This window comes from Monomorium pharaonis, chromosome 9 (assembly GCF_013373865.1).
Source record: "Monomorium pharaonis isolate MP-MQ-018 chromosome 9, ASM1337386v2, whole genome shotgun sequence".
In the NCBI taxonomy this organism is placed as follows: domain Eukaryota; kingdom Metazoa; phylum Arthropoda; class Insecta; order Hymenoptera; family Formicidae; genus Monomorium; species Monomorium pharaonis.
In genome coordinates this window covers 11,987,480-12,059,568 of record NC_050475.1, presented here as the reverse complement: position 1 = coordinate 12,059,568, position 72,089 = coordinate 11,987,480, and the positions used below count along the sequence as shown (strand labels likewise).

Sequence of the window (72,089 nt, the reverse complement as noted above, 5' to 3'; positions counted from 1 at the left end):
CTGCGCGAGAACAACCGATCCGTCTATCACTGTTACTATATTTATACGTTGTCGTGTGCAAGATGTACGATCAAAGATCTCCTTCCTATTACTAATAGATATTTTTTTGAAGCCTCACGTGATGCACTTACGCGAAAACAACCGGTCCCTCTATCAACACTGATATTAAAGTTATTTGTCCGTGTCGTATGCAAAATGTATATATACATCCGTATAAATGTATTTTCAAACTTCAAATTAAATTAAATTATATACTTATATACTTATATTATCTTTATTATCAGAGCGTGCTACGTGCATATAGTGTAAATAATATAATTATGCAAATAGTTATTGCAGTTTATGTTTTATATTTTTCTCTTGATATTATATATTTTGTTATATTGTATTTGCAGTTTTAAATGTTAAAAAATATTTTGCTTCATATTAATTTATATTCGCATTTGTAACAATGAAAATGTACGTAGGCACATACGTATATATATGCTACTTTTGTTATATATATGCATTTATGCTTTATATCGTGTAATACGTTGCGTATTATATAATTAAGATTAATCCATTTTTATGTTTTAATATAAAAATATACGCAGAAGAGGCAGTTATTGAGTGTGACGCGACTAAAGAAATAACGCAACACTACTTCTAGCGCAGCACCTATAGCGCGAGATTACTATCTCGTTTTGCTAATAATTGAGAATGATGGAACCCATATGTTATTATATATGGGTGGATTCGGCTTTTAATGCTCTTTAATTTTTGTCCTTACAAAATTTTTAAAATGTTGAAAAAAAGGGATGGGGGGTGGGTTAAATTAAAAAATTTGAAATTTTTAAAAAATATAAATATACTGTTGTAAAGAGTATAAAATGCCATAAAACTTTCGTATAGAACATTTTTTCATAAACCTTATAGTTTCAAAGATATTCGCAAAAAACGAAAAAATGCGTTATTTTCGAGGGGTGGTTTCAACCCCTAAATGTCGAGATACGCAGATAAAAAAAAATATGGGTCTAATATTTTCTTATGTTCTACAACATATCCGAAGCTCATTAAAATCGGTGAGGGACAGTTCTGTCCGTTCCCTTGTAAGTTCAATCGCGAAATAATTGAATTTTTCTAAGTTCGAGAATTGTTACGGAGTACGTCTAACGACCTTTCGGCGCGAGACAAAGAGGCAAAATCTCATATTTCGCCCGAAAATCGCAGCTTATATACCCGTAACCGTTCGGTAAAGAACGCGGAAAGAGGAGCAATAAATCATCTAATGCTTGTCACTTAATTTTATAATTAGTTAATTATCGTGTTTGATTTTGTGGTCATCAGATGAAGTTTTGCCCTCTTATTCACATTTTCTAGTCGCAGGGCGCGCAACTATTCTTCTAATCACTCGCATTCCTTAATTGAGTTTTTTTAAACGGAGTTGAGGAGAGGAGATTCCTGTACCACGGAGGTACAGCGTGCTCCTTCTCGTGTTCGGAACTCGTTTTCTTAGTTAATTAATTGAGGGCGTCCGACCCTTACTGCCCTAACCCAAATGGTCCCGTGCGAGTGTAAATGCACCGGCGCTGGCGGGAGCGTAAGTTTGCTTCCTATCCAAGGAGTAATTAACGAATTGAATTAATTAATCGATATGCGCGATTACTGTTAATGATTCGAAATCGAGGCGCCTCAGGGGGGAGCTGGCTAGGGGGAGGATCACTCCCCTTTTTGAGTTTTTATGTTATCTGATGTGGCTCATTAGTAATAGGCGTTTTTAATTAACGCATGCGCGCCGCCAAAGCGGGCCACATTCTCGCAGTGCGTGATTGCCCGGGCCCGGCACCGAGAGCGCGTGAATCCGCCGGCGTTCGGTTACCGTGGCAACGTGTCATCGCAAGGCGCGATCTTTGCCTAAATCGTGACGGCCGGCGCGAATAATCGGCCGGACGTAACAATAGTATTTAAAAAACATTTTAAAAAGCATTTCTAAAAACGTTAAAAATAATGAAATAAGTTCTTTTTTAAATTAAAAAAATGTTTTTTTTTAATGTTTGGACAATACTTTTTTAACATTTAATAAATATTTGTTTTAAAATTTAAGAAAATGTTTTTTTGCCATTTAGTAAATGATTTTTTAAATATTTACTAAACATATTTACAACAAAAGCAAAAAATTGATTGCAATATTAAATAATTTTGATAAATTCAACGTAACCTCATCAATCTAGTAACTTTCTACGATAATTTTGTAAAGGGGAGAAGACTATACATGTTTCAGCTAAGCCACAGTACCTGTTAGAACATATTTAATTTCTGCGCCTGAAAAAACGGTCACCCATCCAATGTCAAGCACTTCCGACGTTGCTTGACTTCGAAGATCATACGCATCCTAATGTTTCGTGATGATCCATGAATACTTTATGTTAATGCATACATATTTGTTATATATTATTTCAACAGATGTTGTCAGAAGGATGAAACATGTATAGTTAACTTATATTTTTATAAATAAATATAAAGTATTACAATTTTTTACTGATTTTCACATATGCAAAATAGTATGTGAAATATGAAAAGATCTATTTTTGCTCTGTTCGTATAAAAATAAAAAATAGATATTATTTCTTATAACTTTTGAGTTTTGTTAATATGCCATATTGTTTCAATAAGTGCAATGTTGTCTTAATCTCCACTTTCTTTATGTTCTAATGTTTCAATCTGTGCCTCAGAGGTTTTATTTATACGCTCTTGTGACTCTTTCATTACATAGATTCACTTCCTCTTTACACTTGATTTACGCTACATAATTAGTGAAACTTTCCAACCATAATTTAAATATTTTTTAAAATTTTATTCTAAACAACTTTCTAAATGCAAAATAATTATTACATAAACATTAAATAAATGTTACGTAAATATTATTTTAAACAATTTATTAAAATATTAATTAATAATAAATAAACATTAATTAAATATTATATAAATATTTGTCCTAAATCATTATAATTATTGTAACTTAAATATTAAATCAATATTAGATAAATAAATATAAAATATTATTTTAAATATTTTTTTAAAGATAAAATAAATACATAACATAAAAATAAACATTAAATAAATGTTATATAAATATTATTTTAAACGATTTATTAAACTGTTAAATTAATATTAAATAAATACAAATTAAACTTTATATAAATATATAAATATTTGTCCTAAATTATTATTTCAAATAATTAATCATTGTAACATAACTATTGTAACATAAATATTATATTAATTTTAAAAAAATATTTTTAAAGTACTACTTTAAATATTATTTTAAAGATGAAATTAATATTACATAAACATTAAATAAATAATGTTACGTAAATTTTATTTTAAACGATTTATTAAAATGTAAAGTCAATATATTAAATAAATATTAATTAAATACTATATAAATATTCGTCCTAAATCATTATTTTAAATAATTAATGATTGAAATATAAATATTAAATTAATATTAAATAAATATTTTTTTTAATTTTATTTTAAATATTTTCTTTAAGAGGATGCTAAAGCCGTGTGTTTTACTGACATTCTATATTTATCACTTAATTTCGAATTGAATTTACAGAATTGATAATCCTTTTACACTTTTAAAGTACGTACACAAATGAACCCAGGGACAATTAGATAAAGACCAAAAATGCAAAAAATTTTTTAAAGTTTATTTGTTCATAAAAATATTTGCTTCAAAATACAAGTTATGTAGCTTATACGTACAAATAAATGGTGTTCCCGGGTTCGGAATAGATTGAGGAATAAGATTATAATCGTCAAATTACGATTACAAGCCGTACAAAAAAGATATTTTAAAAATAAAAGCGCTTAAATGAATAAAATTTTTGATCACATAAATATGTTTTTTTACGGCTTGTAAACGTAATTTGACAAATATAGTCTTATTCCTTTTATTCCAAACTGCGAGACACCATTTATTTGTAAGTATAAGCTATATAACTTGTATTTTAAAGCAAATTTTTTCATGAACAAGGATAAATAATGACTCTGCATTATCGACCTCAATCAAGTTTGATGGGCAGTTCAGCATCCTCTTAATATAAAATAAATATTAAATAAATATTGCGTAAATAATTTTCTTAAACTGTTATTTTTAATAAAAAATTAATTATTTTTAAATATTAAATGAACGTTAAATAAACATTTTATAAATATTTTTACTAAATTGTTATTTAAAATGAATAATTTATATAAAATAAATATTAAATAAATATTATTTGTACAATAAACATTAATAATGTAAAAATAATTAAAAATAAATATTTGAAAAACATTTAAAAAATATTGCTTGCTGATTGGGTACATGCCCACGTAGATAGAATATCACTGAACTGCATATACACGTAGATAGGTTTACATAGAATTAAATACGTACTTAGATAGAATACGATAAAGTCGCATATATACACACATAAAGTACCATAGTCACATACATACATGCTTTTATTTATATCGATAACAAATGTCATTTATGATAAGAACTTTTATTTTATCATAACATATTCTTATTAAGTTTTTATAGAAAAATAACTTTTATTATTATTACACGTTATAAAGTATATAAGATGAGAAAGATTAGTTAAGAAAGATCATACATAATAGATATGATAACATATATAAGATACAACTCGGTCTATGTAAAATTTTGTGTGATACGAAATATGTGATTCAAAATCACCATTGGAAATGATAACTAAAATTTTCTATCATAATTTATCTGTCATTTTAAGCAGGGTAATCACCTAACGACAACATTTGCTTTATACGAAAAATCTACAGTTTATATGTATAAACCCACACAGCACACTTTATCCTGAGGATATCCCAAATTATTCCAGACAGACGAAGGCGATTTTTGAATATCCCACGGATATTCCAATGAGTAGCACGCAGGAAATCCTATAAAAATATCTTAAAATATCGTAAAATATCTTAAGATATCATATGATATTCTATTAATATATTTCAATATCCCCAAAAATTATCCTACAATATTATAAGATATCATAAGATATTCTATTAATATCTTACGATATTCTATTACATCCAAATAATATTCCATCATATCTTTTATCTCTACAATTAATGGAACGTAAATCAAGTGTAAAGGGAAAGTGAATTATAACGTAATAAAAGAGTGACAAAAGCGTAAATTAAATCTTTAAGAAACGTAGATTAAAACAGAACATAAAAAAAATACACTTATCGAAACAATGTGGCATATATTAATAATACTAAAAAATTATAAAAAATGACATTGAAATATTTCTTTGATTTTATATGAACAGAGCAAAAACAGACTTTTTAATAGGTTATTCCACTATATGTTTGCATGCATATGTAAAAATGAATAAAAAAACTCTAAAACTTTATATTTATTTATAAAAATATAAGTTAACTATACATGTTTCATCCTTTTGACAACATCATCTATTGTAATGATCTATAACAAATATGTATGCATAAACAAGAAGTGTTCATGGATCATCACAAGGTGTCAGGATGCGTACGATTTTCGAAGTCAAGCAACGTCGGCGATGGTTGACACTTGGATGGGTGACCGTTTTTTCGGATACAGAGATTAAACATGCTTTAACAGATACGACTGTGGCTTGGTTGAAACATGTTGTATATTCTTCTTCCTCTTACAAAATTACCGTAGAAATAATTAGAATTTTCTATTTTTTGTTTGTTTTTTTAAATTCTTATGGCGAATTCAGTTGGGTGCACCAATGCGCCCTCGTTCAGTGTTTCGTATTCTGTTGCCTTGTATTTAGAATGGGAAAAACTAAACTGCACTAAACGAGGGCGCACTCAGTGCGCACTAGTGCGCACTGGTGCAATCCAACCGAATTCGTCATTAGAAACTCTTAAAAATAGTTGGAAATATTCAAAAAAATTTTTAATTAATCAGAATTTTCCATTTTTTAAATTTTTCCGAGAAACGTTTCAATTTTTATTAAAAAATCAGAACATTTATCAGAAATCCTGAAAAAAATCTAAAAAATTTTGACAAATTTTTTTACTACGGTATATTATGAATTACGATATCTCAGAAAATCCCTTGGACATCTTCTGGATATCGTTTGAGATATCTACAAGATGTCAAATCGGTGGACATTTGTGCATTCCTTCCTACACAGCACACTTTATCCTAGGGATGTCCCTAGAATGTCATTTTGGGATATCGCAATATTGTTGGATATCCGTGGACCGTCTGCGATATCCAAGGGATATCCAAGGCATGAACAAATGTCCACCGATTTGACATCCTGTAGATATCTCAAACGATATTCAGAGGATGTCCAAGGAATTTTCTGAGATATCGTAATATACCCTAGTGAAAAAATTTGTCAGAATTAAAAAAAATTTTTTCCAGATTTTTAATAAATATTCCGATTTTTTATAAGAATTGAAACGTTTCTCGGAAAAACTTTAAAAATGAAAAATTTTGATTAATTTAAAAAATTTTTGAATATTTTTAAGTATTTTTGAAAGTTTCTAAGAATTGAAAAAAATTTGAACAAAAAATAAAAAATTCTAATTATTTTTACGGTAATCTTGTAAGAGGAAGAAAACTATAACAACATGTTTCAGCCAAGCCACAATCGTACCCGTTAAAACATGTTTAATCTCTATATCTGAAAAAACGGTCACCCATCCAAGTGTCAACCATCCCCGACGTTGCTTGACTTCAAAGACCGTACGCATGCTAACGCCACGTGATAATCCATGAACACTTCTTGTCTATGCATATATATTTGTTATAGATCATTACAATAGATGTTATCAGAAGGATGAAATATGTATAGTTAACTTATATTTTTATGAATAAATATAAAGTTTTTAGTTTTATTTTAGTTTTTTATTTATTTTTACATATGCGTGCAAAATAGCATGTGGAATAACTTATTAAAAAGTTTGTTTTTGCTCTGTTTGTATAAAATCAAAAAAATTTTTTAATGTCATTTTTTATAATTTTTTAGTATTATTAATATATACCACATTTTTTCGATAAGTGTACTTTCTTTATGTTCTGTTTTAATTTACGTTTCTTAGAGATTTAATTAACGCTTTGTCACTCTTTTATTACATTATAATTCACTTTTCCTTTACACTTGATTTACGCTCTATTAATTGTAGAGATAAAAAATATGATAGGATATAATCTGGATGTAATAGGATATCGTAAGATGTTATAGAATATCTTACAATATCTTATAATATTTTAAGATATTTTTGAGAGATATCGAAATATATTAATGGGACATCATATGATATCTTAAGATATTTTACGATATTTAAAGATATTTTTGTAGGATATCCCAGGAGCTACTCATCGAGATACCCGTGGGATTGACTTCGTCTGTCTGGGATAATTTGGGATATCCTCAGAATAAAGTGTGCTGTGTGGGTTGAATATCCTTTGGATATCTGAGACGGTCCATGGATATCTAACGATATTGCGATATCCCAAAATGACATTCCAGGGACATCCCTAGGATAAAGTCTGCTGTGTGGGAAATAATCACGTCGCCCCCTAGAAAAAACTCTCAGGAATAATATCGTGCAATTAGAAATAAGATTAGAAGCCTAGAAAAAAAAATTCGCATTCCACAAATTGGAAAATAAAAAAACGAAAATTTAGGTTATAAATGCGTAAATAGTCGATAAGTAGAGCAATATAAAAAAATTGTTTTTGTTCTCAATATAAAATTCAATTCATAGATTGATATTAATATGTGTACTTTAATTTTGGAAAAGAATTTCTAAATCTGTACAAGAAATTCATATGAAATCTCATTAATGATGTACATGAATGACTCTACATTATCGACCTCGATCAAATTTCAAAGGCACTCCAGAACACTGAGAATACGAGAATTCGGTCGCCCCGACACCCGGGTGGCGTAGGACCTTGACCAGGGAGCGAAGTTGACCGTCATTTGCGAACGGTTACAACACATAATATACCATAAGTATAATTTCTATATAAACCCAGACAGCAAAGTTAAGGGCACTCAAAACAAAGCGAGCGCAAATCAAGTCACAATGCACACGATTTCGCACATATCTAGATAACCTAAACGTACCTGAGGTGTCATTAATCGAGCTGCGTCAGCGTCAGCAAAAATTTACGGAGAGTTGGCAAGCCTTCAACGACATTCAATCAAGCATCGAAGAAATCGAGATCAGCGAGGATCACCAGGAAAGTCATCAAGAAGAGAGAATGATATTTGAGACAAGATATTGCTCAATCGTGGTAAAACTGGAAACACTCATCGAGGAGAAACAAGATGCAAGGCGACCGGTAAATGAGATAGCGATCGATGGGTCACGGCAATCAGCAATTGGCTCGCAAAGAGGTAACATCACGAATGATTGTTTAAAGCTCCCTCGAATAAACTTACTAGAATTTACGGGTAAGTACGATGTTTGGATTCCATTCAAAAATATATTCACTACCATGATTCACGATCTCCCTACTCTTCCAAAGGTTCAGAAGATGCAATATCTTACTGCGGCATTAAAGGGAGAAGCTCGTGATGTGATTAGTTCATTCGTAACAGCTGATGACGGTTATGACGAGGCTTGGCAAACATTGAAGGAGAGGTACGACGATAATAGCCTAATTATTCAAAAGCATATTAAAGCAATGTTTGAACAGCCCGCTATGGCCAAGGAAAATCATTTAGCACTGCGAAAATTATTGGACAACGTCGTGAAGCATTTGCGTGCCTTAAAGGGTTTGAAACGACCAATAGAACACTGGGACGATCTGATAATATACCTCCTGACAAGCAAGTTGGATACGGTTACAAGTAAGGAATGGGAAACGTCCATCAAAAGGGGTGCAACACCAAGATTATCCGAGCTGACAGATTTTTTAGCTCAACGTTGCAGAGCATTGGAGGCGTCATCGCGTACGCATCAAAAGTTCGCGGCTTCAACAAACCAAAGCAAGTTCGAAAAGGGCAGAAGCATGTAGCAGCTCATGTAGCAACAACTAAAGTGATGTGTGCTTACTGCGGCAAGGCAGACCACTTCATTTTCAAATGCGACGACTTTGGTCAGCGTTGAACAGAGAATAAAGGAAGCGAGAACACGAAAACTATGCCTAAATTGTTTAAAGGCTGCAGCTCATCAAGCGAAGCAATGCACCTCAGGATCGTGTCAAAAGTGCAAAGGGTGGTATAATACATTACTACACCTGGAACAAACGTCAAAGGAATCAGAAGAGCCGGTCTCAAGAGGCGATGTGTCGAAAGGCAAGGAAACAGTGGTAGCTACTAGTGTGAATCATTCCACATTAACGCAGGAGCGCCAAGTACTCCTTGCAATGGCAATCGTCAATGGTATTGATAAGCAAGGTATACCAAGACCGCAACGAGCCTTGCTCGATGGCGGATCGCAATCTTTATTTATTACCACTGAATGCGTCAAGTCCCTCGGAATTAGACAGAAGCCTACACTTATTCCAATCATGGGATTAGATGGAACATCGACTCAAGCTCGCAGCCTGGCAAAAGTAACGCTACAATCCACAATAAACGGATTTCAAACAACTCTCGACTGTTTAGTAATTGATCGTATAGCCCAAGCTCTTCCATCCAAGCACATTGATTTGGGAGAGCTACTCATTCCGGAAGGCATAACACTAGCGGATCCCAACTTCAGCCATTCATCCAACATAGATTTATTAATTGGAGTGGAGATATTCTTGGATCTACTATGCATTGGTAAGATCAAGCTTGCGGAAGATCAGTTGGTCTGGCAAAAAACCTTGCTTGGATGGATTGTGTCGGGTAATTTTATGGCAAAAAATAGATACGTGAGAAGCACGAGGTGCAATCTAGCAATTGACACGCAGCTCAACGAAAACATGGCGCGGTTTTGGCAACTCGAGCACAACCTCCGGCAAAACGCACGAACTCCTGAAGAACGAATTTGTGAGAAGCACTTTATGGATACCTACACACGCAACGAACAAGGTCGATTCATCGTAATTCTACCAACCAAAAATGAGCAGATCCAAAATTTGAGAAATTCACGGGAAATAGCAATGCAGCAGTTTAGAAGACTAGAGCACCGGTTAGAAAGGAAACCGCATATCAAGAAGGAGTATACAGAATTCATGCGTGAATACATGCGACTTGGCCATATGAGGAAACTTCTATCTTGGGGCGCAAGGCCGCATTATTACTTACCGCATCATTGCGTAATAAAGGAAGCAAGCAGCACGACGCGTTTAAGAGTAGTGTTCAACGCATCCAGTAAAACAACCACAGGCGTATCCTTGAATGATATTCTGATGACAGGTCCAGTTGTTCAGCAAGACCTACTGTCAATACTTATCCGATTTTGCATTTTCAAGGTGGCTTTCGTTGCGGATATATCTAAAATGTACCGACAAGTACTCATCCACGAATCGCAAGTGCCCCTGCAACGCATCGTCTGGCGTGAGCATTCAGATAACGAAATCGAAACATATGAGCTACTAACGCTTACATATGGTACCGCTTCAGCTTCATTTCTAGCAACTAAAACAATCCAGCATTTAGCCGAGTTGAGAAAGAATAATTATCCAAAAGGGGCAGCTATTGTTATTAGAGACTTCTATGTCGACGATCTCATTTCAGGAGCTAACACCATAGAAGAGGCAAAACTTATTTGCGCTGAAGTCAATGATTTGTTGCAAGAAGGAGGATTTACATTACACAAGTGGGCATCAAACGATCAAGAGGTGCTGTCAGGCATATCAACTTCGTCCACGTCAAGCCATACATTAGAGTTACACAAGGGCGAAACAACTACGACGCTCGGTGTTAAATGGAATCCTAGCAAGGATGTCTTCCAATACGAAATTAACTTAGATTTCTCGAAGGAATATACTAAAAGGAGTATGTTGTCAAACATCGCCTCATTATTCGATCCACTGGGACTTTTAGCACCAGTGATAATAAAGGCAAAGATTATGATTCAAAGGTTGTGGAAATTGCAACTTAGCTGGGATGAATCATTACCATCTGACTGAGTGTTTATACTGAGACTTTATACTGAGTGGTCAGATTATCTTGTCAGAATTCAAGAGCTAAACGGCTTGAAAATATCTCGTGTAGTTGTTGACAAAACTTCGGATCTGAAGTTTTCGCTTCATGGTTTTTGCGATGCCAGCGAACTTGCATACGGAGCCTGCGTATATTTGCGTACTCACAGCTTCCAAGGAATTTGGCGTTCTCATCTGATGTGTGCTAAATCACGTGTAGCACCTGTTAAGATAATTTCAATTCCAAGGATCGAACTGTGCGGCTCTCAGTTGCTCGTACAACTCATGAGCAAAATAAAAGGTGCCCTAGAGATACCTGTCGAGGAAGTTTGTTATTGGACGGACTCATCCATCGTCTTTTATTGGATCAAGGCGTCAAACAAGAAGCTGCCAATTTTTGTTACACATAGGATTGGCGAGATTCAAGAATTAACTGCAGTCGAAGAATGGCAGCACGTAGGAACTAAAGAAAATCCCGCTGACCTAGTATCGCGCGGAGTTTTGCCAAGAGAATTGATTAATTCTCAACTGTGGTGGCACGGGCCCCCATGATTGCAGCATGATGAAATCGCTACGCATCCTTGCATAGCAAACATCAATGAAGAGTATCAAGTCGAAGATAATGAAGCTAAGATGATGGCTTCACTAAAGAGCGATAATCCATTTAACAAATTTTTCACGTACAACAGACTTATTCGCGTTACGGCTACTTGTCTCCGTTTCGCTAGCCTATGTAAAGGAAAAATGGAGCGAGGTCATCATGATCCTTTATCAGTTGACGAGTTGGAGCTAGCAAAGGAACGTTTGATCAAAAGGGAGCAGCGAATGGCGTTTGCGGAGGAGTTGAAGTCGCTAAAGATGGGCGAAACGGTCTCGAATAAAAGCGCTGTTAAGCATCTCAGTCCAATCTTGGATGGACACGGTTTAATGCGCGTAGGTGGCCGGCTGCACAATTCGGAGCTTCAGTATAGTGCAAAGCACCCAATCTTGATTTTACATCGTTTCAAATTTACCGAGCTCGTTATCGAGCATGAACATAAAAGAGTACTGCATGCAGGAGCGGAGGCGACTCTTGCTGCTGTGCGACTGGAATATTGGTCCACCAGGGCGCGCGGTGCTATCAGAAGACTGATCCACAGATGCATAACCTGCTTCAAGTCAAGGCCGCGAATTCCGGAGCAAATCATGGGAAACCTTCCAATGTGCCGTGTGACACCTTTTTGTTTATTCACTAGCACTGGCGTAGATTTCTGTGGATCGATATACGTGCGTGATGGAAGAAGAGGCAGCAAAAAGATCAAGGCCTACGTGGCGGTATTTGTATGCATGACTACGAAAGCGGTGCACTTGAAGATGGTCTCCGAGCTGACGACGGAAGCATTCTTAGGCGCCTTTAAGCGTTTCGTTGCCCGAAGGGGCAAGCCCGCAGACGTATTCTCGGACAACGGAACTAATTTCATCGGAGCCAGACGTGAGCTGGGGGAGCTGAGAAATTTTTTCAAAAACGAAGAGCATCAAAAGAGGTTGACTGAATTTGCTTCTACGAACAAAATCAGATGGCATTTCATACCTCCACGGGCCCCGCACTTCGGGGTGGGGAGGCTTCAGTCAAGTCCTTCAAGAGTCATTTTTACAAGGTGGCCTCGAACGCGGCGATGACATTCGAAGAGGCATCGACTCTCGCTGCCCAAATTGAAGCGATTCTCGAGGCCCTTATCTACATTATCCTCTGACCCAAACGACTTGAGCTATTTCAGCTCGGGCCATTTTCTAATAGAAAGTTCCTTGGTATCCTATCCAGAGCCAAACTTAATTGACCTTAAAACTAATCTACTTCCAGATGGCAACGACTTGAGCAAATTCGCCAGCATTTTTGGCGTAGATGGTCATCGGAGTATCTACTTCAGCTGCAGAGACGCTCCAAGTGGTATAAGCAAAGCAAAGAGTAACTTTGTATAGGGCAATTGGTGTTATGCCGAGAAGATGGATTACCGTCCTAAAATGGGTGCTTGGACGAGTTCAGGAGGTATTTCCCGGAACCGACGGAGTCGTCAGAGCAGCCGTGATAAAAACAGCCAAGGGAACGTTCAAAAGACCAGCGGTCAAGCTTTCTATTTTGCCATTAGAGGACGCTTCAAACCATGCCAGGAATAATTTGTTTTATGGAATCAATTCAACATGTTAGCTTATATAGATTTAGCGAATATATAATAAGTTGAATGTTTATATTTAATTAATTCCACATTATTGCATATTCTTTGTAAAATCATTCACCTCTCTTAAGAAAGTCATTTGTTTGTTATATTATCAATTTGATATCCAAGGGCTATCAAGGGCGCGGTATGTTACGTACGAGAATGCCCAATTCTTTATTTTGGCTTTGTTTGTATTTGCCGGGCTTGGTTATGGTCAATGCTAGTGTTTTTTTTATTTCTTCAAGTTGGTAGCAGTGTTACCTTGTCGCCCAGTCAGTCCCGTTGTAAGCGTGTGATTGCAAGCACCGCTGAAATTGATCGGTCATTTTTTAATAAAGAAAATTTGTACTAATCCCGTCTACACGTGTGATTAAACCTATCAATACGTGCCGTGCATTGGTCCTCACCCGAGGACACTACACCATGCAAAACAAAATGCTCTCATTAAATACATACACATTTGAATTTTGCGAACTTTTTGCATAATTGTGCCTATATACAGAGCATGCATCTACAGCTAAGGAGCATGCAAATGTGACCGCTGCGCATACTCATGCCGTTACATATTGGCTGTTTTCCTTTTAGGAAACACAATCGACACAAGTATCGTTCTATCTTTATTACTCATTGAACATAAAAAAAGATAGAATAATACTTGTGTCGATTGTGTTCCCTAAAAGGAAAGCAGCCATTGTCGGTAAATTTCGGCTAACTTTCACAAATTAAATAAAATGTGTTTGGATCACTCACAAATCTTTTTAATCAAACTTCATAACTCTACGTACAAACTTCAAACGATTCCGTATAATAACTTTGTTTAACTAATATAATATATTCCGGCTAAGTGTCGGATGAAAAAATAAAATTATAAATAAACGAATGACTCACAAACCTTTTTAATTGCACTTCAAACCTCTTCATACGAAATACAAACGATTACATATAGCAATTATTCAAAAACACGTTTACTTCCGGTCAAGTGTACGCGAATATTTTACCAACGTACTTAGCAGACAGATAAAAGATTATTAAAAGTTATCTTATCCAATCGTTTGGAAATCATTTGAAAACATTTGGAAAAAACTTTTTAGAATTTGGAAAACCATAGAATAATCAAAATTAATTAATATCAATTAAGCGTATAGTTAACAGAAAATGTCTAAAAATGTTTTTTCTTTAGTCCAATCGTTTGGACTAAATCATTTGGAAACATTTGGAAAAAATTTTTTAGAATTTGTAAAACCATAAAATAATCAGAATTAATTAAAATCAATTAAGCGTTAGTTAGCAGAAAAGGTAATTATCGAGTGAGTCCCAGATGCGCATAGTAATAAACGGACACAGGAGGCTGAGTGAAACAGACACAGACCAAATGCGCACGACCACATACGTGCGTGCGTGTGTGTGTGTGTGTGCCCAAAGAACACATGGACCAAATGCGCACGGATCAAATGCGCACGGATCAAATGCGTCCAGTCGCAAACCTATGTGGTGCAGAGAATGCTTTGCACACACACACACACACACACACGAGGGAGTGCAAAGGGTGCAAGGCCCTCTCCCGCACCCACCCCGCCGGTAGAGGTGCCCGAAAAGTCGCAACCCATGTGGTAAGTTTGTTGGTTACTGTGTCCGTTTGGTCTGTGCGCATTTCGTTCGTGCGCATTTGGTCCGTGCGCATTTGATCCGTGCGCATTTGGTCTGTGTCCGTTTCACTCAGTCTGCTGTGTCCGTTTATTACTGTGCGCATCTGGGACGCTCACTAATTATCGAGGAAAGAGGCTTTCTCATCGATTTGATTGTAATTTCACTATTTTGTATATTTCGGTGTGTAGAACACGAATCTGCAAGAAAAAATTGTCGCTCGCAACTAGGAAAAAAGTTATTAAGCACTAAAGTTGACATTTGCGTGGTTAGGATTTCTGTCATATCGACATGATGTATACTTATCTGATCATGCGCAGTGACGTAAATAGCGCGAAATTTAAAATATGATGTTAGATTTTTACGAACATCTTGTTTTGCGTGGAAAGTCGCAAACCCATGTGGTGCAGAGAATGCTTTGCGTTCACACACACACATGCACACACGCACAAGGGATGCAAGGGGGGCCTTCGGCCCCCCTCCCGCACCCATGCCGTCCAAATCGTTAACCTGAAATCTGCAAACACATATGAACTTACTTTGTTTGCAATGTACAACATGGGTTAGCGACTTGGACGAGATGGGTGCGGGAGGCCCCCCTTGCACCCTCCCGCGCGTGCGTGCGTGCGTGCGTGCGTGCGTGCGTGCGTGCGTGCGTGCGTGTGTGTGTGTGTGCCCAAAGAACACATTATAGTCAAAATGACATCACATTGATGTCATAATTACATCAGGACAGGAAAAATCAAAATGATAATTTTTGGTAACAAAATTTGACGGTTTATTGACGTCAAAAAAATGTCATGCTTGTAATATATTCAGTATTATAGTAATGTGCAGGGTTTTTCTTTGCTATAGTTAAAAGAATTTTTGAAATACATTTATAGAGTAAAAACATTCCAGGTAGTAAGGTGACGTTAATACAACGTCAATAATTCGTCATTTAAGGTCGCGGACGTCATGTTACCAAATTAAGACGTAATAGTAACGTCATTTTTTGACCTATTAATTACGTCAGTCATTTATCCATCCTACAACGTATTTCCGACGTCATATTCTTGACTAATTAATAACGTCAGTTAATTGATCATTTTACGACGTATTAATAAGATTTTATTAGTGACTAATTACTGACGTTAACTATAATTCTTTTTAATAATTGACGATTTGACTTCAAATGACGAATTATTGAGGTCTAGTGGACGACATCTTGCTACCTATAACTATTAATCATTATTTAAAGATTGGTTAATAAACAACATTATTAAAATTAATATAATATTTTATATAATTAATACTATCAATATTTTAGAATTATCCCAGGCAGCACATAATATTTATGATAAATATTTATTAATATTTATTAATATTTATTTTTTCAAAATATTATATAAATATTTTACACATATTTTATATATACGAAGAAAAAAATCTTTATTCAACATATTAAAATATAGCTTAAATATTTTATATAATATTTATGGTAAATAAAAGATAAAGATTTGTATAAGTAATATTTTGTAAATATTTATAAATATTTCATAAATATTTTTATAATATTTATGATAAATCTTTATGATTTGTCAAATCTAAGACCACAAAAATATTTATAAAATGTTTGGATAAATGTTTATAAAATATTTAAATAAATATTATAAATATTTTATAAATATTGCGTTTTGTTTGAGGTATAATTTAGCTTTATCAAAAGAACAGAGCAAAAACATATTTTTATAAGTTATTCCACATGTTATTTCGCACATGTACAAATCAGAAGAAAAACTGTAAATTTATATTTATTTATAAAAATATTAGTTAACTACAAGTTTCATGTTTCTCTATTGATCTGATCTATAACAAATATGTATTCATGATCATCAAGTGTTCATGAATCATCATAAAGGGCTAGGTAGCGTACGATCTTCGAAGTCAAGCAACGTCGACGGCGGTTCAGAGTTGAATGGGTGACCGCGAGAGTTAGGCAATTCCAAATGTGACTATGGTGTGGTGGGTCGTGATGCTTGTTGAGAAACAACGTAGATTTTTTTTTTACATTATAATTATGTTATTTCGATATTTTCATAATGCAAGTACTGCATATATAGGACATGTATCCGAAATATTTTCTAAAACGTCAAAATAACGGCTTTTACTACCTGGGATAGTCATAAAAATGACGTTAAAATGTCGTCTTTATTAAATGTAAGCTAAAAACCTATGTTTTGTCATAAAAATAACAATAAAATACCGTCAAATGTACGATACTAGCTTCTTAAAAATGACGTCAATAATATGAAAATAATGACGTATTTTTGACGTTAATATATGACATCGTTAAGATGAGACAAATGTAAGTCAGTTTTACGACATTTAGACGTCATTTTATCTTGACATTATGACGTCTGGTTCGTCATAAAATGACCAAAAAATGCCGTCAATTAGACGTCACCTTGCTACCTGGGTATATACATAGAATATTTATAAACAAAATTGAATTTCTCTCTATCATGCGTTATAGTTAAAAACTTGTGCAGCTGCATTTTGTCTAGTAAACTACCCACATAGCACGGAATATTACAGGAATATCGCAGCAAAATTGCAATATATCAACAATATTACATATTACAATAAACCCACACAGCACACTTTATCCTGAGGATATCCCAAATTATCCCAGACAGACGAAGGCTGTTCCACGGATATTTCATTGAGTAGCTCCCGGGATATCCTACAAAAATATATTAAAATATCGTAAAATATCTTAAGATATCATATGATATCCCATTAATATATTTCGATATCCCAAAAAATATCTTAAAATATTATAAGATATTGTAAGATATTCTATAATATCTTACGATATCCTATTACATCCAGATAATATCCCATCATATCTTTTATCTCTACAATTAATAGAGCATAAATCAAGTGTAAAGGAAAAGTGAATTATAATGTAATAAAAAAGTGACAAAAGCGTTAATTAAATCTCTAAGAAACGTAAATTAAAACAGAACATAAATAAAGTACACTTATCGAAACAATGTGGTATATATTAATAATACTAAAAACTTATAAAAAATGACAATAAAAAATTTTTTTGATTTTATACAAACAGAGCAAAAACAAACTTTTTAATAAATTATTCCACATGCTATTTTGCACGCATATGTAAAAATGAATAAAAAACTAAAACTTCATATTTATTCATAAAAATATAAGTTAACTATACATATTCCATCCTTCTGATAACATCTATTGTAATGATCTATAAGAAATATGTATGCATAGACAAGAAGTGTTCATGGATTATCACGTGGTGTTAGGATGCGTACGGTCTTCGAAGTCAAGCAACGTCGGCAATGGTTGACACTTGGATGGGTGACCGTTTTTTCAGATATAGAGATTAAACATGCTTTAACGGATACGACCGTGGCTTGGCTGAAACATGTTATAGTCTTCTTCTTCTTACAAGATTACCGTAAAAATAATTAGAATTTTTTATTTTTTGTTCAAGTTTTTTTCAATTCTTAGAAACTCAAAAATACTTAGAAATATTCAAAAAATTTCTAAATTAATCAAAATTTTTCATTTTTTAAGTTTTTCCGAAAAACATTTCAATTTTTATAAAAAATCAGAATATTTATTAGAAATCCTGAAAAAAATTTTTTTAATTCTGACAAATTTTTTCACTAGAGTATATTACGATATCTCAGAAAATCCCTTGGACATCCTCTGGATATCGTTTGAGATATCTACAGGATGTCAAATCGGTGGACATTTGTGCATCTCTTGGATATCCCTTGGCTATCGCAGACGGTCCACGGATATCCAACGATATTGCAATATCCCAAAATGATATCCCAGGGACATCCCTAGGATAAAGTGTGCTGTGTGGGAAATATTACAGAAATATTATTGACATATTACACGTTTATGAATAACATTAGGTTATATTGTAGCGATATTACATTTTAAATAGCAATACGTTAAAATTGATATTACTTACATTAAATTGAGGGTTTATAATAAGTGCTAGTATGCTTTAAGCCGTAAGAAATTGATAAATCACAGACAAAAATGAGAAAAATAATTCCCAGACAGCACCGGATATTGTGCGAATATTTTACTCTCATACGGAATGTATTATGATCGTACCGAATATACGTAAAACACTCGTATAACGTCTCAGTAGAAAGTCATTTTGGTATATCCTCAAATAAACTTAGAATATAGCGACTGAACTTCGCAACTCTTACTGAATGTACTGAGATTATATCTAATATACTCCAAACGTCCGTAAAATATCCTATGATATATCTCATGTATATCCGTTACATATTTCCAAAATATCCGCGTAATATCGAAAGTGAATCATGTCAACGCTATTTGTGATTTGTAACGTTACGCATTTTCGTCTGCCGTGTGACGCAGACACGTGGTAAAGTGTAAGATGTGAACGTGCGAACACAAACTCACGGACAACGTGGTTTTCTCAGGAATTACGCCCAAATAACTCTGGTATGCACACAAGATATAATATACCCTGTGACGATACGTCACTAAGTCCCGGGCCGACCATCCGCCCCACCACGGGACTCGGCGTCTACGGACGCCCCTCCCGAGAGTCTAGTACCCCCGTCGGGAACCGATCCCACCACGCTGCTGGGAGCGCGTGGGGATCGCCCCGACGGGTATAAAAGCCGAGCTCGATCGGGATCGAGCACCAGTCCCGTCCTGTCGACTGAGTAGGTCTCCGGACCACTCTGACGCCCGGTTCTCGCCGGCATTCGACTATCCTTGTGTCCGCCGACGGAGCAGGCCACCTGGCCGTTCTGCCGCCCGGTTCTCGCCGGCATTCGGCTATCCTTGTTGCGCCAACAGAGCAGGCCACCTGGCCGTTCTGCCGCCTGGTTCTCGCCGGCATTTGGCCATCCTTGTGTCCGCCGACGGAGCAGGCCACCTGGCCGTTCTGCCGCTCGGTTCTCGCCGGCATTCGACCGTCCTTGTCATCTCCAACGAGGCAGGTTACCTGGCCGCCCTACCCGCCGGTTCTCGCCGGCGCCCCCGGGTCGCGACCGCGTTCTAAGGTGCTGCGCACTAGCGCGCTCCCGTCCGACTGACATCGCTAGGTTAAGTTGTACATACCCGCATAGTAGTACATAAGGTAGCATAAGGAATATGTAAGATAGGATAAGCATTATAATAAAGATCTATTACTTTAACATCGGTGTGCGCAAGTTGGTTTCCCCCCTTCTCTCGAATCCTGGTACCCGGCGAGCCTGTCCGAGGCGTTCGGGAAAGGCGAACCGTCACAACCCAGTGAACACATTTTATAGCGGCAATATAACATGGAAGTTACAAGTAATTTAACATTGTTATTTTTGTGATATGTAGGTGCTATATGACATGGAAATAACCTGTTACGTAATATTTGTTATACGCAAGTGATATAGCTATTATACATCGTTTTGGCGTTACAGTTATTCAACAAAAATTGTATAATTGTAACATAACACGTTCGTATCAATGTTATTACGGAACGATGCGTCGTAGTTGACTCAGAAATCAGACAACATTATAACATCCTGAATGATAGATCTATTTGATAATAAAAAAAATTATTATAAAGATAATGTTTTCAAAAATAACGGTTTGTCTACAATTACTGTGCACAAAAAATGCACAAAATCGAAATTCATCATGTGCTGAACAAAAACAGAATAATAAATGTATGTATGTATTTTGTTAATGGGAGGAAAAAGAAATGTCCATAAATTTGGACAAATGGTTAGGACGTGACATAACCCCAGACAGCACCAGATATCGTACGAATATTATACTCTCATACGTAATGTACTGTGATCATACCGAATATACGTAAAACATTCATATAACGTCTCAGTAGAATGTCATTTTGATATATCCTCAAGATAAACTTAGAATATAGCGACTGAACTTCGCAACTCCTACTGAATATACTGAGATTATATCTAATATACTCAAAACATCCGTAAAATATCCTATGATATATCTCATGTATATCTATCACATATTTCCAAAATATCCGCGTAATATCGAAAGTGAATCATGTCAACGCTATCTATGATCTGTAACGTTACGCATTTTTGTCTGCCGTGTGATGCAGACACGTGGTGAAGTGTAGGGTGTGAACGTGCGAACACGAACTCACGGACAACGTGGTTTTCTCAGGAATTACGCCCAGATAACTCTGGTATGTACATAAGATATAATATAGTAACGTAAACTATAATAATATATATATATTGTATATATACATATATTATTTAGGTTATAACCTACAATTATCTGAGCATAATTTCCCAAAGCACCCCAGCGTATTCAACAGATATTACGCTTCATTTTTTGCGATAGCTTTCTGATGTGCGAAATGATTAATTCCTCTTCTTATTTCTTCTTGCTAATTCTGTATGTTTAATTCCTTGTTCCTTATTCCTCTCATTATGCATGAGTCCATATAATGCGAACATACTGTAGACATATTGTGAATATACTGAAGATATACTTTAGACATACGTATAACATTCTTGAGATATATTCGGTATATTTTCACAAACTGCCAGCGAAATTCTGTGGGATAAGGCAACGCAGACATAGTACATTATGAGTATATACTCGGCATATCACAGACGTATCTCCAATATTATATGAATATTGCAATATACTTTCGCAATATCCTACTATCGTTCTCATAATCTACATGTGCTGTCTGGCTTGATTGTGATTGATTAATTTCTTACGGCTTAAAGCTTACTTCAGCTATTTTTAAGCTCAACCTAATGTTAAAATGTTGTTAATGAGTACGTTTACACGTTACCTTTGGCTGATATTTATAGTCAAATTTTATTTAAAGATCGTCTCAAGCAATGTCTTAAGATGCTAACGGTTCTGTAATTGATGGCTGATGGTATCTTAAGCAGTACTTATGGCGTTTTTGACCCGTGCTGGGTTAACCCGTTTCGGTTTCTTTTCGTCTAGAACTGGTCAATCACAGTTATTCCCTTCTTCAGAAGAATGGCTGTGATTGGTCTTATGACGTCATTAATCGCTCCCGGAACGATTAACCCAGCCCAGTCGAACACGCTATTATACATATAAGATGATCTTAAATATAAGATTCAATTATGAATACCGGCCTTAATCAGATTTAACGACATCGATAGTGCTTAGATTTCAAATTACATTTTTCAAAAAAATGAAATGTGATTGGCCAGGTTAACAACCGATATTCTAAATCTGATTAAGGATAATGTGTAAACGTAATCATTAGCATTAAGACGTCATTACATTACTTAATTATTTTATAAATACTTATTATTTTATAATTTGTACATATTTTTAAAAAATTATAAATATGTTAAAAAATATAGAAGAATAAAAAATAAAAAAATATTGCAAAAATGTTACGTAAATATTACAGTAATACATTCATGATATATCACTATTATATTACTGTGATCCATTTCGGCGGACATTTTAATATTGTAGTAATATTTTTGTAATATTTCTGCAATATTTATACTATATTTCACAGTAATATTGTAATGGGAGAACAATATTTCTGTGACATTACCGTAATATTCCGTGCTATGTGGGTAGTAAACTAATAGAATGTATATATACAGTGGCTTGTGATAAAACAAAAGAAAATCATTTTAAATTGTTAACTTATCTATCAGACAGCTGGCACATGACCTATTCAATTACACTCTATATAAAACCACATTTTAAATTTTGCGCATGGTCACAGATACGTACCCAGGGAACACATTTTATAGCGGCCATATAACAAGTTGGAAGTTACAAGTAATTTAACATTGTTATTCTTGTGATATGTAGGTGCTATATGACATGGAAATAACCTGTTACGTAATATTTGTTATACGCAAGTGATTTAGCTGTTATACATCGTTTTGGCGTTACAGTTATTTAACAAAAATTGTATAATTGTAACATAACACGTTCGTATCAATGTTATTACGGAACGATGCGTCGTAGTTGACTCAGAAATCAGACAACATTATAACATCCTGAATGATAGATCTATTTGATAATAAAAAAAATTATTATAAAGATAATGTTTTCAAAAATAACGGTTTGTCTACAATTACTGTGCACAAAAAATGCACAAAATCGAAATTCATCATGTGCTGAACAAAAACAGAATAATAAATGTATACTATTCAATTTTTCTTAGAATTACGATCTATATAGTTAACCATCTAATTAATCATTTGAACGCTTCAAAGATTAGTGCTAAATAGATCGCAATTTCCATCAAATTATTAAGGTTATGGAAAAAGATAAATTTAACAATGAAATTAATAAGTAAATAAATTAATGCTATTTATTTTTAATATGTTTTGCAAAATTTAATTGCTTTTATAAAAAATAATATAGTTGCGTCAGTTTATAACATAAGTATATGTAGACAATAACAAGTAACCATATCGATGAGTCAAATTGGCGTAGTAGGTAGAGTACAAGGTTTGTCATCCTAAGGTCCCGGGTTCAAACTTAGCAGCGGCAAGTAAGAATAAAATAAAAAATTACATAATTTAAATTTAATTAATAAAAATTTATTTTAAATGTAGTATGTGCTGTTGATAAAAATAATTTTTAAAAAATAAAATTTTTATTTTATTTTATTTTTCTTTGTAACTGTTGTGTAACGGTTAGATAACACGTAATTATAACGTGTTATATTGCTGAGTCGGAAATTGTAACTTACATATAAGTTACGTGTAATTTCAGAGTAACGTAACTTGTTATATTCGGTTACATTGCTGTTACACTGCTGCTATATTACTGTGTTCACTGGGTATACATATTGGGTGCGTTCGGGGAGACGCTATTGGCGCTACCAGCATCAGTCCATCTTCATTACTCATTAAAAATAAAACAAGGATAAACGCACCCATTGTCGATATGACAGAAATCCTATTGGTACACACTTTTGCATAACGCATAACATAGGACAGAATTCATAGACCGATCTTAAATTCAAGAATTATCCTAAGTCTAGCTTCGAGCAGACTTGAGACTTATTTAACCAATGAAATAACAACATTGACGTTTCAAGATCATGCTTAATAGCGTGTTCGACTGGGCTGGGTTAATCGCTCCGGGAGCGATTAATGACGTCATAAGACCAATCACAGCCATTCTTTTGAAGAAGGGAATAACTGTGATTGGCCAGTTCTAGAGGAAAAGAAATCGAAACGGGTTAACCTAGTACGGGTCGAAAACGCCATAAGATGGATCTTGAATAAGATTTGACTATGAATACCGGCCATAGATGCATAAGAAATTTGATTGGTTGAATTTCTTATGCACTTTGCTTACGAACCAATCAATTTATTTATGTATATACGTTATGCGTTATGCAAAAGTGTGTGCGGGGGCCTATAGGCTGCGTTTAGCTGAAAAAGCAGCTTTGCAACTGTTGTAAAATTCTTCAACACGACTGGTTTATACATTTAGATCTAACAGGAACTAAGAGCAAGAACCAATCTTGTTGAAGAATTATACAGCAGTTGCAAAGCTGCCTTTGAGTATATATACATGGAGGAGGAATGCCAGCACTGAAAGTAAGGCACTATAAAAGTGAGTATTCTTAGAGCACTAGAAAAGTAGGTTTTCTCCATAGACCTTATAGATATGGACCGGCAATTGCCTACAATTTGTGTATAGAAAACGGTGTCCAGAAGAGGTGCGAGAGAGAAACAGACTTTTTAGTACTTCTTTCTCTAAAGTTACCGGAAATAACTATCGTGCATGTCAGCACACATGCATACATATGTATATACATATATATACACACACATAAGTTAAAACACGTGACCAAAACGTATCCAATCGTTGGATTTCAATGTATAATATGTACAAGCATGCGCGAAACATATTTCCGGACTCTTTAGAGAGAGAAGTATGGACACGATTTTGCTTTCCAGGTAGCAAGCCCACGTCATTTTGACGTCCCAAAATGATCATATCTGGTCATATGTCGTCAAAATGACCATTTTTTTACATGACCTAAAATTGACCTCATGATGACGTCATTTCGAAGTCATATTTCAGTCATGATCTGACGATTATTTTCCTAGACAACACACATCCAAAATCGGGACATAAAGACGTCATTAAGAGGTATTTTGGATACGGTCTAAAGCGGTGTCTATATAATGAGATTTAAGGCGTAAGGCATAAGCATATTATATAAGCATATTATATTCAATTTTAAGAGAACTTTTTTAAGAAAACATTTAGATATCTTGGAAATAATTTGAAAATGGTCAAATTAACCATTTGAACGCTTCAAAGTCTTAGTGCTAAATAGATCGCAATTTCCATCAAATTATAAAGGTTATGGAAAAAGTTAAATTTAACAATGAAATTAATATGTAAATAAGTTAATGCTATTTATTTTTAATATGTTTTGCAAAATTTAATTGCTTTTATAAAAAATAATATAATTGCGTCAGTTTATAACATATAGGTATATGTAGACAATAACAAGTACCCATATCGATGATTCAAACTGGCGTAGCAGATAGAGTACAAGGTTTGTAATTTTAAGGTCCCGGGTTCAAAACTACCAGCGGCAAGTAAGAGAATAAAATAAAATAATATAATTTAAATTTAATTAATTAATAAAAATTTGTCCCAAATTTAGTACGTGCTGTTGATAAGAATAATAAAAAAAAATAAAATTTTTATTTTATTTTTTAATTTCTAGTTGCATTTTAAAGATATCCGATTTAAGAAATCTTTTAGATATTAGTTTCATGATATTTTTCTGTTCTCAAAAAACGACGCATTGGTTAACATTCTGACATTATATGTTATCTTTTAGAAGTCTCTTTATGTTATCATTTTCAGAAACAGGATATCTTTTAGATCTTTTTGACAACATATTGTTCACGTCATTCTATGACGTCAAAATACGGTACATTTCATGACGTCAGGAATTTGTGACATTCGACCGTCATTTTAACGTCATAAGGGCGTCATTTTGTGACGTCAAGAATAGTCAGTAAATGACCATTTTGGGACCTTAAAATGACGTGAGCTTGCTCCTGGGTTGGTATTGCCAGTCCATATCTATAAGGTCTATACTTCTATAGTATTCTCACGTCCGCCATTTTTCTTCTACTAGCAGAAAAAATGGGAGCGTCCCAGATGCACACAGTAATAAACGGACACAGCAGGCTGAATGAAACGGACACAGTAACAAACGGACACAGACCAAACGGACACAGTAATAAACGGACACAGTATCAAACGGACACAGTAATAAACGGACACAGACCAAATGCGCACAGAGCGAAACGAACACAGTGCGAAACGGACACAGACCAAATGCGCACGGACCAAATGCGCACACTGCACATGCGCACACTGCACGTGCGCACGGACCAAATGCAATCCATGTACATTGCAAGCAGAGTAAAGTCCACATAGGTTAGCGACTTGGACGGGGTGGGTGCGGGAGGGGGGCCGAAGGCCCCCCTTGCACCCCCGTGTGTGTGTGTGTGTGTGTGTGTGCGTGCAAAGCATTCACTGCATCACATGGGTTTGCAACTTTCCGTGTATGCATTTGGTCCGTGCGCATGTACAGTGTGCGCATTTGGTCTGTGTCCGTTTTGCTCTGTGCGTATTTGGTCTGTGTCCGTTTCGCTCTGTGCGCATTTGGTCTGTGTCCGTTTGTTACTGTGTCCGTGTCGCACTGTGTCCGTTTGTTACTGTGTCCGTTTCGCACTGTGTCCGTTTATTACTGTGTCCATTTGGTCTGTGTCCGTTTGTTACTGTGTCCGTTTCACTCAGCTTGCTGTGTCCGTTTATTACTGTGCGCATCTGGGACTCACTCGGAAAAATTAGGTATGTTTTGTATATATATACGTCAATAATCTTTGGAAGCACCAAACTTTATGCGACAATGAAACGAATGGTTTGTTCACGTCGCCATGCCCCGACATGATCCTACTCACTCCAACGCTTTCTAATAGGTTGGCGTCATCGGAATCAACGTATTGGAGTGCGTTGGGGTGAATAGGAGCATGTCGGAGCATGTGACGCGAACAGACCCGAAGACACGATATTTATGGGTCTGTTCGCGTCACATGCCCCAACATGCTCCTATTCACCCCAACACACTCCAATACGTTGATTCCGATGACGCCAATCTATTAGAATGCGTTGGAGTGAGTAGGAGCATGTCGGAGCATGGCGACGCGAACAAACCATATGATCTTGAGACTGTAAAGATTATTGCGATGTATTATATATATAAATATATATAATGTATTATATATAAAACCATAGACATAGTATATCTAGACTGAGGATTGTCTCAAATTTCAGGAGTGGGGGTAAGGCTTACGTACGATATAACAGGTATTTCGTTCTCTCTTACACACGCCTGCGTGTGAGAGAGAAGAAAATACCTGGTACTAAAGACTTATAATCAAAGATTCGCCAATGGCGAACACAATTTTGATTGGTCACTTGAGTCACATGGTTTATCCGCCATTGCGTACCCACGCTGGGCGAGGAAGAGGGGAGAGTGCTCTGTGTTGAGCAGTATAGGTTAAAGGAATATGTGTCAGAAATTATAAGGTAATTCAATTTCTGCACTCTAGGGTTACTATATTTTGACGATACACTCAGGAAGAACAAGAAAAATTAAATTTGCATCTGTTATATGGCTGCGTACAACTTGGAGCAGGCTCGCATTGTTTACTATTTTTACTACTCCAGACCCCAGCCCCAGATCCCAGCCCCCATCCAGTCACCATATGGGTACAAGATGGTGGATAGCAGTCATGGTGGAAGGCCATTGGCGCATCTTTGATTATAGGTCTTTACCTGGTACATCGTCCGTCCCTTTTCAACGTCTACGTTTGTCCTTTTCTACGTATGCCCATACCCCTACTTCTTAACCGAGCAGGCCTGTATAAAACATTATGTTCCCAGACAGCACATGTAGATTATGAGAACGATAATAGGATATTGCGAAAGTATATTGCAATATTCGTATAATATTAGAGATACGTCTGTGATATGGCGAGTATATACTCATAACGTACTATGTCCGCGTTGCCTTATCCCATAGAATTTCGCTGGCAGTTTATGAGAATATACCGAATATATCTTAAGAATGTTATACGTATGTCTAAAGTATATCTTCAGTATATTCACAATATGTCTACAGTATGTTCACATTATATGGGCTCATGCATAATGAGAGGAATAAGGAACAAGGAATTAAACATACAGAATTAGCAAGAAGAAATAAGAAGAGGAATTAATCATTTCGCACATCAGAAAGCTATCGCAAAAAATGAAGCGTAATATCTGTTGAATACGCTGGGGTGCTTTGGGAAATTATGCTCAGATAATTGTAGGTTATAACCTAAATAATATATGTATATATACAATATATATATATTATTATAGTTTACGTTACTATATTATATCTTATGTACATACCAGAGTTATCTGGGCGTAATTCCTGAGAAAACCACGTTGTCCGTGAGTTCGTGTTCGCACGTTCACACCCTACACTTCACCACGTGTCTGCATCACACGGCAGACAAAAATGCGTAACGTTACAGATCATAGATAGCGTTGACATGATTCACTTTCGATATTACGCGGATATTTTGGAAATATGTGATAGATATACATGAGATATATCATAGGATATTTTACGGATGTTTTGAGTATATTAGATATAATCTCAGTATATTCAGTAGGAGTTGCGAAGTTCAGTCGCTATATTCTAAGTTTATCTTGAGGATATATCAAAATGACATTCTACTGAGACGTTATATGAATGTTTTACGTATATTCGGTATGATCACAGTACATTACGTATGAGAGTATAATATTCGTACGATATCTGGTGCTGTCTGGGGTTATGTCACGTCCTAACCATTTGTCCAAATTTATGGACATTTCTTTTTCCTCCCATTAACAAAATCACTTAATAGCGCCAGGCATGACGCGCACAATGACACCAGACGCCACCCTCGGATAGGCCAATGTAACGCGACCCCGCTTATGGGAGTGGGGATGTTTTAAGCGGCGTCTCCACGCCATGTCTTAGAATAAGGCGCGCAGTTAGAAGTAATCAGTTCTCGCGAGCGGTTCACTTTTCTAGTTCAAGTTCCAATTCCATTCCAAATCTAATTCTACTTCTAATTCTAATTCAAGTCTTAAATAATTAATTTAGTTGTTTAGCTACTTAACTTTATATTCTAATTTAGCCTTAAGTGTAATTGTAACCAATAATTTTACTTTTATAATAAACTGATTGATTCAGTGACTCGAATTCGTTATTCAATTTCAACATTCCTTAAATCACGTTCAACGTATATCACGCGAGTTCACCATAACTGTGAAGACCGTTTCCTGCGACCGTCCAATCACAGAAGGGTCTACACCGAGGGGTAGCCAGAACACGACGCCTCCTGAGCCGACCAAGCTGACAGCCAATCAAGAGAGTCACCTAAAGGTAGGATAACAACTCACATATTTCTAATAATAATAAATTCCCATTCGCGTTCGCAATGCTCTGTGAAAATGTGCTCTACTAATTCTATTAACTATTCGTCTCCCGGATTGGTCGAGCCGATGCCTATCACGCGCGGCTATTTTGATTGGATAAGCACTGCATGCTGCACCGCGTCATTGTTCTATCAACATCGTATTGATAAAACTTATTACTTGTGCGATAATTGCTACCTCCAAGCTCCCCCCGAGACCCACTTGCTTTACACATACAAACTACGCCACTACATACATATCGGGTTCGGTGACTGCCAAGAATACTGCTCGATTTGTAATGTATTATTAGCCACCCGCAGTATCTTACACGAGTGTCGCGCCTGTATTAGCATATTTGAGGGATTCCTGCGTTATCTTGAACAGAGCGACGATCTTCCAACTGACTTTACCGAAGCTACTATCGTCGCGATCTCTGAAGATCCGGTCTGTTAATTTTGTAAATTTGTCCAGTTTCACGAGTCATAATCACCTCAGAGTGCAGGGGCTCTATTCTTGAATTCATTCGCAAGAGAAACGCATTCGCAAATTCTGATCTTACAGAAAAGTTGGAAATTTATTAATTATCGTATGGCTATTAACCAATAAACTTGCAACTTTTCTGTTAGATCGAGTACTTGCGTATACGTTTCTCTTGCGAATGAATTCAAGAATCGAGCCCCTGGGCCCCTATTCTTGAATTCATTCGCAAGAGAAACGTATTCGCAAATTCTGTTCTTACAGAAAAGTTAAAAATTTATTGGCTATCGTATGGCTTTCAACCAATAAACTTGCAACTTTTCTGTTAGAGCGGGTATTTGCGCATACGTTTTCTTGCGAATGAATTCAAGAATAGGGGCCCAGGGCAGTAGCCGCGATTTCATAATTTGGCCGCGTCACAGTTTAGCTATAACCAGTTACGACGGTACAGTCGGAACCTTTGATGTTTATGTTACCTAGTCACGTGACCATCCGCCATGTTTTGGATTGTAAGAAAGCGCGTTATTCGAAGATATAAAACAAAAAAAGGTAGTAAAAATATTTCTTATGATTCGTGTCAAATTGTTATTAAAGAGATAAGTGAATAAATAAAAAAAATTACAGAAAAAGTTAAAAAAAGTTAAATTCTGAAATGAGGTTAAACAATAATAAATAAATGGATTTTTTGGAAAACAAAAAAATTTTATTCCTGCGTTTCGTCCAGATATGTTTTTACACATGACACAGGAAAATCCACCTTTACTAACTTTACTCATTATTATAATTTATTTCAAAATAAATGATATTGAAAAAAACACTGAAGATGATCTTCATTAATAATCTTTTCAAAATAATACCTAATTAATATCGCTTAATATCAATGAAAAATTATTCACACAATATAACCTCTAACACGCAATTATCACATGTCTAGCTCATAGCTTCGTACCGCGTGGCTCGCCATGTCCGCCATATTTTAGATAGTACAGTTGACGCATGCGTCGTAAAATATTATACGAAGAATTTCGCTGACTGTCGTAACTGGTTATGCTAAACTGTGGCCGCGTGCTCGTCCTGCACGTAACAGTTAGTTACTTGCTAGTTTGAAGAAAAATGGTGAAAACGTGAAAATACCTACTTTTCTAGTGCTTTACTGGGCAGCAATCATGTAACTTTTTTCTTGGTCTACAAGCACTTACATAAGAAAATAGAACAATCGAATTCCTTATGCATATGCTTCTGCGCTTATGCAAGTTGTGTGGATATACCATAAGGGCCATCACACACGAAGGGTGTGTTCGAGGAGACGCTATTAGCGCTATCAACATCAGTTTATCCTTGTTCTACTTTTAGACCCGGTTCCACAACTCACGGTTAACTGCTAACGGAAGATTAATCGACTACCTATTTTTCTCTATATTATTATCTAAGGAGAGACAGAAAATCTATTAACCTCCCGTTAGCAGTTAACCGTGAGTTGTGGAACCGGGCCTTAATGAGTAATGAAGATGGACTGATGCTGGTAACGCTAATAGCGTCTCCTCGAACGCACCCGAAATGATATAAGCTGCATAAGCATAACACAAGACCGATGAACCAATCAGTTCTCAGCATAAAGTCACCATATTGATATACATAAGATGCTTATTGGCCTAGAGCTCTTATGCTATGCATATACAGATTATGCCATTTCGTGTGTGATGGCCCTAAGAAGAAGTAAAAAGAACGAGCCGAATGTTGCTTAGTAGAAATGGTAGAAAAGTTAAACCAGTTGATATAATGATACGGGAAGTACGAAGTATCAATCACTGAATCATGATCACGTAATTATCACTTGTCTTTTCTAATTTTGATATAAGATATTATTTTCTTATTTAAAATAATTGCAAAAATTAAGGTTTGTTTTTAGGTTAGGTAAAACCAAATTATAGAAACTGTTTACATATCACCCGTAATCGGGTTTAATAATTACCGCAGTTCTTATAAAAGCAAGCTAATCGCAGCCGTTTTTTGGAAAAGTAGAACGATTATGATTGGTCTGTTTATAAACTACGGTTGTTATTAAATCCGATTAAGAGTTAGGTTAGGTTAGGTTACATAGATGAAACATCACACACGCACGCACGCGCCCGTATATAACTAAGAAGAAAATAGAAAATCAATAAGCAAAATTGAATTATTTTTTGACTTGAATTTGTATTTTTTGACTTTGATTTGTATTTTTTGACTTTGATTTGTATTTAAATTTAAAATATTTTTTCTGTAAATTATTGAAATATTTATTCTTTTGTGTTTTTAGATTAAGGAAATAAAAGATATACCAGTTAAATGTTACGCAAGGTGTTGCTAAGGTTGACAATCCTGGCATTACTTTTAATAGCCTTTTACTACTATCAAACATCTGATGGTGAACATTGGTTCGTGTTCAACTTCCAAAGAAGAAATGCAAACCTGGCAAATTTCACACTTGTCTCAGTATCAACCACTTATTCCAACAATTACTTGTCTTCAACAAGCACTTTGCCACGAAATAAGACAAGTTATTACAATGTATGGTGCATTTTTACTAAAGTTGCCTCAAACTCACCCATGAGACGCAAGTTCCAAATATTCATCAACTCCTTGCTCAAATTTGCTTCTGTAGACATTGCTTTTCATGTGATAAGTGACGATGACAGTCAAGACATAGCTGCAACTGTTATTAAAAATGTTATGATTAGCACTGGGAAATTTATGGAAGTATGCCCTCATTTTTAAATTTTAATTTTAATTAGTATTAAAGCAAATATTTTTGGCAAAAAAGTTTTTATAGTGTTAGATGTGCAAATAATGATTTTTTTATAATTAAATCTAAAATTTATTGTCTAAATATGCCAGTATAGTGTGCATTGATGAAAGTAGTAATATGAGTAATTCTTATTTTTTCCTGTGTTTTAATATTTTAAACTAAAATTTAGAATTTATCTGAAAGATTGTAAAATACTGAAAAATAATACGGGATTACTTTCATAATTAAACAATATTAATGTTTTGATAATAACTTAAATTTTATTTTAAAATGTAGACTATTTGTACATTTAACAGTTTATAATATTTTAAGAATTTTTTACTTTGAATTTATAAAGATTACCAAACAAACATTTAAATTTTTTCAGATTTTTTAAGTTTTCTTTAGAAATTAGAATAAAAAATTTTAAAAATATTAGAATATTTCAAAATTTGCATTTATAAAGAATTCTATAAAAATATATTTTATAAGTTTTCTTTTATAAAAAGCATATTCTATAAAAACTTTTTTAAACTTTTGAACAATTTTTTGATTCTTGTAAAAAAACTGAAAAAAATTTTAATTATAAAATTACACAGTGAAAAATTGTTATTTAAAATGTAATAATTTGAGAAATATTTTTAATATCTATGTCATATCTTATTTTTAATGAATTATAATATCAAAACAAGTATCTCTGGTATATAAAATTTTCATATTAATGGTTACTTCTTCATATTAAATATATTAATTATTATTATTCTATTAAATATTAAATATTTAATACTTATAATATTAAATATTTTACAAAATATTTATAGTATTAATTGAGATATTTATAGTATTAAATTTCTCAGTATTTAAGAATATTTTATATTTTCCACTTGTGATGATTTTTGAACAAATATTAAGAATATAGCTGTCACATTTTACAATAGAGCATGATCAAAAATATAAACATTTAAGAAATTTTTCTATTATTATATTTGAATACCTGGGTAAAATTTAAGCACAATTTTTTTTTTTTACTAATGCTAGCGCCACACTATGCGCATATTCGCGATTCGTAATTCATAATTTGCGATTTATCTGACCACTCGACCAGCGAATCAGTGCGAATGACAAATCGCGCATGATGAATCAACGAATTTCCTCACCACACTATTTATGAACGTCAGATAAATCGCGAATTACGAATTACGAATCGTACGAATCGCGAATACGCGCATAGTGTAGCGCTAGCATAAGAGAACTGTGCCCATTAAGTTTAAAAGTTATTTTTGATTTGTGTAAAATCGCGTTTTGTAGTTTATTTGTAAACTTGATAAGGCAATAACATTACAAGTTAAATCAAAAGTTTTATATACTAAAATATAATGAAATTAATTATTGCCCACAAAATTTTATTTGAATTTATTTACTCGTTGAAATTTTATTTAAAACTACATTTATCTGCAGCAAAATGTGATCATATCTATTGTATGAGTCAGTAGACATTCACAATCAAAATTTTTTTATTGATTATTAAAAAAAAGTAAACCTAAGTACCTTATAGTTTTTAAATTTAAATAAATTTAACTGGAATTGTATAATCAAAGTCTTAAATCTTTTCTAATTTTATAAGGTTTTTTCAGAAATTGTGGAATGAGAAATATTCGAAGTGTTAACATACTTCATATTGATAAAATTATGATTAAAAATTCTTTAAAATTGTAGAATTTTATTACTTTTAAAATAATTCTAATTTGTATAAAAATTCTAGAAAAAATATTCAAAAAATTATATAAAATACAAAATTACAAAGACATTTTAAAAAATTCATAAATTTACAATTGTTATATTAACTTTGATTGCCCAAATACATAAATTTATTTGAATTTATATGTAAACTTTTTTTGTTTTGTTAATCAGAATATTTAACATTTGAAGTTCAATCTAAATTCATTTAAAGTTAATCTAAAAGAGACAATATAAAAAGTGCCAATTTTTTATTTCCAAAGTAGCAAGTGATTCATAATGTTCGATAGTTTCAATCTGTTAAATCCGAAAATAACAGTTTTAAAAATATAATATTCAACGAAAAACTTGTAAATTGTAGGCAGAAGTGTAAATCCACAAATCCACAGTAATTTTTTTGACGATTTTGATATATGTTTTAATTAATTATTTCACAAAAAAAGAGCTGAAAATGCATTTTTGTTGTATTTGATTTGTTAAATTGAATGATATTAATTTTAAAACAAATATAGTATTAAAAACTCTAATGATAAAATATCAAATATTGAACAAATAAAGAGACCCATGAGCTACCATAAGATCTTCGTGTAGAAATTAATATTACTTTGTATAACAAAAATTAATGTTTTGATCTGTTATTAGATTATTTTCAATAATGTGTATATAACAGAATATAATGCACAGATTACATGTATAAGGAGTCTGAAAATTTTCAACATAGCGCTTGCATAAAGGTAGAACGGACCTAACTGAGTAGAAAAGTCTCTACCATTTTGCAATTGTCGCAATAGTTAATTAGCCATTTTGCCTAGCCTACCGCCGAATACCGGCAAGCGTGCGACACGATAAGATTGCTCAACGCGAGATAAGATAAGACCGTTCAGCGAGACACGCGTTTGCAGTCGCTAGGAAGCTTGTAAACTTCCTAGCAACCGCGGATGCGCGTCTCGCTGAGCGAGCTTGTCTCGCGCTGCCGCGCGCTTGCCGGTATTCAGCGATAGGCTATTTTTTCTTAATTAATAAAATTATTAATTAAAATTATTAATTATTAATTTCTTAAAATTATTGATTTTTTGAGATTATGTACATGGATTTTGTAATGTATTTTGTTTCTTGTTATACATGATTATGGACAGTAATTACGAATAATTTACTTAACAATATGTTTTATAGATGATAAATTTTTGAAGTTGTGGCATTTCAACTAATCTATTTTTGGTTTTTGCAAAATATCTCTTGTGCTATAACTTTTTTGGCTTTTTAACTGAAAATTACATTTTACAATGAAACAAGGAAATGAAAAAAAGACAAAAATGTATACATACTTGTATAAGTCAATTTTCAGTAGTTTCGAGAAAGATCTAAAGCCAAATAAACGAAAAGAGACAAATAAGTAAAATACAAATGTACTTGCCAGTATCTAATGTGAAAGTAATATGAACAATAAAAGTGTTGAAGCAAAAAAAGTAATGGTGAGAGAAATGAAGAAAAGGGAGAGAATAAACGAAAACAGGGACAGAGAGGATTGATGCTAATGATAGATAATAAAGCTATAATTATGGAAATAAATTGAAAACTTGTAGGTATGCATCAGATAGTGATAATTCTTACTTTGTTTATTTAAATTTGTTTTTTTGTTATTTAATATGTAACATTTCTGAAATAAACCGTTTGTAGTAGGAAGGTTTGTTATCTAAGATTTTATTATGTTCCCAGTTAAATTTATGTGATATGTGTAATTTATGATTGAAGATGACAGACAGTGACTCACTTTTTTTCTTAATATTCGTTTTAATGTTCTTTGATTCTTGTGTTCAGCTGTCTTTTAATCTGACCCACATAAGAAGCCTTGCAGTCATGGCAAGAAACTTTATAAAGACACTTTATAGTAAGACACAAGGTCTGATTTATCTTTGCCATTTTTAATAAATTGTTTAAAGCTGTTATTAGCAGGCTATTTTATAATCTAAGCTTCTGGCAATAAATATGAAATCTTAAGCGATTGTTTCCACAAATGATATGATGAAAAAGTATTATTAGACATTTGAGAATTTATTTTGTGATTGGTGATAGTGTTATTACTATTAAAAAGGCATTTAAGCTTCAAACGGCGCACACTGAGTTAGCGTAACCCAGATAAATTTTTGAAGTTGTGGCATTTCAACTAATCTATTTTTGGTTTTTGCAAAATATCTCTTGTGCTATAACTTTTTTGGCTTTTTAACTGAAATTTTTTTTCTTTAGATTTCAAACTATTAATTGAAAAAATGGTTCAAAATTGATGCATTTGAACCAGAGATATTTAAATAAAAACAACAGAGTTAGGGAAACCCATGTGTGCATAAATAACGATTTTTTTATGTGTGCCATTTGAGGGTTAAGTCTGTCAATGAATGAAAAGATGAATGGTAATGGATAACAATTATTGATACATACAGGGTGTTTTTTAATGATTGTTTTAACTTTTTACTATGGGAGATGGGATTATCGACCATAATCTTACACATATGTACAGCCTGTGCACTTACATATATTGTACATGTGTGTACTAAAGTTATAGTCGGTGGTCCATCTCACATGGTAAAAAGTTGGAACAGCCATTAAGAAACACCCTGTACAATTAGTAGAGGAAAGGCACCGAATTTGGAACAGTTTCCTAAATTGAAACCCTCTTATTTCTCAGAAACTAAATATCGCACTGTACGAATACTGATAAAAACATGATTTGCTTGGTTAATTAAAGAAATAAAAACTCATATTTTATACATTCTTTTTCTATATAAAATTTGCTAAAAACGAAATCATCAAAAGTAAGAGTTTACTTGCACAACTTTCTTATGCAAATTACACAGTTTAAACAATAGTGAGTATATTATCAATAACATTGTCATCATTTTAAATGTTTGTAGTTTCTTAAAACTGTTTATTTTTCTTTTCTTTATTTATTTTTCTTTTTTTTTTATTTATTTTGTAATGCAGTTGTAAACATAAAATCGTGTATGCGTAAATTGGAACACTCCGTGAGATCAGAGATCTAGTAATGATAACTGTTACTACGCTGTGATTGTAACTTTAATATATAATACCTAATAGCTACGCCATGATCGTAACTTTAATATATAATATCTATGTATAATAACCTAAACATTTCGAGGCGAGATTTCACGAAACATAATAGACAAGTCGAAAAAATCGTGCCTGTTAAAAAAATACTTTTTAGGCCAACCTAACGGAATAAGATAGTTTATAGGATTATGTAATTTAGGTAAGATGCATAAATCAATAAAATGTAACATTAATACTTCAATCGTATACAAGTTCCAAATTAGGCGCCCATTTCGTCAGATGCTCTTTTTAACATATATCACAAAAACAATATTTATTTAAAATATATGAAACAGTATTATAAAAATTACTATATTATTTGATAGAAGATACTTTCTAATTTAAATTAGTATTTTTAAAAGTGTTTTTCTAATCATTATTTAAGAAATATAGTCCATAAACGAAGTTGATGTTTCAAATTCAGTGCCTTTCCTCTATCTTAATGATTAAGTTTAAATTTTTTTTAAAGAACATGGGATGGGATAAATAGAAATGTCTGTTAAGCCTATAATAATGTATCTCTTGTGTAAGATTGGATGGTGTGAAAGATAGTTTAGATATCTGCTACAGAAGTTTTTCTTTTGGAACTAGTTACATATAATCTTGCCATTGTTTAAAATTAACCCTTATTCGGTACTATGAGGTCAATCTGATTCCAACTGAATTTAACTTTTAATTAACTATCGAAAATTAACGAAACTCGTAAACACTTTTTTACATACTCAGAATCAAATTTTAATTAAAACAATTATTTCATTTCAAAGTAAAATGTCTGAAAGGTAATCTGTAATTATTTCAAGTCATTACTGTCAATATCTTCTTTGCAGCAAGCATTTTTGTTTGTTGGGGTCCCAACAGACCCCAGGGTATTGGTTATAAAATTCCACTGAAATGTATCAGGCTAGGGTTAATAAAGCAAGGTCCAAAAAATTGATGCAATATCTATGTTAGTTTCTATGGTAAATTTAAATCTGTTTGAAAGGATTTGAAAATGTCAAGAATTGAATTGAATTTGTGGGAGCAATTAAAATAATATCTACAATCTGTAGTACATTGATAATTTAATTTAAATGATAGATTTTATTAATAACTTTATCCTCAATATCTTGGAGGACAAGGTCAGAAATTATAGGAGTCAATGGGGAACCCATCAAAGTATCAAATATTTGTTTATAGTACTTGTTACATTAAAAAAAACTTCAATTTAAAATAATTGTGTTGCGATTAAAAATTCTTTGAGTGGGATAGCATTATTTAGAGAGATCTAATTCATCTATAGTAATGCTCTTATGAACCAGTTCTAAAGATATTAGTAGTGTAGAGACGACATTGAAAGACATTAACTGAAAGCCACTATTAAGATTTATTTCATTGAGTTGTTGGCTAATGAAAACTATTGCTTATGTAACTCTCAGCTTTGGATATGCTTTTATATAATTATATTATTTATATAATTATATAATTATAATAAATACTATATAAGAAAATTGATAAGAGATTAAAGAGGACTGCTGATGTAGAAAATTACTATTCTGAGGGAAACCTGGATTGTGTGTATTTTCAGTAATCTCAAGGCCGGTTCTTGGCCGCCCGTGTGCAAACCTATTTTTTGCCGCTCCGCATTATTCCATTAAAATTTTAGAAAATACAAAAATACTCATACTTCATATAGGATAGGATGAACAAATAATTTTACTTGTAAAATATGTGTTATGCATTTTATTTCAATAATTATCTAGAAAGAAGAAAAAACAAAATAATTTTAAGATATATTAAAATATATATTTTTTAAAATATTTTAAAATTAAATAATTATATAAACAATATAAACTATATAATAACTATATAAACAAAATAAGTGTTTACCTACGTTTTCAAAATAATTCTTCTGGCTTTTAGAGATGCGAATTCGTCTATTATTTTTGATAAGTCTATATTTTCTGACATTTCATGTTCAATAGAAATAAGTGCAAGATTACTTATTGTTAGTTTTTCCTGGGATATCGTAGATCACAGATAATTTTTAATTGTTTTTAGTTTTGAGAAACTTTTCTCGCTAGACGCAACGGAAACTGGCAGTGTTAAAAAAATTCTTAGAGCAATGGTAAAATTTGGGAAACAAGACATTAAATCAGCATCTGTGATCTTTTGTAAAATATGAAGGGGATTATTTGATAATAATGCGTCAGGAAAAATTTTCCGATACGACACTATTTCATGATATATGATATATGTCAGATCCATATATGATTTCATTAAGGCGTCATTATCCATTTCTTTAAAATTATATAAAAAGCTAAATAAAGATTTACATTCATTCATTAATTTAAACCTTTGACCAAGAGAATTGCTTATGTGATCTAAAATGGTAAAATAAAAATGTATTTTAAAGTGCTGTTTAGGATCTTCAACTGAATCAGCTTTACTTTCGTAAGAGACTAGACTTTACTTTTGACAGAGAAAAACGTAAGCCGTACACGTCGTAATAGGCTATAGAATAGTCATATGTACGACTTGTGTTTTTCTCTGTCTTACTCTACAACTACGACTACGTCTCGTTCTCTGTCTTTGGTCTAAGAAGAGTTAGGTCAATATGGTGACAATTTTTGATCCGTTGCCTCCATCCGCCATATGTTTTAGCCAAACAACCGCGAATTTTAAACATAATATTTGTAAAACGAAATAATAATTAAGATCAAAAATGTGTATATATATATATATATATATATATATATATATATATACAGGGTGTCCCAACGCACGTGAGTCAATGCTCGTAAAAAGGTAAAAGGGATCGAGATAAACATCCAATATTGTCCAATATTGGGTTAGGTCTGCAAATAATCGAGATATTAACGTGTGGAATCTGCAAATAATCTAATTCATTTTTATCGTAATTGTGAACAGTAAATGATAAAAGCTTATCATACATTTACAATAGATTTTTTCTGTTATGGCTCGAGCGGATCGAGCTCTTTCCTCGGCGCTTTTATTCGCATAATTTGAAAAATTAATACCTCGATTATTGGTGGACCTAACCCGAGACTTAACCCAAGATAATACTGGACTTTTATGTTCATCTCGATCCCTTTTACCTTTTTACGAGCATTGACCCATGTGCGTTGGGGCACCCTGTATGTATATATAAGTTATTAAATAAATAATTTAATTAATAGACATGATATTGATATATAATTTAATTTACCATAACAAAACACCGTGCACTGTACATGTGTTCGCACTTCACACGGCATGTCACCAACCTAGACCTAAAGATGATAAAATCAGAGTAATCAATGTAAATTTGGTTGTATATGGCGACGGATTGATCTAACTCTTCTTATAGGAACTTTACTTGACATCGCCAAGAGTGCTGTTTTACTGTTTGCGGCTGCTATTTGAATCTTCGCTATCGGAAAATCTCCGGTATCACTGCATAAAAAAACAATTGTTTGCCCAGTTGTAGTATAGATTTTGTTTGAGATTTTAATCTGTAATATAGATTTTTTTTATGTATATAGATTCTATAGTTTTTTTATGTATATAGATTCTATATTATTTATTGGGCAAACTGATGAGATAGAATGCTCTTATTAAAATTAATCTATACTTTTTATTGGAATTATTTATTCTTTGATATTCTATTAATTATTTTTTCACATTATGTGGGGTGTGTTGTAATTATTTTTACACATTATTATCGTTTTACAAATTGGGAGATTTTGTTTCTTAATTTTTATAAAACATTAAGACTCCAAGGGCAGCTTTCGGCCGCCTTCTTAAACCGGACGCCCGCATGCGGGGTACGCGTTTGCCCTCCGCCAGGACCGGCACTGAGTAATCTGTAATACTTGGGTAGGATGCCATTTCTTATTAGAAATGTTTTACGTGTCGAATTATCTATTAAAATTTTTCTTTTTTATCTGGCTAGTAAATCTTATTCTTTTTTGTTATGCTATTACATCAATCTTTGTTTATTAGAGAATAAATGCTAGAATTTGACTATTGATTTCATTTTTGCAGTGTAATTATGTTTATCTAATATTGCTGTGATACTATCTTTATCTACTTTTTATGATAATAATGTTAGGGTATTTTTAAAATAAAATGTTCCATATTGGATAACCTTTGGGATAATAATTTGTCTGTGATGTTGTATTCCGAGTTTCTTTTATAAAATCTGTTGATTATTTGTATGAGTTTATTTCTGATGGAAGAAATAATATTATTGTCATACCTTTTGTTAAGTTTCTTTCTAGACTTTTGATTAATTCTAAAATTTTACTTTCATATTTTTGAAAATTAGTAGGTTCTTCTCCTAGTTGTAATAGGAGAAGTTTTATTTCCTCAGGTATGCTAAGATTGATTAAATTTATTAATCATTTTTTATGTTGTATTTCAAGACTCAATGATTCATCAAAAATATTGGCCGTAACGTTTACCGCAAATTTTTAATTTTTGAAGGTGTAGTTATAGTGAATAAATATGTACATGTTAACTGGAAATTATTATTTTGTTTTTTCTATACGAAAAATTTTACAAGTACAATGAATAGGTTTTTATTTTAATTTTTATTTTTATTCTTAATTTTGCTATAATATATACACGTACGCACACACACGCGCGCACGCATTAACTCGTACCGTGCAAACGTTTTTTTCAGCACCTTAATCGTGTAAAATGGGGGTCGTTTTAGTTCAGTGCATTAAATTATAGATTAAAGGGTTTAAAAATCTGAAAAAATTTTTATAACTTAAGTAACTTTTTTATTTTGTAAATTCTTTGAACAAATTAGTGAAAAATAATATGTTTAAGTAATTTGTTTATGTAAATAAAGTAAAACGTGAAAACGTACTATCTCGTTAAAAAAAATTGTAACTTTGGGACAAATTATTGAATTTAAAAAAAAAAGGAAAATTAGAGCTTAAGAATTTTACTTAAGTATTTTACAAGAAAAAGAGTACTTTTAATTTTAATGAAATTTTATTTTTAAAAACTTAAAAATAGTTATATTTATTTTTCCCTAATTATGTTTTTTATAATACGTTGCACATCACTGATTGAGCGCTATTCCATCTTTACTTCTAAATGAAAATGTGTTTATATTAAAAATTTTGTTCTAAAATTTATTTTCTAATAATAAATATTAGAACTTTAAAAAAATGTCAGAAAATAAAAGAACTTAGATACTTGGTATACGTAAACTGTAAACTTGGGTTGTTTACGTCCAGACGGAATTTCAACTACCTGCTGCAATAGTGCATATATGCAAACTGAGCTGCCAAAACTTGGGGAGTGAGTACTTTACTTGAATACAATTATTTTCAGCTTAGCCCGAAGAAGTTTCCCCCAATTTCTAAGATACTGAAAATAATTTATTTTAGCCGGACATAAACGACTCCCTGTTTACATGGTAGAGGTTAATTTTATATATATATATATATTGTTAATTGTAAAATAATTCGGTAAATTTACTATTCGGCATATTCCTATTTAATACTAATTTTAATTAGTGTCTGACCGAAACTAGGTTTTGTCACAGAAATTGAAACTGAATTTCGGTTTTCAAGTCAATTTTGGCCGAAACCGAAACCGAAACTTCTTTAACTTATTGTTAGTCATACAAAATTAATAATTCAATTACGGAACAAAATGCATATTAATAAAACATATTAATTATTTACTAATGAAATTAAAACTTTTACAGTTACATAACATCTTACTAAATAAAAATGAAATATTCTTCGAAAAATAAAACAACATAAACTCTTTTAAAAATTAATTTCTTTAAACAAAATTTATTTTTTTTAAATTCATTCTCAGACATAATTAACGGAATATAAATATTTTGGAATAATTTCTCAGTAATAAGTAATAATATTTGTCAATAGGTTAATGTGACTGACAGTAATATGACTTAGAATTTTGTTTACATTATTTGTTAATAATCAAAATTGAATAATCTAATGTTATATGCTAAGTACTCCGAGATGTGCCGATAGTTTCGGCGTCAGTCAAAAGTTTGGCCACTTTTTTGACCGAAATCGAAATGTAGCCGAAAATCGTATTTTGGGCCAAAACCAGCTGAAACCAGTTGGATACTAATTTTAATTGTATTTAATCTCGACCAAATACAGGAAAGTAAAGCTTCTGAAATGACTTTTGTAAATTTATTTACAAGGAACATTGCCCAATACATACACCGTAGACGTCGGTTTTAATGAAACTTTCATCACAAAAAGTACTTGTGAAGTGATGAATCACGATATCTTTTAACAGCAATCATCAATGTTTAATAGGAAAAATTGATGTGATAAAAAGTTAATAAAAACCGATAAAAATAAGAAATTATGGTAAAAATGCAGAATAAGGGTGGCCACATCGATTACCTTGACTTTAACATATTATTAATCCTTTGCCTATACATCGGGTTACGGTAACCCCAGTCGATTTTGAAATGTCCGCTGCTTAAAAATATTTAGCAAGAGGACAGTGGGACGGGGGGGGGGAGTTTGAACTGTGCTCTACTTATTCCTCTTTGGGCGTTGTCAATGTTCTGAAAACAAGTAGGAGAACAACAGAAGTAGGAGCATCGAAAATGTGTGTTGGGGTTACAGTTAACCCGTGTGTAAGGAACGTAACAAAAAATGGAAAATTTGAAGAGTAAATAAAAATTATTTTTTTGTTCATTACGTATCATTCACGCATACAGTACTTACATATATTACCAATGTCGCGATCATTTTGCGAAAATATGCTGCAATTGTAGCATTACAAATTAAAAATTTTTTTTGTAACAAACAAAATCTTTTATAATAAATATTTTTTGTATTAATTATGTTTTTGTGTATTAATAATTGTTTTTTAAATAAATATTACTATTTTCTTTTACTATTGTGTTTAAATTGCATTCATTTTTTACTAAATTCACATTACAAAATAAATATATTTTTTGAACAGAATAAAAAAACTGACGATAGATTCTTAAAGTACAACTCTTCCCCTTTCCATTGATCACCATTTTAATTATTTTATCTATTTTTTTCTAATAAATACGGGCGTTTGAAAAAAAGGCAAATTTTTACAAAAATTTTTTGTTCCTTTCTCATTCTTTTAAAAAAATCTCTTTTCTTTTAATATTTTTGACTTTTCAGCCAAGACCATCATAATTCTGAAATTTTTTTCCTTTCGATAAAAAAAAGGAAGTTAAAATTAATGAAATACATTTGGAGGTATAAGTCAACGAAATTTTGGGGTTAGCGTAACTCTTGTGTGTAGGAATCGGGAGAAAAATAAGGCAGAGGGTTAAGATTACTCTTATGAGTAACCCTCAAAAAGTTTTAGCCATTGTTCATTATCCGTTAAAATATTATTAATAAAAAATGTTTTATAAACAAAATTTTTACCATTTGAATCTCAATCGCAGACCTCATTTCGCATCGTAAACAAAGGGAAAATGTAAAACAGAGCAATTATGGATCTTGTCGCGGGCTGTAAACTAGAGGATATGGAGTGGACCTCTATTTGCCTTGAAAACTCGATTTTCCCTTTGATGCAGTAATTAATTGAATTGTGTCTCTATGTTATAGAAGAAAAAGATTAAATTAATGTCTAGAGGTACTGAGAACTTTTAATTTGTAAAGTTCGTCCAGAGTTAATCTCGAGATTAAAACTACTTTGACCCGTATTATAAATTACAGAATTGTTATTGATGTTTGATACGACGCTTGCTACAAAAGTACTTGCTCTATTTGATAGTTTCTAATTTTACACTATAATGGCTCATTACAATAATTTTTCTTGATACAATGCAGTTTGCTTTTTTGAAATTATGTATCCCTTACTGAAGCAGTAAAATTCTGAAGTGCAATTTTCCAATCCGCATTCAGTGCTCATCTTCGTAAGTCGTATTATCAATTTTTTATTTTTTGCTTCAATAAACTGTTTAACTCATTAAGGCCACTCTAGGATTTAAAAAAATCGATTTTTTTGCTTAAAAGGTGCCTTAATACTTTAAAAATAATATACCAAAGGATTATGGGAAAAATATCTAAGTACTCGAATTTTGAATTTTGGCGCAGTCCCTCCCGGTCCACTGCGAGCACCTTTTATGATCACTACGGCGCGCTGTAATTTAGGAGGATTGGAGCAGTAAACGGCAAGGGATGATGAAGGCATTTGCTACCTGAAGAGACTTTCGTGTTTTGAAAGGCTTTCGTGGCTTTCGTACTTTCGTTTATGAGAGTTTTAATTCGACGGTGTGGGCCCTGGCGCCAAAATCAATTTTCAGCGGAAAAATAGTATGAGATATTGCAACGAATATTGCTGTTTGCGCTTACACCGACGACTTTTCTTCTATTATGCACATAATGGATGTTATGGGTATGAAAATTGGGTCTAACAGCTATTATATGTATCTGAAGGGTGGACGCACAACATATTAAGCTTGCAGAGCGATCACTGTCTGAAGCTGCAAAAAAGACACGGATCAGTTTGAAGACTCTCAGAAAAGAAGTGCAAGAGCAGAACGTTCATCTGGAAGGCCAAATGTATGGCATCGCCGATTAAAGGTATATAAAGAAGGATGTTAAAAAAGTCCGATTTTTGGCCTCTTTCCGAACTGTATATTATGAACCATTTTGTATATGCCGTCTTTGCATTCTAACATTCAAATATCTATGGTTAGTAACTTTTCAATATAAAATATTAAGGATAACCTTTCCAAAACATCGAATTTATGAAAATTGTAAGCATGCTATGTGCTTATCCGATTTGCGAAAAAAGACCGATAAAACCCCAAAAATTTTTATTTTCCTTGTACTTCTGGGATGTGAGGCTGTATTTTTCTTTTCAAGTGGGACCCAAACAACTTTTTGCTATCATCAAAGGTTTTCAAAGGGAGCAAAAAATCGGACTTTTTTTAAAATCCTCCTCTGATTTTTCAATACTGAAAACTTTAAACGCGTTTTTCTCGAAACACTTTTCAAGACGGCCAAACTCATAACTCGAACAAATCTTTACCGATTGACTTGAAATTTTAACTGTATATTCAAAATTACATTCTTTACAGAAGTACGTAGGATTTTTTCATCATATTGCATAGTTTTTTATTATAAACAATTTTCTGGCGATTTTTTTGGAAATTTTGAATTTTGTTTTAGAAATGCGTTATTCTTTCAAAAATTAATACATCAAATAATCCTTCTGTAGCTATTCCCATATACAGGGTGATTCAAAATAACTATATGTCCTTGCATAGACATATTCTTAGTAATATTCTGAGTCAACTCTTTCTTTCGCAAAAAATTAGAGCTTAGACTTCTAGATATAATAAGAAATAGTTTACGTATCCTGAATCAGATACAAGAGGTAAGCAGGGGTGGCACAACTCACCGCTGCTCGCGGGCATCACGAGCGAGGCGTCTGCTGCGCTCAATAATCGATAATCATCTCAATTAACTTTAACAATGGTATTTAGTATTTTGAATCATCCGAATATTGTGTAATAAAGGAAGAAATGAATAGGTGACAAAGAGAGAGAGGGAGAGAGAGGGGGGAAGGGGGAGACAGAGGGGGGAGAGAACCTGTTCGAACCTGTTTACGGACGTACCATTTCGCAATCAATTGATAGTTCTCACGATCCATCCTTCAGTTTATCGGATTAAAAGTTTTTCTTCTTTCTTCTTACATTTTATCACTTCAGTCATTTACATAGTTATACACACGCACGCACACACACGCGCACGCGCGCGCGCGCGCGCACACACACACACACACACACACATACACTCTGTTCACTCACTTGACCGAATTTATTTACACATCAAAAAAATAGTACGAAACATTTAACTATTAAACATTACTAATCACTCGGCACGTCAAAATTACTCGAAGAAAGAAACACGTATTTACTCGACAAACACAACACGTGTTTACTAGTTACTCGATGTCAGCTGACATCGAGCTCAGCTAAACAAGCAGACAACTGACTTTATTGGTTATTGTGTAACACTGTCGAATATATGTCTGGGAACGCGACAACTTAAAGATAAAAATATTGGTTAATATGATTTACTATTATAATTTGTTGAAGAATATGTTGGAAATGCATACACGGAGACATGGAGAGCAAAAAATTTTACATTCTAGCAATCAATTTGAATATTCTTAACGTAATTATTTAGATGATAGAAAATTAATTTTAAATCTATTTAGCTGAATTATTAGATGCTGGAATAAAATTATTCTTTTTTCCGTGGACAATTTGTTTATTATTTGTTAATCTTGTATGAAATGCTAAATTATTTGTATGAAAATGTAATTATTTTATTTGTTTTTTAAAATGCAAACTTTGAGAGAAAGTTCCCCGCAATAAATATTTGATTGCCCTGAAAAGGGTAGATTAATTAATTAATTAAAATTTTCAAGAACTTTTTTCTTTCTTCTTTCTTCATAACAGATGTTCAAAATGGTTACCGTTCATTGTAACAGAAGTTCTCATGCGTCTTAGCAAATTTCTTTGCATCATTTCCAAAGTGGTATGGTGGGGGCATTGACCATCCGCGAAGATCATACAAGTACAGCGAAACGATCAATATATTAATAATCTCTTGATTATTAGAAACGTTAGAGGTGAAGAAAGAGATATGGCACAATACACGAATGAAGAATACTACGATATGCTGATGGCACTTGGTGAATGCCAGGGACAGTATGCCGCTGCAAGAAGATATGCAGAATTATACCCACATCGAGCAAGACATCCACCGGCTAACGTTATACTTGGAGCAGCTCAACGTTTATACGAAACTGGAACTGTCTTACCACGAAAAAAAGATTGCGGTAAACATTGCAATGAAAGAAATTTGCGAAATGTGGAGACAGTTTTTCGTGCCGTTGAACAAGAACCCGAAATTAGTATTCGGACCATTGCTCGAGAGCACAATCTGTCTTACTCCACAATACAGAGAATCTTAAGCGAAGAAAAGTTGCACTCTTATCATTATACCCGCGTGCAACATCTACGAGAAGAAGACTATCCTCGAAAAAAGAGATTTTGTGAAAATTTTCTGAGAAGAGTAAACGAGGATCTGGAATTTCCTTCTCGTGTGATAGTCAGCGACGAGTCACTATTCACACAAGAGGGACATTTTAATTCTCACAACATGCATATTTGGAACGACGAGAATCCGCGCGTCACTCGACTTAGACATTTTCAAGTACGATGGAAATTGAACGTCTAGGCAGGAATTATGGGTACAAACATACTGGGCCCAGTTATTCTGCCAGATATCATAAATGGCGCATTGTACAAACGCAAATTTTTGAAAGAAAATTTTCCAGATTTTTTGGAAGAAATTCCATTAGCAGACAGGAATAGAATTATATTCCAACAAGACGGTGCTGGACCCCACAATGCCAGAGTCGTTACAGATTATTTAAATGAGCAATTTCCAGGACCCTGGATGGGCCGATATGGTCCAATACCTTGGCCTGCAAGATTCCCCGACCTTAATTTGTTGGATTTTTTTTTCTGGGGCTATTGCAAAGAAATTATTTACAGAAGACTTCCTGAAAACATCGAAGACTTGAAAGACAAACTCCATCATGCCGTTTGGGCCATCAATAATGATTTTGGAGAAGATGCAAAAAAATTTGCTAAGACGCATGAGAGCTTCTGTTACAATGAACGGTAAACATTTTGAACATCTGTTATGAAGAAAAAAGAAAGAAAAAAGTTCTTGAAAATTTTAATTAATTAATTAATCTACCCTTTTCAGGGCAATCAAATATTTATTGCGGGGAATTTTCTCTCAAAGTTTGCATTTTAAAAAACAAATAAAATAATTACATTTTCATACAAATAATTTAGCATTTCATACAAGATTAACAAATAATAAACAAATTGTCCACGGAAAAAAGAATAATTTTATTCCAGCATCTAATAATTCAGCTGAATACAGATTTAAAATTAATTTTCTATTATCTAAATAATTACGTTAAGAATATTCAAATTGATTGCTAGAATGTAAAATTTTTTGCTCTCCATGTCTCCGTGTATGCATTTCCAACATATTCTTCAACAAATTAGAATAGAAAAATCATATTAACCAATATTTTTATCTTTAAGTTGTCGCATTCCCAGACACATATTCGACAGTGTTACCACACAATAACCAATAAAGTCAGTTGTCTGCTTGTTTAGCTGAGCTCGATGTCAGCTGACATCAAGTAACTAGTAAACACGTGTTGTGTGTTCGTCGAGTAAATACGTGTTTCTTTCTTCGAGTAATTTTGACGTGCCGAGTGATTAGTAATGTTTAATAGTTAAATGTTTCGTACTATTTTTTTGATGTGTAAATAAATTCGGTCAAGTGAGTGAACAAAGTGCGTGTGCGTGCGTGTGTGTGTGTGTGTGTGTGTGTGTGTGTGTGTGTGTGTGTGTGTGTGTGTGTGTGTGTGTGTGTGTGTGTGTGTGTGTGTGTGTGTATGACTGTGTAAATGAGTGAAGTGATAAGATGTAAGAAGAAAGAAGAAAAACTTAATCCGATAAACTGAAGGATGGATCGTGAAAACTATCAATTAATTGCGGAATGGTACGTCCGTAAACAGGTTCGAACAGGTTCTCCCCCTTCTCTTTCTCCTCTCTCTCTCTCTCTCTCTCTCTCTTTCTCTCCCGTCTCCCGGTCTCTCCGCTGCGTGATGGACGTGTCAAAGATCGCTCCGCAAATGCAGTTAATTTAAAGTGATTAAGAAGTAAAAGAAAATTATAAAAAGGTGTCGTGGCTGTAAGAATACGCGTAAGGTATTAAGGACCAAATAGGACCAAAGTTTTCTAGCGAGAGTGCGTGGATCTATGCAGAAAATTAGTGTATTTTCCATGCGGGTTATACATGTTGCGACAGGTAGACATTTATAGTGACGTGTATATTAATTAAAGTTACGTACGTGAGTGCGCGCCCGTATCGATAGGATCGGCATCAGCCGATACCTACTAATATGGTCGATGAATATGCGGAATGTAGATGTGCCGCATGTAAGAAGGAAATAAAAAGTCAGATCGTAACATGTAAGTCATGTGTCAAACTTTTTTTCCATCCAGGATGTGCAAGTAAACATAAGGTGTATGACAGAAATCGAGAATATGTGTCTTGTCTTGGCCCATATGAGAAGTTCACAGTAAACAGTGAAAAAGATATAGATGTGAAAAAAACACCAATACAGACGGGAAGCGGAAGAGAAAGACTAAGTTCTACAGGATCGACAGGAAGTGGCGGAAGCAGAGCGATAGGAGTCAACGTGGGCATGGATACGAAAATTGATTGGCTAGTAAGAACTATGAGAGAGATAAAAGATGAAATGGCATGCAAACGAGAAATAAAAATGCTGATTAAGGAAACAGTGCAAGAGGAAATAAAAGCTATTAAACAAGAAATGGAAGACCTACGAAAAGTAATACGAGGAGGAATGCAGGCGTCAGCGGAAAATGTGCGCGGCAGTTACAGTGAGGCAACGAAGAAAAAGAAGGAAAACATCAATCATCAAACCGAAGACTCAGCAAGAAAGTGAGACCACTAAAAAAATAATAAAAGAAAAGGTTGATATTAAGAATATGCCAATGGGGATAACAAAGGTACGAAAAGGAAGAGAAGGAACAGTAATTCTAGGATGTGAGACCAGAGAAGAAATAGATAAATTAAAAGATGTAGTACAGTCTAAACTAGGTGACAATTATAATGTTACAGAATCACTACAAAAGAAGCCGAAAATAAAAATTGTTAATATTAGCGAGGAAGAAATACAGTTGGATGACGATGAGCTAATAGATACAATAAAGAAACAGAATAGTATTGGTGAATCTTGTATAAGCATAGTTAAGAAAATCCCGAAAAGAAAAAATATGAATGATAGTCAATCTAGAAGAAAAGGAAAAGAAGATAGATCTTTAATAATTGAAGTAGATGAAGTAACACATGAATTAATGTTTAAAAAAAAAGTTGAATATAGGCTGGAGAAAATGTCCTGTGTTCAATCACTTTAGTATAAAGAGATGTTTCAAGTGCTGGGGATTCTACCACATTGCAAAAAACTGTACGAGGGATGAAACGTGTCATAAATGTACAGAAAAGCATAAAGCAAGTGAATGTAGAGAGAAGTAGAATGTGTAAATTGTATGTTTAAAATAAAAACATAATTTAAAAATAAAAGACGATTATGATGCTCTGGATCCGGAATACCCGACATATAAGAGGGCTATCGAAGAGGAGAAGAGGAGAGGTGGATGGGAAGCAAAAAAATAGCAATTACAGAAAGAAGAGGATCAGATAATATATACAAACGCGCAAAGTTTAATGGCACATAAGGACGAGATACAGCATCAGATTATGAAGAAATTAAATCCGGCAGTTATTGCATTGTCGGAGTCGAGACTGATTGCAGAAATTGAAGACAGTGAAATAAGTGTACCGGGATACAGTGTGGTTAGATGCGACGCGGAAAATAGAAATACAGGGGGGGTTGCTCTGTATGTAAGAGACGATATCAAGTATGAAATAGTAGTATTGAAAAAATTAGAAAGGATTGTGTGGTGCGGTACAATAGAAGTAAAAGAGAAATTGTTTAAAGGAGTGTTAATGGTAATATATCATTTACCGAGTGCGTCACATGGAGAGTTTATAGGATTCTTAGAGGAGATAGTAGAAGAATTAACGATAAAAGAAGAGTGTATAATATTAGGAGACTTTAATATAGATTGTATGACAGACTCTTATACAAATAAACTACTAACGACTCTGCAAAGTCTAAATATGAAGCAATATGTGGATAAACCAACGAGAGTTACCGAAAATAGTAAAACAATTATAGATCTAGTTTTTGCGAATAAAGATATAAATATAGAAGTCAAGTACGAACCTAAGATAACGAATCATGCGTAGATAAAAGTCGTAATAAATACGAACAAGATTGTAAATAAATATAAAGAATTCAGTGCAGGGATTATAGTAGATATAATGCGGATGAGTTTATTAAGCTAGTGGAGAGTAATTTAGAAAAAGGATATGATTTAGATATTAATAAGTTAGATATTAATGTAAGGGTAAAGAATTTAATTAATAGTATTGTAGATGCGCTGGACATCTCAGCACCTAAGAAAATTTTTAAAATACCGAAAATATGGGAAGGGAAAAAATGGTATTCAAAGGAAATAGAAGAGCTAGCGACTAGAAGAGATGAGGCTTATAGAAAAGCACTGTACGATAGCACGGAACAAAACTGGCAACAATTTAAAATAGAAAGAAATGCAGTAGTTAATTTAATTAGAACAAAGAAAAAAGAATATTATGAAAACATGATCGATCATAATAGTAACAATCCCACAACTATGTGGAAATCATTAAAAGAAATTATTAGAGGAGGACCAATAGGCTCGAAAGTTGTAGGAAAAATAAATTTTGAAATATTAGACAATAATATAAAGTGTGATATAGCTGATAAATTTAACTCATATTATATACAAAGTATTAAAGACATAATAAAATCTATAGATAAGAATTATACAACGAGCACAAATAAAAAAACTATTTATTGTATTGAAAAGAAGGGAGAGCTAGAAAAATTTGAGTTAATTACGACAAAACAAGTAAGAAAAATCATTAGGGAATTACCAAAAAAGAAAGGTACAGAAGAAAGAATAACTAGCGATATATTAAAAACGGTGTTTTGTGTCATAGAAGAGGAATATTGTGATATAATAAATAAGTCATTGAATGAGGATTGTTTTTTGAAAGAGTGGAAAACATCTACGATAATTTCAATACCAAAAGTAGAAAAACCTAAGAGGGCAAGTAATTATAGGCCTTTTAATATATTACCAATATATGAAAAAGTATTAGAGATAATAGTTAAAAAGCAAATTGAGGTCTACCTAGAAAGTAATAATATTATAACGGAACATCAGTCGGGTTTTAGGAAAAATTATTCGTGTGAAACAGCAATTCAAACAGTTATAGATGAATGGAAATTGATTATTAGTGAGAGACAAATAGTAGGAGTTATTTTTGTAGATCTTAAACGGGCTTTTGAGACAATTAATAGAGAAAGATTATTAGAGAAATTATACGAGTATGGTATTACAGGAACAGTTCTAGAATGATTTAGAATTACTTGAAAAATAGAATGCAACAAGTTCAATTTAATGATAGATGGTCTAAGATACTGACTACGGAATACGGAGTGCCACAGGGTTCGGTATTGGGCCCATTGTTGTTTATAATATATAATATATATGAATGATATTGTTAACGTTTGCTCAGATGTGTGTAATATGAAAATGTTTGCGGACGATACGTTAATATATGTAACAGGTGAGAGTAGTGCGGAGGTAGAGAGGAAATTGAATATTGCATTTAACGTAGTGGAGGAATGGATGAATATTAATAAACCGTAGATGAATGCGGGGAAAACAAAATATATGTTAGTTAGAGGTATAAGAAAAGAATTGGGAGGCAATACTATTGTGAGATGTTTAGATGGAAATGAGATTGAGCGCGTAGAAATAATAAAGTACTTGGGCATAATTATTGATGATAGACTTAGATTCAGCGGTCACTGTGATTACATGCTAAAGAAAATAGGGAAGAAAATAAGTTTTTTAAATAGAATAGGGAACTTTATCTCGGCTTACACTAGATGTACGATATACAAAACAATTATAGCACCTCACTTTGAGTATTGTGCGACGCTACTAATAGATTGAGAGATACACAGTTAAGTAGGCTCCAAATAGCGCAAAATAGAGCTATGAGAGTCATATTGCAATGTGACAGACGTACCAAAGTTAAATGTATGCATCAAGCGTTGCAATTTATGACCATAAAACAAAGGCTGTATTACAATATGTGCATGTTTATTTTTAAGATCTTAAATAATATGATGTCGGAGCAATTTAGTAATAGACTTAGAATAGTAGAAGGAGAACGCGAAACTAGTCAGACAGGGGATATTGTTATTGAATTTCGAAAAACAAGAAGCGCGCAAAAAAGTTTATTTTATGAGGGTGTGTTAATGTACAACGCATTACTACCCGAAGTTAAACATTGTAATCGTTTAGAAATGTTTAAACGAATGCTAAAAGTGTTTGTTTTTAATGATGTGGCATAAAATTGTATATATGTGTATTGAAAATAGCTGAAAAAGCTAATAAAAGATCAATCAATCAATCAATCTCCCTCTTTCTCTCTTTGTCACCTATTCATTTCTTCCTTTATTACACAATATTCGGATAATTCAAAATACTAAATACCATCGTTAAAGATAATTGAGATGATTATCGATTATTAAGCGCAGCAGACGCCTCGCGATGCTCGTGGTGCCCGCGAGCAGCGGTGAGTTGTGCCACTCTTGCTTACCTCTGTATCTGATTCAGGATACGTAAACTATTTCTTATTATATCTGGAAGTCTAAGCGTTGGATAATTTTTGCGAAAGGAGTTGACTCAGAATATTACTAAGAATATGTCTATGTAAGGACATATAGTTATTTTGAATCACCCTTATAATAAAAAAAGTGTTTTTCATCTTAACTAAAAAATTGCAGGTGCTGCTGTCCGGCCATACATCTTTCAAAAAAAGGCTTCTTCGAAGAAAAACTGTACAACCGTCATTTTGTTTTGTATCGCTATGGAAAAATTAATTTTTATAGTTTATTAATTGTATAATAAAGGACCTTTTTCAAAATTTTGATTTTATTTTGCTGAAAAATATTTCCAAAATATGTTTTTTTTTGCCGCTAGAGTAACCTAATCCCTTAAGTTCTAAGCCACTTTTTTGTGACTTTTTAGCGACTTTTTGTGACTTATTTTATACTATGAATCTAATTCCCCAAAAATTTTAAATCAACTTTTTCTTATGTAAAATTTCCTGATCTTTCAATATCCGTTATCAGAATTTGTCAATAAGGCGATCTGGACAAGTTGTATAATTTATTTGCAAAAGCTGATTTTTTTTACTAAAATTTTTCTCAATCAATATTTACACATAGAAAACGGTTGAAAATATCTCTCAGAAATTAAAATCTTGCGTCCCTAGACTATGGACTTTCAAATGTACGTGTGAGTATATTTCAATTCAAGATGGCGACATTCAATATGACGGTTAGAAGAGAGATAATTTATGAAATCTTTGATATTTTTGTATGTAAATATTTCTTTCGATCGCTTTATTATCCAAATTGGTTTTTAAAGGTTTTGTGGATCGCTGATTGCGATTCTGTTAGCAGACATGTCAAATTTAAGAAAGCAGATCCAATATGGCGGTCGAAAGTGTTTGAAGTCAAATTTACTGAAAATTACTATATGGGGGTTTGTTTTAGGGTTGTTGATTACGAATATGACATCAAAAATTGGTTCTTAAATTTTTTTGGGTTGCTGACAATTACAGTTCTGTTATCAGACATGTCAAATTCAAGATAGCGGATCCAAAATGTTTAGTCAATCAAATTTATGAAAAATTACTATAGGGGAGTTTTTTGGATAGCTGATTACGAATTTTCCATTAAAATATTTGAATCAAAATGGCGAATCCAATATGGCGGCAAAAAAATTTTCGAAATCTCTAAAATTCACTGAAAATCACTTTATGAGGGGCTTTTGGGTCGTTGATTATGAGTATATTACCTACAATATAGAGTAAAGAGAATGTACTGAAGTAGATGGATTCAAAGATATGAGTCAGATAACTTTTTAAGTTGATGAAATTTGAATAATTTTGACTATTTCATTGATGACAGTAAATTCGCCGTTCACAAATCAATAATTCTGATGGCAAATATTTGGGAGGCTGACCCCAAATAACCCCTATAGATTGAGCAAATGTGAGATTTTGAAATATTTTTGTTACCATATTTGATCTTAAAATGGCGGATCAAATATGGTAACAAAAATATTTCAAAATCTCACATTTGCTCAATCTATAGGGGTTATTTGGGGTCAGCCTCCCAAATATTTGCCATCAGAATTATTGATTTGTGAACGGCGAATTTACTGTCATCAATGAAATAGTCAAAATTATTCAAATTTCATCAACTTAAAAAGTTATCTGACTCATATCTTTGAATCCATCTACTTCAGTACATTCTCTTTACTCTATATTGTAGGTAATATACTCATAATCAACGACCCAAAAGCCCCCCATAAAGTGATTTTCAGTGAATTTTAGAGATTTCGAAAATTTTTTTGCCGCCATATTGGATTCGCCATTTTGATTCAAATATTTTAATGGAAAATTCGTAATCAGCTATCCAAAAAACTCCCCTATAGTAATTTTTCATAAATTTGATTGACTAAACATTTTGGATCCGCTATCTTGAATTTGACATGTCTGATAACAGAACTGTAATTGTCAGCAACCCCAAAAAATTTAAGAACCAATTTGGATAATAAAGCGATTGAAAAAAATATTTACATATGGAGAAATTGAAGTTCTCATAGATTTTTCCTCTTCTACCTGCCATATTGGATGTCATCATCTTGAATTGAAATATACTCACACGTGCATTTAAAAGTTCATGGTCTATGGACGCAATATTTTCACTTCTCAGAGATATTTCCATCCGTTTTCTATATATAAATATTGATTGAAAAAAAATTTCAATGAAAAAATTAGCTTTTTGCATATAAATTAACATAACTTCCAGATCACATTTTTGAGAAATTCTGACGACGACTATTGAAAGTTCAGGAAATTTTACATAAAAAAAGTTGGTTTAAAATTTTTTGAGGACTAGATTTATAGTATAAAATACTGCTGAAAGAAGTTACAGAAAACTGTCCGCTTTGGACTTAAGGAGAAACCTCATGTAAATCGAAATTTTTTAGCAATTTTTTTTTTCTTGCTTAAATTTATAGAAAATTTTCCGTAGAATGTAAAAAAAATAGTAGAAACCGATTTGAGATTTTCTTTTATGTTATTTTTGTCGAAAAGTGAACGGTCAAATTGGGCGGAGCGCTCAAATAGACGAGTCGGGAACTTAGCCTTTCGATCTTTCTGTAATAAATGTTAATCTGGCTGTATTAGAGTAATGTTGGAGGAACAGGAAGATCTGCTCTATGGCCCTGGAATTGCAAATTAGCAAAAAATTGCGGTAAGTTAATGTTGGATTATTGTCTCTTAGGAACGGTCGGGAATGAACACTCGGATTGTTTTAAGCCTTAGTAAAACTCTTTATTTTATGTATCACAAACTGTATAGACACACGTATGCACACACCGCTACGCGATATCACGTTGCCACGCTGCTACTGCCGGCACGGTCGGTCCCCACGTGTACCCCGCGCCGCGCAGGCGCGCTACCGCACGCACAGCGCTACGGTTTCACAAAGAGGGGAGGAGGCCCGGTTCACGGACCTCTGCAAAGCCTCTCAACCGACACTCCCTCCCTTTGCTGGTTCGTGTGCTGGCTGCGATACATCTCTCTAGATCTCTCTAAGCTTCTTTCTTACCTAAACAAATAAAATCCAACATTTGTTTAAAGGTTTATTCGTCTTAATCTCTTAATTCATAATTTTATCTCTTAAATATCTAAAGGCTTTCAAAGGCAAAGGTTTCGTCATAATGTCAGCCAGATTTTCTCTTGTCTCTATCCACTGGACTCTAATTTTCCTTTGATCAACACATTGTTTTACAAAGTCTCCATGGGTGTCTGCCATATGCTTTCTGTTTCCAGAAATTTCTCTTTCTCTTAAAGTCTTCTCTATTTCTTCTAAACTTTCGTCAAACGTCTTAAGCTTGTGACTTCCATCTCTTTTGGTGCAATCTCCTGCAGATTGATTATCGCATTGGATTGTTATTGGAAAGAACGTCATTCCAACAACATGTCTAATTGACTTATCCAGCGAAATCAACTCTTGACAGGCATCACTCATAGCCAAATATTCGGCTTGGCAGGTAGAGAGTGTAACATAAGTCTGTTTATGACTTCTCCAAGCTATTACATCTCCAAATAGTTTAATTATATAACCTCCAGTGGATGTAGAATCCATATAATCTCTAAAGCTAGCGTCCGTTAATGCCTCTAATTTATCCATTTTACCTCTTAACTTCAATCCTTTATTTGCAGTTCCTCTTAAGTATCTGAAAACTCTTTTTACATCTAGCCAGTCTTCTTCAGTAGGCTCTAGTTGTTTTCTTGCTAGATAATTTACTGCGAATGCTATGTCAGGTCTTGTAGCAGTTGCCAAATACATTAAGCTTCCAATAGCTTCTCTGTAGGGCACTCTCTTTGTCTCTCTTACTCTAATTTCATCTTTAGCTTCTTCTAACTTATTCTTCTTAGTTTTATTGCTCGCCCGTCTAGTGATCATGGGTGTATCTTGAGGTTTACAATCTTTCATGTTAAACCTTTCTAATACATTTTCCGTGTAAATTGTCTGGTGTATGACAATATATTTTTCCTCTTTATTTCTCTCTATTGTCATTCCCAGAAACTGTTTGGGCTCCCCGAGATCTTTCATTTCAAAGACTCCACTCAATCTGTTCTTAATTTCATCTAGTTTTCCCATGTCGTTGCTAGCAACTAGCATATCATCCACATAAAGCAGTATGACAGCCATTTTGCCATTCTTTCTCCAGGTGAACAAACATGGTTCATGTAAGTCATTTTTCAGACCTAGTTTTTGAGCTTCCTCTGAAAATCTCTTGTTCCATTTCTTTGGGCTTATTTTTAGACCATATAGAGCTTTCTCTAGTTTGCACACTTTTGTCCTCTTAGTTTGTGCATTTACTTCTAGTCCCTCCGGGATTTCCATATATATCTCTTCCTTTAAAGTTCCATTAAAAAATGCAGTCTTAACATCTAATTGACAAGCATATAAATCATACTTGTTTATTGTTGCCAGAATAGATCTAACCAGTGATAGCCGTGAAACAGGAGCATATGTTTCTTTGAGATCATATACATTTTTGTCTCTAAAGCCTCTAGTTACCAATCTCGCTTTGTATCTAGTTGATCCATTCATCTCTAATTTCCTCTTAAAGACCCATTTTGAATCTATTATGTTAGCTATATCTTTACCCAACGTCTCTGTTGGTCTGTCAACAAGTCTCCATACCTGATTGACATTCATAGATTCTAGCTCTTCATTTATGGCCACTCTCCAATTTTCTCTATGTTTGCTCTTCATTGCCTCTTCATAAGAAATGGGATCTCCATGCAGTGATACTAAAAGACACTGACACATTTCATCTTCTAGTTTTCGCGTTTCATTTAAGATTTGACAATCACTTGTCATTCTTACGTATTTAGCAAAGCTTGTATCTTCTATTTGTCTTTGCACATGACTAGTTTCACTTTTATCTAATGACTCTAATTTCCTCTTAGTTTTACTTCTAGTCATTGGAGCGTCCTCCTGCCTCTGTGCGGCCTCTTGTTTTTGATTGTTTAAATGTTTTGCCTGTTTTCTAGGTCTTCCTCTTTTCTTCGGCTCTAGATTGCTTTGCTCTGTTTCCTCTTTATCATCTTTTTCTCTAAACTCTTTCATCCAATTCTTGTCATCCTCTACTTGACTGAGTTTATATACCTCTTTGTATACAAGTTTCTCGTTGAATCGGACATGTCTTGACTCTATAAATTTTCTCGTACTGGGATGCCATAGTAGATAACCGGTATTGGTGTATCCCACTAGTACGCCTCTAATTGCTCTAGTGTCAAACTTTGAACTAGGTTTCGGTACTCTTGCGTATCCGATGCATCCAAATCTCTTTATTTGTTCATAATGACATTTCGTTTTTGATGTGAACATCTTTAACGGGACTTCATACTCTAACGTTTTGTGTGGAGATCTGTTGTATACATGTACAGCAGCTTCAGCTGCGAACTCCCACATACTCTTAGGTAATCCCGAATCGAACATGTATGTTCGTATTTTTTCTTGTAGCGTTTTGTTAAATCGCTCTGCAACTCCATTATGTCCGGGCGTGTATGGTGGTGAGAAGATAGCTTCTATCTTTTCTCTTTCAAGTATGTTTTTAAACTTACCTCCAATAAATTCTTTACTTTGGTCTGACATGACATAACACACCTTTTCCTCTTTTGCCAACATATTTCTGGTAGATACTAGATATTTCTCTAAAGCCTCTCCAGATTCATCTTTTGTTTTTAAAGAGTATGCTCTAGCTAACCTGGAATAATCGTCTATAAATATAATTATGAATCTCTTATGTCCTGGATAGGATGCAGGCTTTATCGGACCCATAATGTCTGTATGTATCACTTGAAGTGGTTTTTGAGCTCTCTGCCTTGTTTCTCTAAAAGGCAACTTTTCCATCTTTGCCATAATACAGACCTCACACTCTAATATAGAATTGTCAAATTCTATTTTCTTTAAGCTCTTTTCTACTTTTTGTAGCCTCTTAAGGTAACTTAATGAAGCATGACCTAGTCTAGCGTGCCATAACAAAGCTTCACTAATTTTCTCTAATCTCTTTGGTTTCTCTACTATTGGACTCTCAATTATTTCCTCTAACTCTTGTAGTGACTCTATATCCTCTAATTTAAGAGTTTGACTAAGATCTGTATTATGTTCACACTCCAGTCTCTCGTTCACATCTATGAGCTTCTTATTATTCTCCCTCCCAATCGCATGACCAACATTTTTATTTTCCCTAAACTCTTCCTCCGGATGGGATATCTCTTTATTTTGAATGTTTGCTTGCGATTGTTCAGGATGCTCATTGTGTGAAACTATTCTAGCCTTACAACAGTACACAGCGTATTCGTTATCGTCATTTATCTCTATTTTGTTTCTCTTTGTTCTAAATTGTATTATCCAATTAGGTTTTTCATAAATTCCTTCAAATACTAATCTATTGGTTGTTTTATTACAAACTTTAAGTACTCTATTGTCTAAATAAATACTAAACCCTGCGTCTGCTAACCTTCTTAAAGACAATAAGTTTTTGGACACATCCTTTGTTGTAATTACGTTAGTTAATTTAATGACTTTTCCTTCTTTTTTATTTACATGCAACATAAGATTTCCTTTGCCATCTATTATTAAGTCAGCAAGTTCATTCTTGTTTGCACATTTAATGACTCTATTTTTACATTTCTCAAAATTTGAAAGAATTATACTCTTATTTACAATATGATCGGTTGCTCCCGAATCGGCAATGAAGTTAATTAGCTCTTTAGAATTATCTAGACACTTTGAAAACCTATTCTTACCTGATTCTTCCTTAGCTGTGACTTTCGTTGTTTTCTTTGGCTTTTTATCCTCTTTACTTTCCCTCTTAAAAGATTTACTTCTAACATTTCTCTTAAAGCCCTTTTGTTCAAATTTAATCTTATTTTGTTTTCTTTCGATAAAAGACATTTTGTTTTTATACCCCTTTCCTCTAAATTTGTCCATGGTCTGAGTTTTGACGTATGCGCAGTCATCCCCTTTGTGGTTCTTGATTTTTTGGCAGTAATAGCAGAACCACGCGTCGGTCTCTACTAGTGGACAGTCTTTCGCCCAATGTCCATCTTTATTACATCGATAACATCTTTCAGGTTTACCCTTGGTTCCGCTGGTGATCCTTTGGACTCTAGGCTCCTCTCTTAATTCGGACCTCTTTTCTGCCTCTAACTGCATCATGAATGATTTTATTTCATCAACATTCATTTCTCTCAGGTTTGTTTGTCTTCTAATTAAATCAACACCTCTTAATTCAGGTATGATAGAAGAAACTGCCTGATAGAATGACGACCTGATCTCTTGTTCAGTGAGAGGCACTGCATCTTCACATGTCTCATACTCTCTAATAACAGAATCAAAGCGTTCGCAAAAATCACTTACTTTTTCATCTTTTCTCATTTTCATCTGATACAAACGAGCTCTTACGGATGTATGAGTAACGTTCGTCTCACTCTTTTTATAACTTCTTAGCCTCTTCAAAATTTCTTTAGAATCATGCTCATGTAGAATTCTCTTATGATATTCTTCGTCTAAATGATTGATTATTATGTCTCTGACAAGATTGTTTCTCTTAATCATCTTTGATTCTGTGAAATTTTCCGGACTCTTTACTTTAATATCTATAACATCTAACAAATCGTTACTCATTAGTTCCGATCTCAAATAATCTAACCAAAGATCAAAGTTGGATTTTTGCGTCAGCCTGTATTCTCGTTTAATATTTATCTTTTGATCGTTCAGTTCGCCTTTAATTACACTCTTAATTACTTCTAAATTCTTAACATTGGCTACTTCCCTTTCTCTATTCTCAGATCCATGAATCATTTCCTCTAATTTTCTCTTATTTTTTAACTCTAATTCTCGTGATTTTTGAACATGGCTTTCCTCTAAATTCTCTAAACTTTGTGTGTCATTTTTATTTACCTCTAAGCATCTAAGTTTGATTCTTTGTTCCTCTAGGTTGACCTCTGATACTCTAACCATCTTTTCCATCATCTTATTCGCTCCCTCCATGATCTTCTCTATCATGCTAAGCGACGCCTGCATTTTTTCAGCCACTAGATCGTTTTTGGCGATCAACCTCTCCTGTTTCTCATACAAGATCTTGCTTCCAATTGGCAAGATCGGACGATTTTCTTGTATGACAATATTCTTTAATACTTTTGGCTTTTTCGGTATGGTTCCTCTAGTTTTCTCTATTTTTGTCTCTTCTAAATAAAAACTTAAATTAGTATATATTTTATTTACACCCTTACACATATATAAATACTTCTAACTCTTAATCTCTTAATTGTTCTTAACCTCTTACCTTTAATTATGTGAAACGTGCTGTATTCTTTTAATTAAATATTCATACTCATACCTTTTTCTCTAGTCTCTAAAGATGCAATCTCTTTTTCTCTAATCTCCACTACCGTCTTATTGTGTTCGTCGTCGCTTTCATAATCGACTAGTTGACGCTGAACATCTTCATCCTCTAGTGATATAATGTCCTCTTTATCTTCTTGCGACATCTGAACCGGGATTTAAATTGTATTGTTGTTTTCAATATACAATGATAGATATGAGACGATTCTCTTCTAATATTCTTAATGCAGGAAGAAATTTTCTTGTGCCTTCGAGACTGTAGAGAACGCACAGCAATTCAATACAGACTGAAAGCGGGAAACTACGCGCCTCTGCAGTGCCATCCATACGTGCACACCACTCTCCGATATGTGACCTCCAGCACTGCTGAAAAGATCTGTGGGACTTGGGTTGATCACGCACACGCATGGGACACATACAGATTTGCCCGGCCTCCCTCAGCAATCGAGCCATACCGCACAGCAAGTTACACTCGATTTCTGACCCGGTGCTCATTAACTTTGACTTAGTTTTCTCTAACATCTTTATACTCATCTAATCTCTTTATATTCATCTAATCTCTAACTTTAACTCGAGTTCCAAGTGTCTAACGCGCCGGGTAGCTTGACAAGCACATGGCGCACTCAGCACCGCGACACACGCACGTGGTCCAAGCATCGAGAGAAAGACAGCAAATGTTTTTGTTTACACTCGATTCGCATAGGCACGCCGCATATATGCCGCTTCTCGTCTTTTCATTCCCCTGGCGGTCAGTATTTATTTCTTCTTTCTATGACTAAACCATTATTGATCAAATCTCTAACTCTTTGGCATAGTCCTCTTATATCTCTAATCTTCTAGAATTCTCTAATTTTTGAGTACCGTCCTCAATTCTCGTCAGAACAGAGATCTTGTGTACCTACCTTCTAGAATTATCTTAGGCCTTCTCTAATACGCACTAAGCTTTATCCGGTGCTCTCCCGTCGCACTTTTCACGCAGTAGATACGTGCCCTGGGCCCGTAACCTGTTGGACTATTGTCTCTTAGGAACGGTCGGGAATGAACACTCGGATTGTTTTAAGCCTTAGTAAAACTTTATTTTATGTATCACAAACTGTATAGACACACGTATGCACACACCGCTACGCGATATCACGTTGCCACGCTGCTACTGCCGGCACGGTCGGTCCCCACATGTACCCCGCGCCGCGCAGGCGCGCTACCGCACGCACAGCGCTACGGTTTCACAAAGAGGGGAGGAGGCCCGGTTCACGGACCTCTGCAAAGCCTTTCAACCGACAGTTAAAATAAATTACGATTTTTTTATTTACAATTTTGTTACTCAAACTTTAAACGCGTTTTTTTTCGAAACTCAAAATTTCACACCGTGCAACGTAACTCAAAAACTAATTTTTCGATTTTTATGAAATTTGGTATAAATATTCTATAGATAGTTAGCCACAACATAACATTCTCCAATTTTTTATTTTTTAATTTAAAACGTTATCAACAATTGTTTTAAAAGAGAAAATTTTTTTTTTTTTTCAAAACTTCGCGATTTTTGCAAATTTGCAAATTTTATTAAAATAAAAATGTTATATATTGTGCGTTTTTGCATAAACTAAAAGATCCAGTTTTTTGTTTTAGACTATTTTTGTGACCTGTACGCTGCACGGCGCATTTTCCAGACGCCATTTTCAAGCTGCCATTGCATCGTTATTATAAAAAATTAAAGTTTGAAAAAAATATATTTTTTACATTGTAATGTTCATAAATTGTACCTTAAATTTCAAATCAATCTACGCGTTACATTTTTCAAAAATTCTTGAAAAACAGGCCGTTTACATGAGGTTCCTCCCTTAATGGGTTCAAATACTGTTACGTCCCTGCCTGTTTGATCGGTCAACTGTTTTGACCGATCGATATATTGATTTTTCCAAGAGGAGCGTTGTCAACTGTTGTTGGCTTGACAACGCGGATTAAAACTACGAGTTGAATCTCGGTCTCACGCTCGAGCAGATATGTATTGCCTGTCTCAATAAAACCGCTTGTTTATTAAGAGAGAGAGTGCTTTATTCATTTCCGCGGGCTCGCGCGTAACATTTGGGGGCTCGTCCGGGATCCGTTTGACGGATCCTGCAAAACACACGCGAATTTGGGTGATCAGTGCGCGGAGTGAAAGAATGAGAGAGCAGAGAATTTAAAGGATGTCCATTCCCCGTTCCCCTGTGGTGATCCAATCCCACGCTTCTGCCGCTGCGGAGGGAGACGGAACGGACGCACGGAACTCGGAGCGGGAGACGTCGGGGACCGTAAAGGCGCTCCTGGAGGAAATGCGGCTGTTACGCGAAAGCCTGGCTCGGAGGGAGGAGGAGCAAGCCGCGACGCTGCGACGACACGAGGAAGAGCTGCGCCTTTTACAGCTAAGTCTTCCCAATAATGTTTCTTTGTCCGAGAACACGGGTGGCGCGGCGCGAATGTCCGGAGCGGACGTGTGCGTGTGCGGGGATGTGCGTGCGAGCGGCTTAAAATTAAAACCCGACACCTTTGACGGGTTGGCTCCGTTGCGCGAGTTTCTTACTCAGTTTTCGCTTGTCGCGGTCGCAAATCGTTGGACCGAAGCAGAAAAGGCGGTTGTCTTCTTGCTTGCAAGGGAAGGCTCGCTCCGTTTTAAACTCTTATGTCGACGGGATAGATTCGATTTCTTTCGCGGAGCTCAAATCTAAATTAGAGTTGCGATTTGGGGAAAGTAAGCTCGCGAAAAATTTCTACTTACAATTTATAAATCGGAAGCAGAATACGGGCGAGGATTTTGCGACGTGGGGCGCGGATCTAGATCTAGCGGCTTTCACGGAAAGCTTATCCTGAACGGGGAAGTCACCCCAAAACGGAAGAACCTCGTTCGCCGGGACGTTATATAGAGGAGCTTCGTCAGAAGCTCGAGGAAATCGGTTCTGAAGCAAGAAAGCGAGTAGATAATCGTGCTTTCCGCGTGAAGGCGCGTTACGATACCGAAGCCAGACGAATTTTATTTTAGGAAGGACAGAAGGTTTGGCTGTACAATCCTCAAAGAACGAAAGGTTTAGCTCCTAAATTGCAGAGAAATTGGGATGGACCCTATTTCGTGGTGAAGAAATTGAGTGAAGTAGTCTATTGCATTCGAAAATCTTCTAAGCATCGTAGGAAAATTGTTCATTCCGATAGGTTGGCTTTTTATAAGGAAAGAAGCTTGGGTTAATTTTCTATTTAAGGAGAAATTAGTTAATTGGAAATCAAGCCCGGGTTCTTTAGAAATTAGGACAGTTAAAGTTAAGTGAAATTGTTTTTGTTTTCTGCCTTTGTTTCTGTTTAATTTTTCAGAGACTCTCGTCGTGGAGGGGAAAATGGGCCGAGCGGAGGATTCTCTTGGAAACTGTTTTGTGGGACCTTCGAGGATGACCCTCTCTGTCCACGCGGGAGAATCTTTTAATTGTTAAGAAGGCTGCCTCGCCCACGGTTTTTGAACCAAAGGTTTTCCCGTGGGACGAAGGGCAAATGCCGAGACAGGGACTTGAGGAGTCTTTTTAGGACGATGTTAGGGTCTACGATGGTTACCCCCCTTTTGTCCGAAGAAGTGAAGAGAAAACGCCGCCGTGAGTGCGTTCTCTGCGTGGGTGCTACTGCGTGAAAAGGCTTCAGGGAGCTGACCGCTCTGCGGGGCGGAGATGGAATATAAAGAACCTTCCGGAAAAGGAAAGGATTCTTCAAGGAAGCTGGACAACGCAGTCTTAAACGACGAGTTCGGTAACTTAGGCGGAAGTCCGAGGTAGAACAGGGTCGAAGCACCAGGAACGACTCAGTTTCCGTATTCGGTTGTCGGGACGACAACTTGTGAAGAAGGAGGGGGCAGTGTTACGCCCCTGCCTGTTTGATCGGTCAGTTGTTCTGACTGATCGATATATTGATTTTTCCAAGAGGAGCGTTGTCAACTGTTGTTGGCTTGACAACGCGGATTAAAACTACGAGTTGAATCTCGGTCTCGCGCTCGAGCAGATGTGTATTGCCTGCCTCAGAATAAAACCGCTTGTTTATTAAGAGAGAGAGTGCTTCATTCATTTCCGCGAGCTTGCGCGTAATACTGTTGTACACGAGAAGAAGCTTATCATATCTAGTTTTCTTGTGTTCTACTTGCCTTGTCCAAGAATATAACATTTCCCGATTTTTTAATTTCGTGACCTGTTGCTTGACTATTGTAAATGACAAGTTCTTTTTTTTATTTTTCTAAAATTTAACAGCTTGCTTTTTATAATCGAATGGAATGTATTCTTTTGCTTTGTTTGAGGAGCTTACAAAATTACAAGATTTAATGACTAATGGTTCTATTACACTATCACGTGGAGAAGTCTCTGGAAATCCTTTCTTATCATTATTAGAATATTTCTGAATATCAATAATATCTTCAATTGTTAGTGCAGGATTACATTGTTCATCTACAAACTTCAAGTCACATTCTGTTTCAATATCAAAGTTTTGAGACTGCTGCATGCAGTTATCAATGATGAAAATTAATAAAATTTAGAAAAACAAAACTAAAAGAAACAAAATTAACAAAACAAAAAGACTTTGATATAATCTTACCTTGTAAATAATTTTTTAAATTCAATTTTATGAGCATTGATATGTATTTTTTTAATGTTATTTATCTTATAGATGTTATTTATCTTATGTTATTTATCTTATAGATTTATCTTATAATTGTTGATGAGAATGTTTAACACGTTCATGGGTTTCATTTTAATCGTCTTCACTATTACAATTGTCAGAGAACGAGAGGTAAGAGCTTATGCTGTACGTGTGCGTGTACGTGTGCATGCTTGCATTTGAAAAATATGCACTATGCAGCATTTTTATTATACACTTTTACTATTGATTTATTAATTTTTCACAAATGAAATTGATGAATTTGAATGAAATTTATTGATGAAATCGAATTTTTTATTCAAAATGTTATTTATGTTTGATAATTGTTGAGGTTATGTTTCGTGGTGTCACCAGCGGAATGGATAGTAATAATATATATTTACGTACTGGCGTACACAAACAAATAGTTTATTATTACAATAACAATTAAGAGTAGTAGTGGTACAAAATATGACGAGTGTGTGTGTATAATAAAGGTGCAACAAAAGAACGAGTACGCCACGCTTGAACGGCGGGACACACACACGTCTGTAACCCGCAAGCGCGACAGTATTGCCAACTTAGAATAATAAAAGAGAAAGAATCTTCTAGTATCGCGTGTTACGAATATAATATGAAGCGCGCTGAATATAAAATTCTCAATACTCCCACTGTTCAAGTGCTTTCATATTACAGTCATAGTTATACATATTAAGTAGACGCAATTGTATTTCAAAATTCTGTTTCGGAAGAGCTTTTGTAAGAAAATCCGCACATTGTTTCTTTGATTCGACATACTCTATATTGAGAGTTCCATCGGCATATTTTTCTCTTATAAAATGAAATCGAATATCAATGTGCTTGCTCTTCTGATGAAATTCCGGATTCTTTATGAGCTTTATAGTGCTTTGATTATCGACGTATAAGGTCGTTGGTTTATCACATTGATATTCGAGATCACTGATCAATCGCCTAAGCCACACGAGTTCTTTCGTGGCTGAGTTTGCTGCTACATACTCAGCCTCCGTTGTGCTCAGTGATACCATCTTTTGACGTTGTGATGCCCAGGACACAGGTCCACCAGAGATCGTAAATATATATCCACTCGTTGATCGTCTAGTGTTAATGTCACCGGCATAATCTGCGTCTGAATATCCTGTTAAAGCTATGCCATTATCATTACGTTTGTATATAATGCCAAGTTTCCGAGTTCCTGCGAGATATCTAATTACTCTTTTTACAGCTCGCCAATGATGATCTGTGTAACATGTTAAATATCGACTCAGAAAGTTGACAATATATGATATATCAGGACGCGTTACTTGTGAAAGGAATGTGAGACATCCTATCGCTCTACGATAAGGTACATCAATGTTATTAGTAGAATTATTTTCCATTAATGTCTTAATTGAGTTTATATCTGCAGGTACGCTAACAGATTTCGCTTCCTTCATTTTAAAAATCTCAAGAATACGCTCTATATAGTTTTCTTGGTGAATGAAGATCGAATGGTTTTGGCGATCACGACTTATTTGTATGCCTACAAATGAACTTGGATGCCCTACTGTAATTTCAAAGTAATTTCTGAGTACTGCAAGAACTTTGTTAAGCGCCTCCATTGTTTCCGCTAATACTAAACCGTCGTCTACATAGAGGCCTAAGAATACACTAACATTGTCAATATATCCTTTGTAAACACAGGGATCGGCTGTACTTTGAGTAAAATTAAAAGATTTTAAAAATTCATCAAATTTCGAATTCCATTGACGAGAGGCTTGCTTAAGCCCATACAAAGATTTCATTAATTTACATACCTTACCCTGCTTTGTTTCGACACCTAGAGGTACATCCATATAAATGGATTCGTTCAGCTCACCATGTAGGAACGCAGTTTTGATGTCGAATTGTGTCATTTCCAGATCTCGATCTGCTGCGATGCCCAAGAGCGTCCGAATTGACTCATAACGGATTACAGGGGCGTAAATCTCTTCGTAATCTACCCCTGGTTTCTGCGAGAAGCCTTTGGCGCAAAGGCGAGCCTTGTATCTAGGATTTTTGTCGGACGGATTTTTTATTTTAAAAACCCACTTATAGCCAATCGTTTTTCTTCCTTGTGGTAGATGTTCCATTGTCCATGTTCGATTCTTTTGATGAGCTTCTAATTCCTCTTGTATAGCTTGTTTCCATTTTTCAGCTTCTTGACTTGAGATTGCCTCTTCATATGTTTGAGGTTCGCTCCATTCTGCTAGGTTTGCTTCGTATCTGTCAGGTTTCTTAACAGAAGCCCTGTCTCTCAATTCACGTTTACTGGTATTTAATTTCATGTCTGACTTGCCTTTGTCATTCTCATCATTTTCGAGCTTTGCATGAACTTCCTTGTCCTTGTCGGTTTCTTTGACGTTGTCATCTTCGGAATGTTGATCGGTGTTTTCTTGCATGACATCGTTTAAGGGGAGAGTTATTTCCTCTTCAGTATATGTGACTTGATAGTTAGCCCTTTCAGTGAAAGTCACATCTCTGGATACCGTTATCTTGTTAGTTCTTGGATCGTAGACTCGATAATTGGAAGATTCATCGTTGTATCCCACGAATACCAATTTTCTTGACTTTTTGTCCCATTTCTTTCTTTGTTGTTTTGGTATGTGTACAAAAACTTCAGAGCCAAAGATTCTCAGATGTGTCAAATCTGGTTTATATCCATTCCAAATCTCAAATGGAGTCGTGCCTTTGTTTTTGCTTGCTGGTGTCCGATTGTGAATATATGCGGCAGTGCTGACGGCTTCGGCCCATAAGCCTAGTGGAAGATTCTTCGCATATATCATTGACCTTGCACTTTCGATGAGCGTTCTGTTGTCTCTTTCGGATTTCCCATTTTGTTCTGGTGTATAGGGAGACGTCCTTTCTACCTCGATTCCATGTGTTATGAAAAATCGCTTCATGTTCTCGTTTATGTATTCCGTTCCGTTGTCCATCCTCATTACTTTTATTGAACGCTGGAACTTGTTTTGAACTAGAGCATGGTATTCCTTGAGTTTCTCAAAAACATCGGATTTGTGTCTCATGAAGTATACTTTTCTATAACCAGACGCATCATCAATGAAGTTCACATAAAATTTTGAGCCGCCGATTGATTCCTGTTCCATAGGACCGCCAACATCGGTATGGATAAATTCACCTGGCTTGGCATTCCTTGGTGTGCTGATTTTGTTGAAGGGAAGTCGATGCTGTTTGCCATATTGGCATGCCTCGCATACGAATTCAACTTTTGCTGGAATGTTATCTACATGAATCAGACCTTGTTTGTTCATTTCACGTATTGATTTCAGGCTGATGTGACCTAGACGTTCGTGCATAACCTGAAGGCTTGATGTGGTTGTAAGGTTCGCCTCTTGATTCTGGACGACTTGGATTAACATTCTGAACAAGTTATTGTGTTCTTTGGTTCCAACTATCATTGATGTATTTTTCTTCTTTATTTCCATGGAGTCAGATGCAAAAGTAATGGTGTAGTCCTTCTGAACACATGCTCCCACTGAAAATAAACTTTTGCTTAATTTGGGAACGTATAAGACTTCTTCTAACTTTCCATCGAGCCATTCATCTTTTACTTTCCTTTTAATGTAAATGGTTCCTTTTCCTTTGACTTCGCAGGGGGTTCCATCTCCAATCTTGACATATTCATTACTGACTGGTATTAAATTATGAAACCATGATTTATTCGGTGACATGTGTTTCGTGGCACCGCTGTCAGAATACCATTTGTACTTAGAATTGACTTCAAGATCTTCAGCTGATGACCTTACTTCTGCTGAAAAAGCACTGACATTTGTAGAATTATTTCCATTGCTCTTGGATTTGTCTTCGATGGATTCCTTTTTCTTTTTGCGGCAATATTTAATAACGTGCCCCTTTTTGTGACAATAAAAACATTCTACTTGCTTCTTTGCGTCTTGATTCTTTCTTTCTTGCGACGTCTTGTGTTGTGACTTGCTAATGTTTACTGCTGCTAGTGCACTGGCTGTTTCAT

General features: G+C 34.2%; 2 protein-coding genes and 1 long non-coding RNA gene across 5 annotated transcripts; all 3 read left to right on the top strand.

Moving 5' to 3' along the window:
* Window positions 1-1,537: 1,537 nt before the first annotated feature.
* LOC105833274 lies at window positions 1,538-13,054 on the top strand. The gene is made up of 6 exons (XM_036292478.1): window positions 1,538-1,579; window positions 8,051-9,033; window positions 9,085-11,034; window positions 11,131-11,581; window positions 11,654-12,566; window positions 12,936-13,054. The coding sequence occupies exons 1-6, from the start codon at window positions 1,538-1,540 to the stop codon at window positions 13,052-13,054; spliced, it is 4,458 nt and encodes a 1,485-aa protein (XP_036148371.1).
* An 18,608-nt stretch (window positions 13,055-31,662) lies between these two features.
* Window positions 31,663-68,649, top strand: LOC105839668. 3 transcript variants are annotated; one of them, XM_036291643.1, is made up of 3 exons: window positions 31,663-31,820; window positions 32,297-32,736; window positions 68,125-68,649. In XM_036291643.1, the coding sequence occupies exons 2-3, from the start codon at window positions 32,326-32,328 to the stop codon at window positions 68,155-68,157; spliced, it is 444 nt and encodes a 147-aa protein (XP_036147536.1). In that variant the 5' UTR covers window positions 31,663-31,820; window positions 32,297-32,325; the 3' UTR covers window positions 68,158-68,649. The 3 variants fall into 3 exon arrangements, with proteins under 3 accessions (XP_036147536.1, XP_036147535.1, XP_036147537.1); XM_036291642.1 differs by lacking the exon at window positions 68,125-68,649 and adding an exon at window positions 45,033-45,638; XM_036291644.1 differs by lacking the exon at window positions 68,125-68,649 and adding an exon at window positions 35,675-36,184.
* On the top strand, window positions 57,001-67,483 carry LOC118647220. Its single transcript, XR_004964523.1, has 2 exons — window positions 57,001-57,745; window positions 65,051-67,483. It is a non-coding gene; the product is annotated as an uncharacterized LOC118647220 (long non-coding RNA).
* Window positions 68,650-72,089: the final 3,440 nt, after the last annotated feature.

Coding starts and splice junctions, on each gene's coding strand:
- LOC105839668 (XM_036291642.1), top strand. CDS start 32,326: ATGTTACGCAAGGTGTTGCTAAGGTTGACAATCCTGGCATTACTTTTA. Junction 32,737..45,032: donor GCACTGGGAAATTTATGGAA/GTATGCCCTCAT, acceptor TCTCAATCGCAG/ACCTCATTTCGCATCGTAAA.
- LOC105833274 (XM_036292478.1), top strand. CDS start 1,538: ATGGTCCCGTGCGAGTGTAAATGCACCGGCGCTGGCGGGAGC. Junction 9,034..9,084: donor TTCGAAAAGGGCAGAAGCAT/GTAGCAGCTCAT, acceptor TACTGCGGCAAG/GCAGACCACTTCATTTTCAA. Junction 12,567..12,935: donor TAATTTCATCGGAGCCAGAC/GTGAGCTGGGGG, acceptor ATCTACTTCCAG/ATGGCAACGACTTGAGCAAA.